Source organism: Hydra vulgaris, chromosome 15 (assembly GCF_038396675.1).
Source record: "Hydra vulgaris chromosome 15, alternate assembly HydraT2T_AEP".
In the NCBI taxonomy this organism is placed as follows: Eukaryota; Metazoa; Cnidaria; class Hydrozoa; order Anthoathecata; family Hydridae; genus Hydra; species Hydra vulgaris.
Window position 1 is genome coordinate 20,711,252 of NC_088934.1, and position 72,089 is coordinate 20,783,340.

The 72,089-nt window shown below is 27.6% G+C and overlaps 4 protein-coding genes across 5 annotated transcripts in view; all 4 read left to right on the forward strand.

The window, feature by feature from the left end:
- The first annotated feature begins 1,826 nt into the window (after positions 1-1,826).
- Positions 1,827-2,501, forward strand: LOC136092487 (vacuolar protein-sorting-associated protein 25-like). Its single transcript, XM_065820815.1, has one exon. The coding sequence runs from the start codon at positions 1,852-1,854 to the stop codon at positions 2,389-2,391; it is 540 nt and encodes a 179-aa protein (XP_065676887.1). The 5' UTR covers positions 1,827-1,851; the 3' UTR covers positions 2,392-2,501.
- A 3,270-nt stretch (positions 2,502-5,771) lies between these two features.
- Positions 5,772-17,070, forward strand: LOC136072136 (DNA-directed primase/polymerase protein-like). Its single transcript, XM_065820631.1, has 3 exons — positions 5,772-6,859; positions 7,497-7,604; positions 16,533-17,070. The coding sequence occupies exons 1-3, from the start codon at positions 5,812-5,814 to the stop codon at positions 17,027-17,029; spliced, it is 1,653 nt and encodes a 550-aa protein (XP_065676703.1). The 5' UTR covers positions 5,772-5,811; the 3' UTR covers positions 17,030-17,070.
- A 13,650-nt stretch (positions 17,071-30,720) lies between these two features.
- Positions 30,721-57,398, forward strand: LOC136072105 (enoyl-CoA delta isomerase 2-like). The gene is made up of 9 exons (XM_065820412.1): positions 30,721-30,933; positions 32,346-32,637; positions 33,695-33,793; positions 43,831-43,876; positions 53,554-53,705; positions 53,830-54,005; positions 56,678-56,888; positions 56,966-57,109; positions 57,198-57,398. The coding sequence occupies exons 2-9, from the start codon at positions 32,458-32,460 to the stop codon at positions 57,351-57,353; spliced, it is 1,164 nt and encodes a 387-aa protein (XP_065676484.1). The 5' UTR covers positions 30,721-30,933; positions 32,346-32,457; the 3' UTR covers positions 57,354-57,398.
- A 13,102-nt stretch (positions 57,399-70,500) lies between these two features.
- The window catches only part of LOC136072133 (uncharacterized), a 2,178-nt gene continuing 589 nt past the window's right edge, over positions 70,501-72,089 (forward strand). Inside the window, exons 1-2 of one of the 2 annotated variants that reach the window (XM_065820620.1) lie at positions 70,501-70,714; positions 72,061-72,089. The exon at positions 72,061-72,089 is cut by the window's right edge and continues 589 nt beyond it. In XM_065820620.1, coding sequence (XP_065676692.1) covers positions 72,068-72,089 — 22 coding nt within the window. In that variant the 5' untranslated portion in view covers positions 70,501-70,714; positions 72,061-72,067. Of the gene's footprint in view, positions 70,715-71,092; positions 71,114-72,060 lie in introns of those variants that run through there. The other variant, XM_065820621.1, reaches the window with a different exon arrangement.

Sequence of the window (72,089 nt, forward strand, 5' to 3'; positions counted from 1 at the left end):
AATAACCAAACCATTGCAATAGTATAAAATGTTTTTTTTTTTTTCTTTCAAACGATAATTGTTAATTAAAGTAAACTTACCAAACTCAAACTTTTGATTGTTTAGTGTCTTAGACTTACTTAATAGTTTGATAGTTATGATAAAAGGCACATAAAAGCATCGATAAAATATATTTATCACAAGTCCGATTCTCAGGAAAAAAAATTCTGGGGGTTAATGTGCCACTTCCAACCCCTGTTACCCTCTATTCTTTAACCCCTGTTACCCCCTATTCTTTGTCCCCCATCCCCCAACGACGCTAAATCTTAATCCGCCACTCATACAATACCAGAGATTCGCATAGAACAAAAACTTACATATTGGGACATACGGGTGGGCTAATACACCCTTCCGCGATGTTCACTAAGAAAACAAACACATACAATAACTTAGAGGTAAGCAAACACCGTGCTAGAGGTTTAGACTTAACACAAGCATATATATTAAATATACGGGTGAGCTAACAGTAACTAAACAACTCCAACTATATAAGAACTATATAACTTAAACACCTCCAACTATATAGGGACTATATAACTTAAACACCTCCAACTATATAACAGACAAAAAAGATAGTTATTACAAGTGAAAACCATAACAAATATCAATTAGTTAATAAGAATTAATCATTAATTCTTATTAATTTATTCATTAGTTAAATGATAAGCTACTATTTTCACTTTTTGATTTTTTTTCTTTTTAGATTGTAGTTGATATTATAATTAGCATAATAAATATACTATTATAAAACAACGTTTTATATTTTTACATTTTATATATGTTACATATATATATATATATATATATATATATATATATATATATATATATATATATATATATATATATATATATATATATATATATATATATATATATGTATGTATATATATATATATATATATATATATATATATATATATATATATATATATATATATATATATATATATATATATATATATATATATATATATATATATATATATGTTAATAACAGTATAGCAATGTTATATATGTATATAACATTGCTATACTGCATATTTTGATATAAATATTATTAATATTTATTATATTTTGATATAAATACTGCATATTTTGATATAAATATTATTAATATTTATTATATTTTGATATAAATATTATAATATTATTAATGATTTTATACATTTTGAAATAAATATTAATGATATGGATTTCAAAAATGAAGTAGTATACCTCTAGAATATAGGCATACTTTTAAATTTTTGGTGTAAAGTTGCAAACAAATCCATTTTGTTAGTTGTGATGCTTTACTCCAATATCGTTTTATATAAGACTTGTATAGTTGTAAATGTTCTGAGGCAAATTTTACTCTTGGTCTACCAAATCTTCTGTTTATTAAAGTTCTTGCTTTTATCTTGATCCATGCACATACAAGCTTTTAGGATACTCCAAATCAACAAGAAGCTTTCACTTTTGTGATTCTACAATTTCTAATTGCATTTACTAATAAATTACATAAATCTCAACCATGCTTTTTTTTATTTTCTGTTTTTAAATGTGATTTTATTAATTTATATAAAATTTGCCAAATTTTTTCAAGTTTAATATAAGAATTATTACTATTGTGTGTGTGTATATATATATATATATATATATATATATATATATATATATATATATATATATATATATATATATATATATATGTATATGTATATGTATATATATGTGTATATATATATATATATATATATATATATATATATATATATATATATATATGTATATATCCTATTTTTTATTTGATTATTTTTTAAGAAACCAAAAATGAGCAGTTCTTTTGAATGGCCTTGGCAATATAATTTCCCTCCGTTTTTTACAATTCAACCAAACTTAGATACTCGAGCCAAACAAATTGAAGCGTGGGGTAGTATTATACTTAGTTATTTTAAACACAATAAACTGTATCGATTAGATTTAACTGAAGCACAATCCCATGTTTTATTCAACAATGCCAGCATCAACAGAAAACTTTCTAGAGATGGTATTTTGTTAGTATTAGAAGCTCTTGAAAAAACAGGTCATGTTGAGTGGGATAATCCTAAAGATAAAAAAAAATGCTATTTAATGTGGCGTAGGCCAGAAGAGTGGTCAGAGTTAGTTTACAACTGGGTGAACATGAACGGAATGACTGATACTGTTTGTACATTATTTGAGTTGCATTCAGGAGATGATACAATTGGAGAAGAATTTCACAACATTGATATTAATGTACTGAGAAAAGCACTTCAGATATTAGAAAAACGCGGAAAGGCACAAATTTTTACAGCCGAAAATCCACAAGAAGAAGGGGTCAAGTTTTTCTAATAGTTTCTCAAGTCAAATATTAGTTTTGTTTTTGTATAATATCTTGAAATGATTCTAATTTTTAGTTTCTATTTTTTCTTATTTTTATTAAATAACTAACATAAAAGCAGATACAGATTTTTTTAATTTTTTTTTTGCTTTAATAAAAAGTAACGTATGGCTTATAATTTTTTGTTTTTTTCTTGTTGAATTTCTAGAAGCAAAAACTGTTGCTGTCCTTTATAATTATGAAGAAATATTTATAGAGTTTTGCAAGTATCAATAAATATCTTATCATTTAAATTTAATTATTTATTGAAGATATGTGACTTCATTAGATCAAAATTACTCTTATTAATGAATCCAATTTTTTCTTTGGATTTTTCAATTATTTAAAATTTTGAATTTTTTACTTTATTTAAGAAATTATTTTTGTGTTTTTTTTTTTTTAGTTTTTTCTTGAAAATAAAAAAGATTTAATAAATTTCAAATAAATAATGTTATTTATTATATTTAATAACAAATGTACAATTTAGGTGAGAATAACTTGAATAATAATATTATTAATATTGTTCTTTTTATAAGTATAATTTTAAAAAACAATGCAAATGTTAAAAACTGTTATAATTAATTAAATTAATGCACAAAATAGTGAAATATATGCAGGCCTCGGCAAGAGTAAATGAGTGCAAGAGCATTGAAAAGCTTTCTTAAACAAACAAAGTGAGCCACGCAAGCTAAACAATGTTTAGCTCATGTGATCTAAACAGCTTTTTTATGAGAACTTTCAGTTTTTGTCAGATTATTCATAAAAAAATTACTTTCATTTATCACTCCGTGAAAAAATTCTTCAGATTAGTGTTTTCTTTGGGTTTTGACACCATATTCATTTATTCATTAACTACTTTACTTAATCGATAAAAAAATTGATATTCAATTTAAATAACAATTGCCTTTTTGTAAGCAAAAAAAGTTAATTTAAAACTCGAATTTTGTCTTTTTATAAGGTTTGCACAAAAATTTAATTTATTTAATTAATATCTAAATGTAAAGAAAAAAGTTTATATTTACGACAAAATTAAACTTTTGCGAGGGCAGTCAATTGCTCCCATAAACCACTTAAGGGAGTGTGGGCGAGAGCTAAAGCTTGGCTTCGCATCAAGGCCTGATATGAGTTACCTGTTAAAAAAAACTTTAAACCCAAAACCTACCAATACTCAAACACAATTACAGTCAAACATATTAATAAAATACAGCAACATTACAACAAACACCATACGAAACCCTGTTACAATAATCATGATATACTATAGATAACATAACAAACATTTTTAAAGCTGTTTTGGTTTAGAAACAAATGACATTGTGTAATGTATTTCAAATTTTTTTAACTGTTTAAAGCCATTATTATTTCATTTTTTTCATTTTTTTTTTTTTTTGTTTTTCATTTTTTTTAGTTCAATACTTAGACAATGATTCGTTATCAAAAGCCTAGGCGTATTGAGCTAAAAAAAACTGATCTCGATGATGCAGAAGAGATTAGAAAAGAGATTGTTTTGCTGTCGAAAAAAGAGGAAGAGAGTTTTTTGCGGCCAACTACAGCAGATACTTCAGAATCTAACCAAAAAGTAAAACGTGCAGAAATACGAAGACGACTTGGTTTTACACCTGAAACACTGCCTAGTGATGGAAACTCAGAAATGCACTTCTAATTTGAAAATTTCTCTTTTTTCGAATTGACATGAATAAAATTTTTTAAGTTAAAAAAATTTATTTTAAATAAAGCAATTATTTATTATAAAAATGTGTAGGAGTACAAAATCTTTTAATTTTATATATGCAGAAATTTTTATACATTTATGTGTTTGTGCATATATGTGTACATATATGCACAAACATATATATATATATATATGTGTGTAAATATATATATATATATATATATATATATATATATATATATATATATTTCTAAGGCTTTTGATAAAGTTTGGCATGCTGGTCTTCTCCATAAGCTTTCTTCTTACGGTGTATCTGGTAACATCTTTAAGATTATTGAATCCTTTCTTTCCAATTGTAGTATAAAAGTTGTCCTCGATGGATAGCACTCTTATTTTTATTCTGTATCTTCAGGGGTTCCTCAAGGTTCAGTCCTTGGCCCTATACTCTTTTTAATTTACGTTAACGATCTTCCAGATATTCTGACATCTAAGGTGGCATTGTTCGCTGATGATACTACCATTTATTCTTGTCATGATAAGAAGCCAATACTCTCTGGTTGCTTGGAGGGGGCATTTGAGCTTGAAAAGGATCTCATTTCTGCTACAGCATGGATCTCACAGTGGCTGGTGAACTTTAATTCAGATAAAACCCAATTTTTTTCAGCCAATTGTTATCGCAATAATTTAGATCTTCCTATATTCATGAACGGTAATGTACTTGATGAGTCATCTACCCTTCATCTTCTAGGATTGACTCTTACTTCCGATCTTTCTTGGAAACCATATATCAAATCAATTGCAAATTTAGCATCTGCTAAGGTTGCATCTCTTTATCAAGCTCGATGCTTTCTCACTTCAGATTCTATTCTCTGTCTCTATTAATCTCAAATCTGGCCTTGTATGTAATACTGTTGCCATATCTGGGGCGGATCTTCTAATGATGGGCTTTCTCTTTTAGAAAAGGTGCGAAAATGCATTGTAAACATAGTTGGACCTGCTCTAGCAGCCAACCTCCAACAATTATCACATCATCGTAATGTTGCTTCTCTTTCTCTTTTCTACAAATACTATAATGGGCACTGCTCTAAAGAGCTAGCGTCTCTTGTACCATCTACTATAAGTCATTCTCATGTTACTCGTCATTCAATTAAGTTTCATCCTTTTTCTGTGACTGTTCCTAAGTGCTCCAAAAACTCTTATTTGTCTAGTTTTTTTTCCTTGAACATCAGTCCTTTGGAATTCGCTTCCTTCATCTTGCTTTCGTGATTCATATAATTTGCAATCCTCTAAGTCGTCTGTCAATCATTATCTTGCTCTACAATCTTCATCTTTTCTCTTCCAGTAACTTCGAACTGTAATTAGTGATTGCTTGCAGCCTTGTTGGAAGTGAAGATGTTTAAAAAAAAAACTTTTGTATATATATATGCTTATATATGTATGTATATTAATAAGTATTTTATATATATATGTATGTATGTTTGTGTATATGTATGTATATATATATACATATATATGTATATATATATGTATATATATACATGTGTATATATATATATACATATATATATATATACATATATATATATATATATATATATATATATATGTATATATATATATATATATATATATATATATATATTTATATATATATATATATATATATATATATATATGTATATATAAATTCTTGTACAGTCAAGTATGTCAAGTATCTAGTATGGCAAAAGTATCCTTTAAGGTCTCTTCATTTTATGGAGCTACTAGAAAAGAATATTTGTATCAGTTGAAAAAAAAGCATCATTTAATTGAATGCAAGAAACATTCTTTGCGACATTCAACAATTTATCAGAGGAATTCATACTTTGATGAGCGAATTGTTTGGAAGTGGTTTCCTCGACAACAAGATGCTTTTAATTATTGCAGTTTGACTAAAGAGAAATATCTTTGTTTGTTTACTTCTGAAAAAGTTGATAGTAAGCGTAAATTTTTAGTCACATCTCATCAACAGTTTTGGAATAGATACTCTAAAATGAAATCATCTGAAAAACATTTTTATGAAGTTATAGCAGAATCTAAACCTTGTCGCTTATATTTTGACATTGAGTTTGATAAAACTAAGAATCCAAATTTAGGTAATGGTATTGAAGTATTAGAAACTTTTATTCAACTTGTTTGTTCCTGTCTTCATTCACGTTTTAAAATTACCATAGGCCGTAAAAATGTTGTTGATTTAGACTCTAGTACTGAAAATAAATTTTCCAGACACTTAATTTTTCACCTTGAAGATAATACTCTTTTTATAAATAACATGGAGTGTGGACAATTCGTAAAATCGATATGCTTATGTTTAAGTGATTATTTAAATACTGGTGTATCAAATAGTTATTTTTCTAATGATAAGTTTGAAAGAGTTACAGCAGCTATGCCATCGATTGAAAGTTTACACAAAATAATGGTAAATAATGATGAAGGTAAAACTTTTTTATGTGATTTATCTGTTTATTCAAAGAATCGGAATTTTCGTCTATATCTTTCCAGCAAGTTTTCAAAAAAAATACCATTGACAATTGCTTCTGAAAACTTATTTTGTTTTAAAAGTAAACTTACAAAATCAGAACAACGAGTTTACAAACTCCAAAATAAAATATTTGATAAAGATTATTGTCAATTTTATGATACTTTAGTATGCCCAGACATAGATTGGAACATACGTTTGTTAACTTCTGTTGGAGATGCATTACCTGTAACTAGTTCGATCAATCCAGGTATTTTTTGCCTTTGGTTATCAACAAGTTTTTCAAAAGTTTAAAGTTTTAAATCTAATAATATTTTTAACTGGAATGTTTTTAAAGGTTTTCAAGATTGCACCTTTTAAAGTTTTTTCAGAAATGAAATAGTAAACTTAAGATTTATTCTTTGTGTACATATTTGATAGCATTTCCTAAGTACACATTTTATAGCGCTTAATAATTCCACATCTTAGATTTTTGTGTAGTTAATATTTTTATAACATTTATTATGTACTCTATTTATAGTATCATTTAATAGGCATTTTCTAGTATTCCTTAAGTAAAAAATTTTTTGCATCATTTAAATTAGTTCATATTTTAAAGCATTCCTTTTAAGTCAAAAGTTAAACCATAGCATAAAAATTTTTTTCAACCAGACTAAAAAATAAAAGTAATATTTTTTATTAAAATATTTTTGAATAAAACTCTTTTTTATAGAATTACATGATCTTACGATAAAATGATGAAAAATATTTTTTCCAAAAATTTTGAGAATTTTTTTTTTTTTTAATTTACTAAAATAGTAAATTTTATTCAATTAAAACAATAAATTATTATTTTAATTAACTAAAATAGATTTAGTTTTATAAAGAAAAAAATGTTTTTGATTTAGTCTGCTTAGTAACATGTAAAGAAAGAAGATGTGATGGTTTTAAAGTATCTCCGTATCCAGAGCTTGATCAGTTTGTTCTCCAACAAGCATCTATTAATAGTTTAAATGGTTTCTTTATTTGTTTCATTTTTTTAGGCTATTTTGATAATTTATTCATTGATTTATTTATAATTTGTATACTTTTTTGTTATGTTGTAATTGTTTTATTTATTTATATGTCCAAGTTGAATTATGTTTGCTTGCATCATAGTCATAGTTTTTAATTAGTCTGGTAATTTTAATTAGCCGTTATCTATAGATTTTGTAATTATTTAAAAAATAAATTGAACTTTATGGAATGATGGGACTGAGAGTGATCAGTTTAATGACTTTTTCTGGCGCAGACTTTGTTAATTTGATGCTGTTTTAGCTGCTATCGATTTTCTATTTGTTAGAAACAGACTTCAATTTTAGTTCAAATATTAGGTTACCTAATTTAATTTATCCTAAAATAAGTGAAGAAAGTATATTTATGTGTTTGTTTTGCAAAAACCTATTTATATCGCAAGGTGACTTGTCACCTCAAAACCAAACACAAGGACAAGATTAATGATAAACAATTTATAAAGAATAAAAGTAAGCAAAGGTTATTCTTTATCTTATTAGATTTCATCTTATTTAGTTTAGATTACAGAAAAGCTTGCTACAGATAAATAGTACCTGCTATAAGCTGAATTTAAAAATTTTAAATTAAGCAGTTATTTCAAATATTTCAAGAAGTCATTACAGCTTAGTTTCAGTAAAAAAATGTTAATTCATTTTATGGAAATGATGAAATTTTTTATCATTCTTCAAAATATTTTATGAAACAACAAGTTCTTTTTAAAACCTTAGCCAAAATTGTACTTTTCTTTTAAGTTTTAATATAGCAAATCTTGTCCTTTATTATTCTGACTGATCCCACTTTTATCAATGACATTATAACATTTAAGCATGTATCCCACTACATTACTAAACAAAATATTTTATTACGACTTAGTGTGAATGTTTTTGGTACCTCTTATCCTACAATTAGTTCTAACATGTCTAAATTGTATCTTGAGCAGTGTTTATCATATTTGCTTGCTGCCAAATCTGCATGATCGTCTTACACTGTATATACAAGTTCGTAGTTTTTATTTTTTATAAGATAAGATGAAAGCTTTCAAGGTTGAAAATAGTCAAAATTGATAAATTAAAAACATCAATTAAAAAACACCCTCAATTTTGGAACAAGGACATTAAAGAGAAAGTGAAATGACTTAAACTAAAATGACTAAAAACTAGTAAAAAAAGCAAAATGCTTTTATTACATACAAAGATAATTTATAAAAATATTTGTTAAAATAATTTAATCATGTTGTAAGAAATGCATAGATAATAGATAATTCTGTTTTAGTTTATTAAAATATTTGAATATGTATTTTTACAAGTTGCTTTAAAAAAATGCAATTTTAAGAATTTAAACTGATTTTTAAGGAGCCACAACTCTTTACTTTTAATTCCTTCATAAAATCAATTCTTTTTTTAGCTGCCCTAACTTGCTCAATTTTGAATTAATGTGGTTTTAAAAAGTTCATTTTTTAAAAAAATTTGAGAGGTAAAAGCTAATACGACGCAAATTGACAAAGCACACATTTATATATATATATATATATATATATATATATATATATATATATATATATATATATATATATATATATATATATATATATATATATATATATATTGCATGCAAAAGTTAATATCAATTTTCTTTCATTTGAGTATAAAATGAATATAAAGTTAGCTTTATTTCAACTTTATTTAGTTATTAAAGACAGAATTTTGATTGATAAAAATAAATTACTTCAAAATTTACTTTTTGATTACATTTTTTTTAGAGTACAGATAAAAAATTATTCTTGCTTAAACTTATATTCAAGATAATTATCTGTAATTATTGTTTTTTGATACACTGTGCTTTCTTTTCTTTTTTAATTAAATCCCGTTTGAATATGTACTTTAGTGATGCAATATTTAGTAGCTTTTTCACATCATCTTTTTTGCATCAAGTTTAAATAAATTACTTTATTTGCTAATATATACATTCCAATACAGCATAATAAAAACAAAAAATTGTATTTTAAATAAGTAATAATGAATTTTAGTTTAAGAAGCTTTGATATACTAGCTATTTTTAAAGTATTTATGCAAATTTATTAAAATCTTAATTTTTTTTTTTAATTATTATTTTTTACTTAGTTTACTAAGTTTTTAGTTTTAGTTTACTAAGTTTTTTACTAAAATATAATAAAAATGGAAAAATATTTTTGCGCAAAATTTATTGTTGGTATTGCACTCTAAAAAATAAGGTTGATCTTTTTCTACTATAGGGTAGGATATGTGATATATCCTTAGTAAAGTATAATTTTCTACCTTCTTAGGTAGAAAATTATACCTTCAAGGTAGAAAATTGAATGACAAATCATTTCTTTTAATATAAATCAGGTAATAATTAAGTTATAATTTTCTACCTTATAAGGTAGTAAGTTATATCTTACTAAAGTACAATTTTCTACCTTAAAAGGTAGAAAATTATACCTCACTAAGGCAATTATACCTTACTAAATTATACCTTATTAATCACATATCCTACCCTAAGGTAGAAGTTTCTAACTAAAGGGTGATCAAGGAATAATTGCTTTTAAACTATCTAAAATTATAAATGTACCTGAATTTTCTTGTTTCTGTTAAGATACCAACATAATGTAAAGAGTGATATATAGATTATGAACTAATCCAGCTAAGTAAAATTTACATAAAATTGAAACTGATTTACCAAAACTAGCATAATTTACTCCTGGCATTTCAATATTTATCCCAGAATATATAGTTGTAAATATTATATTATAGTGAAATATGTTTACATTAATGCACTCCAAAGAAGGCTGAGCACTAGTATAGAAAGGAACTTATGTGTTTTTAGAAAACAGCCTGTGTTTCCAGGCTAATTAAATACCATGACTATGTTCATACTTATCTACAATACTTTTGTTACATACTGCAAAACAAATTCTTTAGTATTAATCAGCACTATTGCAAAAATGAAACAACCAAACAACACAGGACAAAAATGTTGTTGAGTTTTATCAGTATGTATATAATATTGGTTAGATTATTGTAAAAAAATCTATTTTTTAAATTACATGGTGCATCCCTCCTATCTTGTTTTTTTTAATAAAATATGAATGTGTGCAAAATATTAGATCATTTGATGATGTTTTGGCCTAACCCAAAAACTGATTTTTATTGAAGGAATCTTTATATTTTCACGCTAAAATGATGAAAAAGTATTTGTAATGCAGTATGGTTTCATAAAAAGAGAAGATATAATATATATGTGATGTATATGGTAAGTGAAAGGTACAATTACATAATAATAGTTATAATATAGTTTGTACAACATTATAATTGCATTGTAAATTACATGAAGTCATTATATTTAAAGTTTCCTTTTAAAAGTTTGGAAATTTTTTGTGGTGAAATTCAACAACTCGCAATAAAAACTGTTTTTGTTTTTCATCATTTAAAACACTAGTTTTAAATGATGAAGAACAAAACAATTGTACATTCTGTACAAATGTTTCAACTTCTTTGTAATTGGAATCTTTTTGCTACTCAGTAAAAGGTTTTTACAGCTCATTGGCACTAAAATAAGAAGAAGAGTTGGCACTAATTTTAAAACTGTAAATTAAGAACAGGATTTAGGTCCAATAAGTGATGTTAGTTTTGTACTGTTGGTAAACGAAAATAAAGTTGGAAAACTTATTTCAAACTCTAATGACTGAGGAATGTAAAGCAATGCTTAAGCAATTATTTGCTGTTCTGAAGAAGAAATTATTTTTGAAAATAGAGAAAACACTGCACATTTTTCTGTTTAGTACCACAAGGGTCATTCCATTGCTTTTAAAACTGCATTTGCAACTTGTGAATCATGTTTGCAATAATTCTTTAAGTTATGCTGTAGTTTGAGATCATTGTAAACTGCATTGGCCTTGATGGATGAGCAGAGCTAATTTTTAATTTTTTTGTTGTTGTTGTTGTAATTCACCTCCCCAAGACCAAGAAGGCCACTACAGATGAGGAGGCTACTTGTGGTTATAACCCTCTCCCAACTCTATAACTCCGAAACACAAACCTTGACGAACAAGGCCGATGCGCAGAGAAACAAGTTGAGCACGGTACTACCAGGGACGTGGTGGAAATCGAACTCAGTGTAAGTGTTATAAAGAGCATTAAATTTGCTTATTGCTTCCAGTTTTGTGATCATGTCCTGGTCATATCTTGCTTGAAAATTAAAAGCTGACATCTTTTAAAGATAAAAAGTTGATGGTATCCATCAAGCACAATGACCTGCTCCTTTTTTCATCTTTTAGGTCTTTCACCAAGAAGTATCAACATCAATTCAGCACATTTCTAACAGTCAGCACAAGATAGCAAGTTTTTCCTATTTTCTTAGAAAGTATTTTTTTCTATGACTGTATAGATTGTTTTGCATGGGTTTGCAAACTTCTGTATTTTAATTTAAGGGTCTTAAAACCAGATTCTGCGTTAATAATTGGCCAAATTGATTTTCTGAATTGAATAAATTTAGTGTTTTAGGAGCCTGATGTTGTACCAAACAATTCTTAGTAAACCAAACTTAGTATTCTTTCATATGTGAAGTGTTAACCAATAGAAATAATTTTTTCTAAACAGTTAAATACAAGCTCCACTTTTATACCCAAAGCTGTAGTATTAAAAAATAAGCAATCTTACATTACCTGAAATGTAAGATTAAAATGTAAGATACCTCATTTGCAAGGTCAAATGTGGCTTTAGCTTGCTCTTTACCTTTATAATTATTTATGATTACTGGGATTCCAAAAACCTTGCCTTCTTCAAAGTCTGACATGCCAGATATTAGAATAGTTGGTCTTTCTTTATTATTTTTTTTGAAGTCTGGAACCAGTTTACTATCCCAATATACAGTTGAATGATTTGGTGCCTTAATTTTAACCTTAATTGATTCTGCTGATGATTTCCTTCTTGACCTGCTTTTAATGTGCTTTTATTTGAAAGAGTTGAGAATTGCTCCCATAAATTATATTTGTTGATCAGCTATCTATTGTTTAGTGTATATCCCATGGGATATAGACTGAATATATTATTTACATATATATATATATATATATATATATATATATATATATATATATATATATATATATATATATATATATATATATATTATTTTCATATATTATTCAATCTTCTTCATTTGAAATTTAATTCCAGTGCATGAAAAAGCGTATGCAGGATGGTAATTTTTTAGTTAGTCTGGGCGATTTAAAAAATTAATTTTTTTCTATTTAAATTAAAATAAGAATAGCGAAAAGAATGCTTTGAATAAATGCTAGATAAAACAATTTTTAAAAAAACTGGTAAAAAAAGCCATTTTTCAAGTTGCGCAAATGAACAAAAAAGTTTTGTTGCAATTTAAAACAAAATGTTTTTAGTTTTTTGGCAAGCGCTCTTTTATGCGCTCTCCAAAGTTATTTGGGGCGTGTGGAGAAGACTGATTATTATATTATATATTATTTTGCTTTGTAAATGGATTATTAGATAGATTTAAAGTAAGTGACTGAGTTTTGTACAGATTGCTGTACTTTTTACACCACTAGTTAAAGGAACTATCAAGTCAGGAATTTCAGTTGAATCAGGCTCAACCTTAGCAACATCCATCTGAATCACTTGAATCAAAAAATCTTCTTATCAAGTTCTTCAAAAATGGTTTTGTTTATTTAAGTTAAAGATTCTAGTTGCCTTTGCTCTAGGATTTTCCTTGTAACGTTAAAAAATTTTTTTTGTTATTTTATTAAACATAAATTTTGTTAAAAATTTTTTTTAAAAAAGCCCCCAAATATTCTTATATGTTTCAAAAGCATCAAAAATGTATACATCAAAAGTTGTTATTAAAATATTTTTAATTGCTTGAAAACATATTTACAAATTTTATTGTTTAAGAACTTCTAAAATTGTTAACTAGGCAGTGGTTATCCTGCTCAGTGGAAAAAAACATAATATTGATTAAACTCATGTATGTGCCCTCTTCTCTAACACCCCCTCCTCCTAATTGTACACATTCATATGTTTTTGGGTGAACCCTTCCCCTCCCCTCCCCTCTTCTCCCCAAGTAGCCTCCTTGACTGAAATAGCCTTCTCGGCTTTGAGAGAAGAGAAATTGACATAATAAAAAATCAAATCAAATTAATGAGTAAAGTTTAATTTATCAGAGTAAAACAAAAACCCAGAGTATGAAGATGTTTTCTTAGAGTATATTAATCAATAACATATTCTATTAAAGAATTTTTTAGAGCTTGTAAAATCTATTGATTTCTCTCTTAATTATTTGATAAAATTTTTGCAACAAAATACACTTTATCTAAAGAATTTTTAAAATGAACTTGAAATTAAAAAAAAAAATTTAATTAGGAGTATTTAAAAAAAAAAGTATATGTTTTTGAAAATAGCCTAAAACATGTGAGCTAATTGCTATATAGCGTTAACAGCCACACTGCAAACAGTATTTGCGACACTGCAAGCAGTATAATTATGTTTATTGATGATGTTTATTTTCGAATCAATAGTGAGTGTAATTTAGCAATTGATCAAAGTAATGTTTTTTTAATCAAAACATTATAAATCTGATGAATTATTAAAAAAAGAGAGAGAAAATGGAATCTTCTAGTCTTTAGAAACTTTAATAATTTTGTAAAAATTTTATTTATTAAAAATGCTACACTAAGTACCAAATAAATGAAGCAAAAGCTTATAATAAACAATTTTTATTGTTTTGAAAACAAAAATCAATATATGTATTGATTGATTATAAAACAGTTTTTGAAAATGCTCTTGTGCATACAAAATTTGAATTTAGAGAGAAGAAAAGAATAAAATATATAATAGTATTATAAAAAATAATTAGACTTTTCTCTAAAAAAAAAAAGGTCTTTTAGAAAAAAAGTGGAGGGGCCTGTGCCCCTGTGCTCTCATTCTGTTGTTGAGCACAATCAACTTATAACATTCTCCAAGGTGTTGTTCTTGGAATACTTACTTCTCCTTATTGCAATTTCTTGTAGCAAGCAATTCTAGGCATCTAAAATAAAAAAGATAAGCAGGTAAAATTAAACTTTAGCTAAACATGAGAAATAAGAACAAGAGATTATTCCTTTTTATTTTTCTAATAGTTATTTATAATTAAAGTAATTATTACAGTAATTATAAAAGTAATTATTACAAAGTAATTCCTTCAAGGTAATTCTTCAATAATGGCGGTGGTTTTTTTTTAACGGAAATAATGAAGGGAAAGAAAAAAGAAGAAAGTTTACAGAATTATTAATAACTTAAAGAAAATTTTGAAATATAGAAAGCAAAAATAGTAAAACAGAAAATCTTTTTTAAGTGAATAAAAAAAAATAATCATTGAAAGATATAACTAGACGTAAAACTTAAAAAGAAAGACACAAAAGAAAATTTGAATTTTAAATCAATTTTAAATATAATAAAATATATTTTTAATCAATTTTATTTTATTTTGTTATTGTATATATATATTTTTAATTTTATTTGTTTATCACATTTTTATTTATATTTATTTTAGATACTAATTTATCATTAGATTATTTATTTTGTTATATTATATTAAATATTTTATTATTATATTATTAGTTTATAATACTCATAACTTATAATTAGTTTTTTTATTTTTTTAATTAAGCTATAATCATTATTTTGCAGCTGCCTGTTTGTTTTAATGTTATTTCATTATCATTCATCATTGTTATTGTTAATACTTTTATAGCTGTTATATTTTGGTTATTGTTATCCCTATTATATCTAATAATCTTACTTATTGATATTATTAACTTTTTACTACTACTATTTACATAGCTATTTACTTCATTATTCATTATCTCCAGATCCTTTCAAATATTGCAAAAGTTAGTTTTTTTTCACTAGTTTAACTATGACTTTAAACTGTCATCTGTGTAAAAAAAAAAGTTCAAGTTGCCGCTCAATTCAATGTGACATGTGTTTGTTTTGAACTCATTCAAAATGCAGCAGGCTTGATACTGAGTACAATTTACTACAATTAAGTCGCTCACTGCGGCATTGTGTAAATTGTACAAAGAGTGTCTTTCCATTCACAAATGTACCAGATAACGAATTCAAATTACTATTTTCTTCTGACAAAATTCTTATAACTAATGATTTACCTCAGTCAATAATCTCTTCCTGTCTTCTCATTTAAATAAAGTTTCTACTCAAATTAATGATTATGTTTCATTTCATGTTTTAGATTCCGATGAAGAAATCTGTGCGTCAATAGACATAGTTTGCAAATATTATGATATAAGTAAATTCTGGTTACTAAAGTTCTGAGAACAATTTTATTCTAACTTATTGACATGCTTTTCACTGAATATTTAAAATATACTCTTATTTTTTTAATTATGATTACTGCAGCTATTATCATTAACTTCTTTTTTGTTTATTTTTTATTATTATCATCAAAGTATGATTATTGTATGTTGACTTTGTTTATGTTCTATGTGTGTATGCTTATTATTAATCATATTATATTTAAAAACTGGTGTCACTCCTTTGATCAGAATTCTGTTTGAGTGACACCATCCTTATCAATCATTTAGTTATTATTATTAAATATTTATAATTAATTTACTCATTATTATATTATTTTATATTATTTTTATTTATATAGATATATTTTTTTATTAATCAATTATTTTCACTTACTACAATCAATAGATTTTTTTTATTATTATTATATTCATTATTATTATATTATTGTATGATTTAAAAAGGGGAATAAATATCTTGTTGTTGTAGTTGAACTTTATATACTTTATATACTCTATATTTTTATATTGTAGTTGAACTTTATATACCTTATATACTTATATACTCTAGGTTCGATACGACGATGGATACATTACGAGGAAAGACACATGATGATCTACGATCTTGATAACAATCGATGGTGTGCTAACATAGGACGAGAACATAAAAGTAACCATGTTTACTACGTTGCTGACCTTCGTTCTAAAGTTGTTTACCAAAAATGCCACGATCCGAACTGTGCCAATTTTAAGTCCTCAGAAATACAAATACCAATTGAAGTCCTACCCTTTACCGATAATGACGTTATAGAGCAGTTTGAGATTTCTACTGACGAATACCTAAATATGATGTTTAGTGAGGACTTTTTGCCTGATACAAATGTACTAGAGAAAATTAACTCAGATCAGCAAGTTCAATATGAAAATGATACAAATGTGCTACAGAAAATTAACTTAGATAAACAAGTTCAATATGAAAATGATAACGACACATCAATAAACAGTAAGGAATTTGACGCATTATTTGAGGAGGATCTACCGATTGATGTTTTATGTTCGGAAAGTTGAATTTATTGTTTATAGTGATTAAATTATTTAATTATTGTTAATTGTTGTATTATTCTATTGATTGTTAATTATTTTGATACAAAATGACCGAAATAATATTCTTTTGTCAAAATGAGCATATGGCAAACTGACCAATACCTGGCCACTTTGCATTTATTATTTTTAAAAATAAATTCGCATCGCGTAATATAAACAAATAAATTTGGTTGTAAATAGGTTACTTAACAATGAATGGAATTATATTAAGTTTTTAACAAAATTAAAGTTAGCATGTGTTTAGGCATCAATTTTTTAGATGCTAGCTAAAAAACCTATTTCTGGCCATTTGAACTTAATTCTGATTGTATCAATAAAATTCACAAATGAAATAAATTATTGATCAATTTATAAAATTCACATAAATCCATATGCAGTTTTAACAATATTACTTTCCAATTTTACTTGCAATTCGAGCGATTCGAAAAAACCTTTTAGAATTTGAGTGTAATCATTAAAACTTTGAAAATACCAAAAATTGAGTTTACGGTGACAAAAAATTTATCAAATGTTTCAAGTATGTTTTCGAAGCTTTGGGAACTCTTCGTATATTTTAATCTAAATATCTTAAAAATTACAAGATTGCAATGTTATTTTTTTATCTGAGCAATCTCACTCTTCATTAAAAATTTTAGTGCTTTTAAAAATTGGTTGACGTTGAAGAAGTAATCAAAGGACGAAACATAAGCCTCAAAATGGAAAATGAAAATTTTGCACATCTGCACTGATTCAAAAGCTGTATTTTATTGGGTTACCAACGCACTCACTTGAAAATCCAGATTAAGAACAAAAATTAAAAAAAAAATGTTTATAAGAAGAAGATAGTGGAAGAATATTAACTAAGAGTAGATATTAAGTTTGTGGCTTCGAAGTTTAACTTGGTCAATACTCGAATGTCTAACAGTTGAAATGGCAGAAAATGGGGTTATTAGAACTTCGCTATCTTCAAAAGAAATCAATCATGTTCAAAGATCCACAGGACATTATGGCGTAAAAGAAAACACTCATAAATTTGATCTAGCATTAACCAAGAAATAAATAAAACAAACGGTTGAGAAATGTGTAGCTTGTCAATCAATTGATCCAAGTTTGCGATGTCATCAAGGTGTCAAAAAAACAGCGAAAAGAGTTTCGTGTGGCATACTCGAGGCAGTTTATTGGTATAACGTCAATCCAAAAGATAGCTATTACTCTTCTACACCTCCAAACAAATTATACCAATACGAAATGAGAGTGAGTACTGATATTTGTCTGATAGAAAGATGTTTTTACCCTTTTCCTGTCTCAAAGCATAAGCAAATTATACAAGCAGCCATCGATAAAAAGTTCAATATTTTACCGTACGTTTAATTTTTTTTTTGGCTCTTCTATACAATTGCTACTAGACAACAGTGGACCAGAGTCTACACCATAAGGAAATCGGGTGTTTATATCATCTTCGTAACTTTGCTTAGTTTGGCAAAAGTTAAGAAAAATTTATGCAAATAACTGTGTAAAATAAAGTCAGAAAAAAGCAAGTGTAACTTTTCTTGTTTAAAGTTTGCTAAGCATTTTTTCAAAAAACGTCATAGAAAAAATAATTGTTTTAAAGTTCTTTCGTAAGTAAAAACTTAACTTCGTAAGTTATTGTGCGCTAAAGGTAACACAAAGTTTGTAAATATGGCAGCGTATTTTTGAAATTAAGCTAAATTGCGCAAAGTTTCCGCAAACTTTAGACTTAAAAAGTTTTGAGAATCCGCACCTAGTAATCTTGGCACAATATTGGCATGCCAAAATTTGTTTTTTTTTTTTTGTTTTTTGTGCCAATATTGGATATCTTGGCTAATATTGGTTAAAACAGAGGGGCTTAACCCACTGCCCGCTGGAATTTTTTTGCCTTAAAAGACATTTGGCCATTTAGATATTTCTGGCAACTAATTTCTTCTACCGCATTTTTTCAAAATTAAATTTTCTAATTATTTAATTTCTGTGACTAAATCAAATTAAATTTATAATCATAACTATTTTTTGATAAAAATTAATTTTTAACTAGTATACTCCTTGGGAGTTTGGTACCAGATTACTAATATAGCAAAGCAAAAAAAACAAAAACACTTTTTAGAACAAAATAGAACTGATTGAAAAAAATAAGTGAAAAGTGTTCTTTGAAACTACAAAATATTTTTTAATTTAAAATGGCCGAAAGTGACAAATAGTCAAACTTAAAAAGAAAACGTGAAAGTGGATTATTATCAAAGCCTTGTTTCAGGGGTAAATGGGAAGAAAATTCTTGTTTATACAAACACTGTCAGTAAAGTTTTGTTTTTAAAAAATTCCACAGTTTTCACTGTCAGTTAAAGTTTTCACTGACGTTTCACTGAAACGCACACGGAGTTCAATATAAAATACCCAGCTGGAGCTCAGAAGAAGTTTTATTTTAAAACAGAAGAATCAAATCTCAAATCAGCAAAAAATATTTATTAGGAAAAGTGATGAAATGCATAACATGATGAAAGTGTCTTTCCGAATTTCATTTCTCCTTGCAAAAAAGAAAAAGTGCTATTCTGATAATGAAATCATAATAGGCCGCCTCATTTAAGCTGAAAACGCGGAAGACAATAAAATCAAGTTGTTGTCTTAAAACAATGCCCTTTATCGGAACAAAGTAGCAAGAAGAGTAGAGGCTTTGGTCTCCAAACAAATCATAGTAGTCTCAGAAACATCAAGGTATTTTTCAATTATCATTAGAGTGTGAACTGATGAAAAGTTCATCTTGGTCAAGTCATTTGGCTTTTTAAGTCAACATAACAAAATCTTAACTAATTAAAAACAGGTCTACAAAATAAAAATAGCCTATTTTCAAACAGATCAATGCTTTTAAGTACATACTAAAGTACTACTATATAACAGCTTAACTCAGAGAAGTTTTGATCTTTTTTCAACCTTACAAATATTTCAGCTTAAAAATTCAAGTTTTTTGATCGACGGGATTAATTTGAAAGAGCTTTTTGAAAATCCAGTGTCCCCTGATCTCAAAGAGTTCTAAAAACTTGTTTCCAAATCTGATTTTCCAGAACTAGTTAACATTGCACTTATATTTGTCTGCAAATTTGGTTCGACTAAAAAATATTTTTATCATTGACCTTATTAAAAACAAGTACAGATCCACATTGACTGACAATCGTCTGGAAAACCTAATTCTGTTGTCAACCTCAAAAATGAATTCTGATATTAATAAACTCATCAGTAATATTCAATTTCAAAAACCTTAATAAAATACATTTACTTGTCTGATTCTGTAAAAACTCTTTATTTATGTTTAAATAAACACAATTTTTTCTAAGTGTAAAATATATAACATTTACAGTTGTATAGTTCTATGATTTCTATAATTTTTATGTTTGAAATTATTTGGTACTTTTTTTGTCCTTACGAATTTTTTTGTCTATGTAGTTTTACTCTTGATAAAATGATTTTTCCTTAATTTATTTCTAGAAAAAATTCTACACAAAGCTAACTGCTAATATATAATATTATATTGGTACTTTTTTTGTCCTTACGAATTTTTTTGTCTATGTAGTTTTACTCTTGATAAAATGATTTTTCCTTAATTTATTTCTAGAAAAAATTCTACACAAAGCTAACTGCTAATATATAGTTTTATTATTATAATAAAAATAAAAGGCTTTATTATTATAATAATTATAGGATCATATACGGCACGATATTCATAACGATTATTCATTACGATATTCATCACTTTCAACAAATGGAAAACTTTTTTCACTTGATGAACGTATTTCATTTGATGATTCGGGTCTTCTCTAAAGGAAATAATAATTTCTTCTTTCATTTTTTATTTTTCGAAGCAACAACAACTCAGTTATTACCTCTTGGTAATTTTTAGCTGGTAGACTTGAAATTCTTGTTGCACTTAATACACTTAATTTTCAAATTGCAAATATTATGAAATGGCAATGAGTGCTGTGGCAAATAGATGTTGCCTTAACATCAAAATTTGATCTTGAGGCAGATACAACAAAATCGGTGGAAGTTGCTATTTTTTTTATTTTTATCTTTCTGGCACTGGTATAACAACAACAACAACAACAAAAAGCAATATATTCACTAGAATTATAGATGTTTTACATAAGAATGTTATACGCTATAAAAAATATTTGTACAGTCTACATTCTGGATGGTTCACTCTCATATAGCTAGGCTAAATCGAGGAGAGCGACCATGAGCGACCAAATAAAATAAATAATTCACTCACAGAAGGTTGTAATTAGTCTACATTCATATTTGTATCTTATATATTTTTTATGGTGATTTATCTATTATCACCAGTAATACTACTGCTGTTTCTATTTATCTTGATGTAGCAAGTAGTATTTTAATTTGGTTTTGAGAACATATTTTTTAATGTTGCTAAAAGGGATTGATTTTAATTTATTTTGAATTTGATTCCAGTCCATTAATGCAGAGTATTTAAAGGAATGTTTGCCGTAGGACTTTGTATTATATTTTTGCACACTCATTGCACCTCTGCAAGAATTTCTTGTAAGTTGACAGCTAATTGTACTGCGTAGAGTAAATCATTTATTAAATATAGGAGATAGCTTTTTGTTTAGGCAGCTGTGAATAAATAAACAATTTTCGATTTTGATTATATCATGCAGTTTTAAAATTTGTAGTGTGTTAAAAGATGGGAATGTATGTGCATTGTTTGGTAGAAATTCAAAAACCCTGACTGCTTTTTTCTGCATGATAAATAGGCGATTTACAATACTTATGTTTTGACTCCATGATAGAAGGCAATATTAGTGTAGTCAACTTGGGGTCAACCTGGACAAAATTTGTAAAAAGCAGTGTTTGGTACCGTTAGAACCGCAATTTTATGTACATTTTGCAGGAAAAAGTCCACCAAATAACCTCTTGGGCAAAATTATTTACACTATTTTTTGTTGCAATAACTTTTTGTGTAATAACGTCATTTTTTCACATTTTTATTAAAAAAACACTAAATGTCTAAATGGTTTTTCTATTTATTAATATGTCATCAAAAAATGATAAATATATAATATACAATAAGCAATTTTAAAAAAATACAATACATCCCCATCAACACCGGGGAGGCCAGGGGGTGGGCTCCCCCCTCCTCCAAAAAAACTTTTTTTTTTTTTTTTTGAAAAAAAGAAATAAAAATGCAAAATGTTTTTATTCGAACAAATTGAACCACTTGTCAAATATGTTTCTATCTTCTACTTCATCGACGTTGTCTCCCTGATTGTTGTTATCAAACAAAGACATTGAATTGTGACAATCTAATCTATGACACTGTATGCAAGCACTCATGCACCTAATACCATGCCGTTTACAAGGACAAGCGTTGTTGCAAGATTTCTTTGTTGTAATACTACAGTTACATCGAATAATGCTAAGAATGTGCTCTGATTCTGCAGCCTGAAGTGAAATAAAATTTTTAAACTTATTTTACATATCGAATAACATATAACATAACATAAGTTACTCAATCAATTTTTGTTTCTTTTTAACTTATCTGTCATTATGACCAAGATATTGCTTTGATTTCTGATCCCCACTCAATTGGTTCAAGTTCAATATTCAACCATTGCAAAATCTGCAAGTGCACTCTTAAAGAATGATATCTTATAGCATCTTCTGTTGGTGGAAGTCTTTCTGGTTGAATATCTTTAAAGGATGATGTTGTCATTTGCATATATTTATATTTTCTCATCAATGTAAGGCTTTCTTTTTCGTTGTTTCCACCTAAGGTTTGATTTCAAAAAAATATAAAAATAGTTTTATTTTTAAGTGAATCTTTTTTTATCATAATTAATCTTTTAAATGCTCTTCATTACCATAAGCTTTTATAGTAAATTTCATTCCAGCAGATGAAACTTGTTCTTGTGTTGCAAAAGGGTCGTTGAATACCAGACAAACCTTTTTAATTAAAATGCTGTTTTGTTCTACTAGCCTCATGGCAGCAGGTTTGCCTTGCCCAAAACATAAAAATGTAGTATCACATCCGCCCCAAGCATGAATAAATAGTAGATTGCTTCTTACATGAGTTGGCAATAGTGAGTTTCTTGCACACTGATCAATTCCATGTCTTTTTTGATGTCTTTACGAGCTTCATGGCGTATGAAAATATCGCTCATTGATGGCTGCCACATGTTTAAAAGTAAAACAAGTATGTCTGTATCATCAGCAACAACGGTAGCATGATTTCCTTGGCTTGTATTTTCAAGACTTTTCAAAACTATAGTTTTATCAGCGTCATCTTCACATCTAGTGCAATCATGACCATGTAATATCAAAGCACTTGATAAGGAGCTAATTAAATTATTTTTTTTGTTTTTGTTTGATAAAAAATCGGCTTGCAGTTAATTTCCGTTTGATGATGTAGAGCAAGATCTGGAAATTTTACTTTTACTCGTCTTTGGTGCTCATGATCTTTTGTCGAAAGTTTGTAGCCATCAAAAACCACAGTTGTATTTTTTCCATATTTTCGGTCAATATAATTGCAATACTGTTGAACTATATCACCAAATGTTGAAGGAATTTTCAAAAGGACTTTGTGTAGTAATACTCCCCCGTCTAAAACATAGTTGGTTTTGTTTGGCTCATTTGATTGTTTAGTTGAAGAATTACTTAGAAGAACTTTACTAAGTAATGCTTTATTGGATTTCCTCATAAAACCATCTTTAAAAAGCGATGTTGGTTCAGGTGTTAACTCATACTCAAAGCAACTTGTAATGTCTTCTGATCGTTCAGCTAACATGATAAGTCTTTGAAAGAGAACAGTTGGGTTCGCATGAATTGTTTCATTATTAACTTTAATTCCAGGGTGTAACGTTATAAGGCTTTTAGCTTTTTCAGAACGTTTTACAACAGCTTTGTTAACAACAACATTGTCAAGAGTCATTTGAATCTTTAATCATATTTTTTCAGCATCATCACAGTTTATACCATCACTTTCAGCGGCAGTTAATCCCGTAAAAATGCATTGCAGTCTTGGGTCTTGGCAATTAAATGGGTTATGCCGACGAAGTTGTTCTATTATGACTTTGAGATCCTTTTCATCCCTAGTTTGCTGTGCATCACCACACTCTGTATGTTGCAGACTGGTTGTATAATCTTGGTTGGTGACCATTATCATAGCTGCATGAACTGATGCACATTCATGCATAGTATTGACCCAAAGATATCTAGTACTTGTGGCCATACCTCTGCCATGTGTTAACCCTCCTCTGCTTTTAATCGCTTTCATCATACTTTGTTCTATGACTAAATCAGGCCATAAACCTACCCAATAACGATTACTTCTTCTAATACAATGATATCCGGTCTTACTGTACTGTATATATAGTAAAGGATGATCAAGTTTTAAGGATTGGATTTTTTGAAAGTATAAACGTGCGCTCTTAGCATAACTAATGTGTCCTGAAGCTGCAAAAAGATTAAGCATTAGTCTCATAGCTTCTAAATGTTCATCCCAGTTACCAGTTCTTTCTGCTCGTATAAACATTTTGATGATGCTAACATAGTAAAAATACTGAATCCAGAGTTTGGCTGTTTTTGACTGTTCTTCTAAATATATTTTTTGTTTATCCAGTTGTTTTTGTACTACTTCAATAATTGAAGATTTGTTGACATCATCTACTTTTATAATTTGGTTAACTAAGTCTTGATAGATTCCTTCTAGAGCAAATTAATTATATGTTGCTTCTAAACTTTCTAGAAGTGTAGTCATGGCCGACTCAACTAAAAAGTGTGCACGAAGTGCTCGTGCTACTGCTTTCCCAGAAATTATATGGCATATTGAATTCTTTGAATATATTGGTTCTAACAGTCTTTCAATCCTGAACCTTCCATGATTGTCCCAATTGATCCAAGAAAACTCATTAAAGTATGAAAACCCCCTAAACGAACAACTATACCAAGATCTTGGGAATTTGCAATTTCAAATGCCTTTATCAATAAAGGTTAGTCAAATGTTACACTTGGTGGAACACCTAAAGCCTTAGCCTGATTTTTTACAAACATCAAAGTAGAATAAATACAGTTTTCGTCTGATGGATTAATATTGATTATAGGGAGCATAAAGATGTCACTTTTTGGTGGATGATTTTCATTTTTTTGATGCTTTTGCATAAAACCATTCCATTGAGGTCTATTTTTAACAGAACGAAATGTATTTAATAAATGCCACAGAAGATCAATTCCAGTAGATAAAAGTATGATTGAAGGTGACTGAAGTTGAGAAATAGGCTTGAAAATGATTTTAGACAAACAAGACACTTCTGAAGTATCGTACGAAAGAATTGGGATCTTATTCTGGGAGTGCATTTCTGTTATTCGAGACATTACTCTTTTAATTCGAATTGGCATATTTAATGGTTGATTTAGATCTTTAATACCAACTGCAATAATCCCCATGCCATGCAATGTATCTTTACCATCAATAGTGCAGATGTTATGGTCAACATTGTCAGCTACCCATTGGGTAAAAGATTCTTAAGTGACGCTTCAATAGCTTTCTCTTCACTTCTAACAACTGAATGCTTGTATCGAGTTACCTCGGACGGACTAATGGAAAATCCTAGTTTGAATAGCTGATTTATTAACCATTTAGAGTCAAACATATGATCTGCTTCTAGACCTAATCCAAACAACAATGGTGGTATGTATTATCTTGGTCTTACAGCTTTTATAACTGCTTGAACTATCGAGGATTGCTTTAGTTTGTCTTTCATCAAAACTCTCATAAAAATAGACGAAGAAGAGGAGTTAAGCTATCGTGATGATTTTCAATGTTTAAGTTGGAAGGGTACTCTTTGGAAATAAAGTTTTGAGCATTTATTTCTACTTTTATAAACTTTGCAGCTGTTTTAATAATTCTTTCACATTCACTTATGTTGTCTTGTGCCATTTCTTTTATGGACTTCTGAATTATGAAATTCGCAGTATCTTTAAAACTAATGTGGTTTGGTTTTCCGTCGCTTTTTACGAATACAATATCATCACAATATCGAAGCTCTAACTATCTTTTCATTTGTTTCATCGAATAAACTTTGTCATCCGATTCTGCTAGTTCAATCATTTTTGTATGCATATCACACGTTGTCATAGGGGCCATTGCATCTTCAAAATACATGCAAAGTTTATCAAAGTTTTGTGACATTTTACTATCCTCACTACGACCAGGTTTTGAAACAGATGAATTTGATCTAAGAAAATTTAATCAGAGAAACAAACAATAAATAAGTTATATTATAATTTATTATATTATACCAAGTTCAAAATTAAAAGTTTTCATTTTATCAAACTAACATACAGTCTATTCATTGAAAATAGTTGATAGCATTTAGAATGATACACAGCCACACTGGCAACCAAATCAATGCATCCATTCAAACGGTGGCCAACATTAGATGACCAATCATCATTTCTCTTTTCACACATTTTAAGAAGATTTTCTTTGCAACATATTGTTTCTACATGGATTATATTGGCACGATCTAGATGTTTAGCATCCACAATAGCTAGTTTTCCACAAATGAAACAGTTTTTTTTCCAAAAAAAATTTTCCTTAAAAAATATTATTTTTATCAACACTACCGAGAATTCATTCAAAAAGTCTTTTTTACTCTTTTACCATTTGCCATGCACATTTATATTATATATAATTTATATATATTTTTATACTTTTTAGTGTATTAAGCGAATTGACATTTCAATTAAAACATACTTCTGAGCGTAGCTTACGTTTCTTCTTTAGAGGATTTTCTGTGGTTGACAACCTTCGCTTGTTTGTATAATCTTTTCTGCAAACAGAATGAACCTTAATGCTGGCTTTTCCGTTCAAAAATTTGGTTAGTTGGGAGTCAGTTGTTCCTTTTTCTCCCACAGTAACAAGTGTAGCGTTGGTTGTTTCTTTACAGATAATGCAAATATCGTCATCCATTTTTTCGTAATTTTAAATAATATAAAATGCTTATTTCTAAAGAAATATTTTGCGCATTAGTACTAATGTGTCAGTAAATGAATAATACTCAATGTTTTTGTACAAAAAATTTATCAGATCCCTTGTATTAAATAAATAAATAAAATTCATTTTATATATTGCTAAGAATTAAAAAACAAGTTATGCAAACTTATATTTTATTTATATAAATAAACAATAATAATCAAACTCAGCATAATTAGGAATTCCATTAAATTATAATATTGTCAAAAATGTAAAATAGTGACCTTAAGTAAAATAGCCATATCTTTTTTTCCCCTAATAGTTATTCGGTGGACTTTTTCCTGCTTAAAGTACATAAAATTACGCTTCTAATGATACCAAACACTGCTTTTTATAAATTTTGCCCAGGTTGACCCCATTTTCAGTCTATTTTGACTACACTATATGTGAGATGAGAGTGAAACAAAGCGTAGTAAATAGATTTTAAAGTTTTTTGTTGTATAAAATGTCTTAGCTTTGACAGGATGGCAAGGGATCTGTTCAACTTATTAGATAAATTGTTATAATGGTAAGTCCAGGCTAAGTTTTCGTCTAGCTTTATACCCAAGTAGTTTACAAATTTTTTGCACCAAAGTTTTTTCCCATTTAACTTAATTTTGAGTTGCTGATCTATTTTTTTGTGACGACTTTTAAATAATATTAAATCAGTTTTTTTGGAGTTGAGGGAAATTTTGTTGGCATTTAGCCAGAGGCATAGTTTTTTAAGATCATAGTTAACATATTTGTTGATTTTTTTTATAGACTTATTAAAATAGAGAAGGTTTGTGTCATCTGCAAAGTGTTGGAATCTACAAAATTTTAAAGCCTAAGACAAGTCATTTATATAAATAAAAAACAATAAAGGGCCAAGGACAGATCCCTGAGGAACATCTACTTTGATGTTGTTTAGGTCTGAACTCATCCCACTAATGGATACTAATTGAGTTCTATTAGTAAAGAAAGATTTGAACCAAGTGTTTGAGACTCCTCTAATACCATAGTAAGATAGCATATAAAGTAAAATGTTAATATATACAGTGTCAAATGCCTTTTGAAGGTCGATAAAAATACCACATCCAAACATTCCTTCATCCAGAGAATCTTTAACTTTATCTGTTAGACTTAATAAAGCAAGTGATGTAGAATAGTTTGTTCGAAAACCAAATTGTAATTCACAAAACAATTTATTTTCATTGAAGAATTTGTATAAGCGGTTAAACTTAGCCTTTCAAGAATTTTATCAATGTTGGAGAGGAGGGAAATTGGCCTATAGTTTGATATTATTAGTTTTGAATCAGTTTTAAAAATAGGTACAACTTCGGCAGTTTTTAAGTTTTCTGGGAAAATACCACTTGAGAACGAGATATTAAAAATGTTAGAGAGAATTCTTGAGAGTTCCGTTTTTAATAGTTTTAGAATTTTAACAGGCAGACCATTAGGTCCAGAAGCTTTATTTGCGTCTAAAAAGTTGATAACTTTTAAAATTTCATGTTCGTCAGTAGGTTTTATTAAGAAAGATTTTTGAAAAGGATTTGATAAGTAATATGTGAAATGATTCATGGATGAAGGAATTGTTGCCTGGACATCCTTACCAATGTTAGTAAAGTAGTTGTTGAAAGCATTACAAATATCAAAGGGGTTTGTTATTGTTTTATTGTTATGTATGATTACATTAGGAGTTGTTTGAGAGTTACTTTTAATATTAATAATGTTTTTAATGCCTTTCCAGGTTGCTTTTATATTTTTTATGTTTTCAGTAAAATAATTATCATAGTATTTTTTTTTGCTTTCGTTGAGTTTAATTTGGAGGTTATTACGAAATGTTTTATACTCATTATGAAATATGGTTTTATTTGTTTGATTTTTAGACCTAATATATTTTTTTAAAGAGATAATTTTTGTGCTGTATAGAGTGCTTGAGTTCATCTGATATCCATGGTTTAGTCTTGAATTTAATGTTTTGTTTGTTAAGCTTTTTCAAAGACGCATGGATATCGAGCAGTAGATTAATGTTGCAAATAGTATTCTCAAGAGACTGAATAAAATTATCAGGGTATATTTTTGGTTCTCTGTCTAAACTAAGATTGTGAAAATCGTTTCTAAATGCAACTTCATTGAACCTTTTCCAGTTTCTTTCTTGGATTAAGAGCTTTTTATTAGGTAGTGGTTTAAGAATATTATGACCTATCAGAAATTGGGGAAGATGATCTGAGATTGTGGTGGTAAGATTCCCTGCTTTATATTTATTTGATTTAAGATTTGAAAAGATGTTGTCTATTAGTGTTTTTGATGTTTTACAGATACGAGTAGGGTGGACAACGTGAGGTAGAAAGTAATTTGAGGTGAGTGAACCTAAAAAGTCTCTAGTATATGAATCTGTGTCACACTTTAATAGATCAATGTTGAAATCCCCTAAAATGAATACAGTTTTATTTTCTTTTGTTAGGTTTTTGAGTAACGGATTAAGATAGAATGATAGGAAGTTGTCTAAAGACATTTTTGGATGCCTGTAAACACAACCAACGATAATATTTGATTTTTTGGATTTATAATTTCAATAAAGATAGATTCTAGTTCTTTTGGTTTATAGATGTGGAGATCGTTTCTGGGTTTATAGGCGAGCCTGTTATTTATATATAATAATGCACCACCTGCATGTGATTCAGATGGTGTGTGTTCATAGGAATACCCATTAAGTGTTAAGTTGCTAGTTTGTGGGCTTTTTTTATTCAATCTGGTTTCCGATATACCAATTATGTCAAGTTTTGTTGATTGGAATAGATTTTCAAGGTCATCAAAATGTTTCGAGAGTGATGATATATTGATATGAAAGACATTGAATGAGGATTTGTCAGCTGCTATACATTTTAAATCATCAACATTGGTGTAGTAACTGTTTATTGAGGTTTTTCGAGTTTTGTTGTTGTTATCAATATGTGTATTAAATGTGTTGAAGACTGTGTGAAGACTCTCTATGGGAAAACCTGATACTTGATAAGTTTTGTTTATGTTAGTGTCGCCATTAGCACGATTTTCATTGTCAGTTATAGTTTCGTTATTGAAGGGAAATATACTAGCTAAGCAATTTATACAAAACCATGAACAATTTTTTGAGGAGTTTTTTAGTAATTGGTAGTCAATATCATTGAGGTTGTTACATTTTAGGTGGACCCAATTGAGGCAGTTATCACAAAAAATAGCTTTCTGATTTTTATAGACATTAACTTTGCAAACAGCACATTCGCTATGTGTAGTTTTTATTACGGTGATATGGCGATAAAATATATAAGTAAGATTATTTATATGAATGTAAGTAACTGCAATCTATTAGAAATCAAAAAATAATAGTATTAAAAAATTAAAAAAAAAGAAAGAAAAAGTACCGAACAATACAAAAAAAACGCAAAAATAATAGAAACAAACAAACAAACAAAAAATACAAAAATTATACAACTTTCGATTTTCTATCTATTTATGAACGCGTCAAGCTTTCTTTGTTATTTTTTTATTTGTTTTTTTTTCCAAATAAAAAAGTAGCAAAAAAAAAAAAAAAATTACAAGGATTAAGACTTATGTTTATTCAACGAAACCAACCAAGCGCACATTTTTTAACAAAAGAATTTTATGCTATTTATCCTTTGCAACGTCTTCAACTCAAATCACCAGAAACAGAATAAAAATAAAAAGTAAAAATATAATAAACATCACAAAAAGTGCTATTATTACTATATCGCTAAATTTTTATATAATATAAAAAGCTTGAAAAAGTTCAGATATAGTGCCGCAAATCAAAATAAAACAAAACAAACAAACCAACAAAAGAAAAAAAAAGAAAAGCACGTGCAAATCAAAGGTATCATTGCTCGAACTCCAAAGTTATAAGCTATTTATGTCGACTCAAAAAGATTTTAGTAAAACATACCTGGAATCCTCTTTCTTTTTCTTAACTTTAAGTAGGGCTGGATATTCGAGGTACCCGCTTACTATTGACTTGTTTTCTATAAGGCGACGACGTTCTTTCATGGCCTCATTGCGGCGTCGAGTTAGTGATGGTGAATACATTTGTTCAACCCGTATATTGTTTTTGGATATAAAAAAGATATTTTTTGTATGTTCACTATCAGCCCATTTATGAAATTTAACAAAAATGTGGTTTGACTTAGTGTTGTTTTCGTTAACTTTTCCTCGACGACAGCGTTCGATCATGCCATGGGCATTTTTCGGGTCTATGTTAGCCGCTTCTGCGATGGTGTCTGCAATAATTAGTTTGGTATCAGACCAGGATTCCTTGGATTTGTTTGTGTTAATAGGAATGTTTTTAAAAATCAGTGTCTTTCTTAAATTTCTGTTTACTTTCTGTTTTGGTCATCTAATGCCGCACTAAACTTAATAATGTCTTCCGAAAATGTTTTATTATCTGAGGTCAGATTGAGCAGCTGCTGTCGTATTTCATTAATATCATCAGTATTTTTTTGTACTGTAAATTTAATATCAGTATATGCAATTTTTAGTTCAGCTATATCGCTTGTTATTTTAGAAAGACTTGTGTTTATTGCTTGTAGGATTTCTTTTTTTTGTGGATTTAATAGTGCTTTAATGTTTTTCATCGATATTTCTTGATTAATTGACATTGTGAATTTTAATTTTTATATAGATAGATTGATTAATTGACTTCGATTCACTTTTTTTTATTTTTATTTTATAGCGGTAATATATTGGAAAGATTTATTTGGATATTATTTGACACGTGGCTTTAGCTGGTTTTAAAAATTAACGTCATCTATTGTATATTTCGTAGATTGTACATCTAGGTATTGAACATTGCTCCTCCCTTGGTATTGAACATTGATCCTCCCTACGCCATCTATTGGTATTGAACATTGCTCCTCCCTTTCGGGGAAGGGGGCACAAACTGCGTATACTTTTCACTACAATAAGTTATTAACATGTTAAAATAAAAGCTTTATTTTTTTAATTGTTTAATATTCAATTAAATTTAATATCTATAAATATTTGAAAATATTTATAAATTACTCGCACTGATGGTTTGTTTTGAGGCTGTGTCACTTTGACACGAATTAAAAATATTAAAAAATTAAAATAAAATATAACTCGAATAAATAAAACACAAATTAAAAGTATAAAATAAAATTGAAACTGTATTTTTTTATTGTTTGATATCGAAGTAAATAGTTTATAAATTTTTAGAAAATCTTTTAAAAATATTACTATTTTATTATTATCTTATTTGGATTTTGGTTTCAGCTTGTTTGGTACCTACACCCGCATTAAAGATTTGTTTTGTAGCTGTGTTAGTTTGACACGAATTAAAAGTATTATATTCTGCCTTGTCCCTGGCACAGATTAAAGTTTTATTATGTACCGTTTTTTAAAAATAAATCATCAAGTATTAGCACGACAAGTTATTCTCATAAGAAGTCCTTTATTTTTTTCAAACTATTACAGTACCATGGAAGAGGCTAAAAAAAGAGTCGCCCTATTAAAGGAAGATCCAGGAAATGATGCAAAATTAAAACTATATGGACTTTTTAAACAGGTTTGTTTCCTAATAATGCTATAGTATATTTTTCGTAAATTGAAATCACGTTTTTTCCTGCTCTCTGAAGTAGTTGTTATTTAAAATTTCAATGTTTTGAATTTAAGAAATCAAGAAATTTAAATTTGTAGAACCTTGACCAACAGTTTCCACATATATTTATACATTCTTTAAGAATAATTTTTGCGAAATAATAAAAATAGTTTAATGCTGCTCTTATTTTTTTAAAGCTGGCAGGTTATGAGTAACATCAAACTTTGTAAAATATTTTATAGTAATTACTACATTTAGGACAATGTAGAATGTCATTGTCTGTTGTTAAAAAAATGTACTTGTTAAAAATTTTTTATGAGTTGTAAAATACAGCTAAAAACTTGTGTCATGCAAGACCAGTACTTAAACTATCCAAGATGTATATAGGAAGCAATTCATTTTTGTTAAGAAGCTTGCACTGATAAGTGCAATATTTTAATTAATAATTTCTATTATAATGACAATAAAGTCTGATAAAAAAATGTTACTATACAGTTCAAGATAAAATATCTAAGAGTTTAAAACTATGCTCAGCTGTAAACAAATTTTTATATCTCACATAGAAAAGTACTTGTTGATTTAAATTTTTGTTGATGTTTTGGTTACACTGCATCTAACAGTTGTCAGTGGATTAAAAAATTATGATGAAAAAAACATTGATTAAAAAAGACATGCATTAAATAAATAAATGAATCTCTATGCTGTATTCTAGCTCAAAATGCACGATTCATTTGAGAAAGAAATAGAAACATTTCTACTAATTTTATCATTGATGAAATTCTAAAATATTAACCTATTAAAATTAAAATTTTAAGTTATGTAAACTTCACTTCAATCAATTTAAGTTATGATTAGAAATACCTCTGTTTCATCATTACTGGTTATAAATTATAGGTTTAGTATGAATGACATGACCATAAATAGTAAAAGAAGTTTTTTTATATTTATAATTTGAGTTTTTCTAATATTTTGCGTAAAAATTTGTAGGATGTTTTCATAGAAATTATTTGCATTTAAATTAAAGGCTACAGAAGGAAAATGCACTACAAAAAAACCTGGTATGTTTGATTTTGTTGCACAAGCAAAGTGGAATGCATGGAATGAACTAGGTAATCTTACAAAAGTAAGTAACATACTCTATGATTACTAAACTTCTTATTAAATATTTAAGTCTAACGCTAAGACTATTAAGTCATTATATAATAATGTATGACTATTAAACTCTGATAATCTGGTATGTTAAAGCTCAATGTGGAGCTATAAAAACTTGATATCACAATATAATCTATATTATAGCTCAATGTGAAGCTTTAACATTATATCAGGGTATCAAGTTTTTTAAATAAATAAGAAAATAATGTTTGAAAATTTAATTGTTAGAATAAAACTTATGTAGTTTTATTTATTTTTCTGTCCTACATAAAAAGCTTGAAATCTTTGCCTAAAATAATACATAAGCAGGGGCTATTCTAGACCCTTTTTGACAGTGTTAAACGTATTTTGGCGACATTTAGGTGCTGTCCAAATTCAGACATAGAGGACTCTTTTTTTTCTTATTACGACAGATTTTTTTTTTTTCTTGCAAATAGGAAAAGTAATAAAAATGATAAAAAAATATATTTTTAAATTTCTAAACAAAATAAAATAAAAATTAATACAAAATGTGCAATCTTTTAAAAATATAAAAAATTTAATAAACTTTACTCAGATGCATTATTATTATTCAAAAAAACAAAAACTTTTCAAATAAATAAAACAATTACTGTTGAAAACTACAGAAATATTTATAAAGGTAAATCAAACTTTTATTTCTTAATTGAACTAAACTTAATATTTATAATATTCTTGACAGTTTTATTTGCTGATTTTTTTAAGGATATTCATAATTAGTGTTTTTTCCAATGTGTATAAAGTAAAGAAAAAGAAAAATACCTGCAGAATAAAACTAAGTACATAATATCTGAGCCTTATCTTAAAAGATATAGTTACATTAAGAATTATTTGAATCATGATTACATAATAACTCAAAAATGGAAATGAAGACTTTAATACTTTTTTAAAAAGCAATAAAGAAAAAAAGTTGACTCACTAATTCAACTGACTTACTGATGATTAAATGATCATATATAAGTTAAACAGTCTGTTTCAATACAATTTTAATACATCATCTACAAATATAACAGGTTACATTACCTAATATTTTGAAAAAATAAATCTTAATAGTTCTAAAAACACATAAATCATAAACATACTGTTTAAATAAACAGTTTATATAGTTATGTTATTTATAATAGAAAAATTTCAAGAAATTATAGAGATTTATAAAGATTTTAAAATCATAATTTAAATGAAAATATAATACTTTAGCCTACATATATAGTAGATAATATATGACAAGCTTTAATTTAAATTGCATCATTTAGTACCATTTTAATGTGTTTTTGAAAAGTTAAAAAAATACATATGTGTATAATTTTTTTTTTAAAAGCATAATAATATATTCCTTGTCCTGTTAGAGTTAACTTACAGAAAAGATAAACTTAAAGCCTTGAACAGACACAACTTAGTAACTTACTTAAAATGTTATTGATTAAAAATTAAATCCACTATAGTATCAAAAAAAAAATTATGTAATGTTTAACAAAAAATAAAATGTATAAAATATTAGTCTGCTTTTTTATTGTGATATAAAGTATAGAACAAACGACAGGTGTGTATTTCAGACACCCCTCTTTAGTAAGTTTGTAAAAATCAAGCCATACGCAAAACAAGAGTTATTGATATCCATACCCTGAGTCTAACCCTATCATTAAATCTTTAGGGTCAGGGCTAAGGTATGGTTTTCAATAAAATAGCTCTTATGGTTACAGATTATGGCTTTCAATAATACTTGTTTTGATATACATGTTGGCCAAACAACAACAGTTCAAAGTATAAAACAACTCAAAAAAGTTTTAAAATAGTGAAGTAAAAAGTATTTAAGTTTAACAATAAATTGATACAAATAGGTAAGTAAATATTTCAAAAGATTACAAAATTTCTTATTAAAAATCAACACAAAAAAAAGCTTTATATTTATGTTCTCTTAAGCAATATTTTCTTGCATTGGTGTTTAAAAAAATCCAAAACATGCACGAATGAGCATTAGCAGCAGCGGTGTATAATTAGATAAACTATAATTAGATAATTTTTTACTATACATATTTAGCATTGTTTTGCAAATTATTTTATTTTTGATAGTAAAATTACGTTCTATTAATATAACTCTATAAATTATATTATAAACCTACTCATAAATTATATTATAAATCTACTTATAAATTGTATTATAAATCTACTTATAAATTATATTATTAAAACTCTAATTTAAATTTTACTTCTGAAAAATAATATTAGCCAAAATAAACTCCCTATTTTATAAATATATAAAAAAAAGTTATAAGCAAAAAAAAAACATTTTGATAAAATACTAAAACCTCATATGTAGGGTATCCAATACCGGTCAAAAAATCAATACTGGTATTTTGATATTATAAAAGTATAATACTGGAATATCGTTATTAAAACTGGTATAAAAAAATTTGAATTTTTTTAAAGCAAAGTAAATAAATTTACAAAACATGATTAACTAGAAAAGCATGCAAATTTATTGATCTATATTTGCATAATTTTTCTTACTTTTTGTATAAAGGGATCAATTTGACTATGTGTTATGCCTGTATCTCATCATTGTATTTTGTAATCTATCACTAATCCTTCCTTTTATGTATTTACTATATTTTCAAAGGCACTATAGTTTTCGTGTCCTTCGATATTGTAATAAGAATCGATGTCTATTAATTCATTCAGACGGTTCTTTCTTCAGTTGCTTCTTTTATATATAGAACATCTACAACTGCGAGTTCAATTGCATTGGCCAAACACATCTGGTGAGCAGCCGGTTCTAATTTGCCTACTTTCTGTATAACTGCTGCGCCCTCATTTGTTAAACAAACAATATTCCTTTCCATGACAGGCCATGCTGATTCAATTTTTCACTTAAAACTGTGACATATTTTTCTGCAGGTAAACTTCCATTTATTTTAAGAAGCTCTAAATTCCAAAACTTTGACTCTAAGTGAAGATTTACATTTATGTATTGCCAGTTCCTTAAGTAATATTCCATATATAAAAATAAATATTCATAACAGAAATTTTTAAAATTCATTTTTGTACATAGTATAGGTTTTTTATTAAGTATAACTTAAATTAAATTAAAAACAAGTCCACTCATCAAAAGTAATACTAAAACCTTTTCCATTTAATTTATATTCTGATATTTCTTTAATTACTAACTGTTGAATAGTTTTGCTATAACTAGTGACCATATTTTGTATAGTCATGGCGGATTTTGGAGGTTCTTCAGTTAAATTTAATGCTTTTAATGATTTTCGAAGATCATTGAATGTTATAAAAATATTAAATATACAGAAAAAAATATTAAATATATTAAATTATATTAAATATACAGAAATTTGTTGAGAAAGACCAACTGCAAAGCATAGGAAACAAATAGAAAAGAATGTCACAATGCACTAAATGGCCTGTTCAGAAACATGCAATCATGGGGAGGCCTAGAACTGGTTTAAATTGAAATCTACACATTTTACAGACTAAGAAGATTTTCTTTGAAATGCATTTAGATGATATAAGTTTTATCAACTACAATAAAACTTTATTAGGCAAAGAAAACTATTGCATTGTTTATTCTTTTTGTTTATGAAATGATTTTTAAAAAAATGTATTATTTTTAAACGAATGTTCACATTTTAACAAAAAAAGTAATTTATCCAATTATCTAACCAAAAATCATAAAGAAAACATTATTAAGCAAAGGAAATACACAAGAGCAATATTTGATGCTGTTTTAAACTTTTTAAAAATAAATGTTTTTTAAATTGAATAAATATAAACAACTTGTTTGAAAATCCTGTGTTTCCTTAATACAATAAGTTACGCTTATTCAATAAAGTACCAATATTTTTCTTATTAATTCTCTTTTAATGACTTTCTATTTACATTTTTTCATTAAACAATGGATATTTATTTAAATTTCTTTTTTTAAATTATAGAAAGATAAAATATAATTTTTTTTTTTTAATTTAATACAGTTTAGTTTTTGTTTTATTAATCTAAGATAATGTTGTTTACTAAAAATCAGAATATTTAAATGCATTTGAAAAGGTATCTTTTTAGTTTTCAATTTTACTGCATTTTTCTTTAGTTTTCTAGTTTATTTTTTTATGAACAGTGTGATGAGTAACATTTGAAGTTAATATGAAAGTACTTGCATAATGCTGTGCCTGGTATCTCTTAAAGAATTCTTTTTGAGTAGATGATAATAAGAGATAAATACATAAAAACTCTATAAAAAAACTTATAGAAGGCGTCAAAATTCAAAGAAAATTATATTTTATCCAGTATAATGTACAGGATATCAAACTGCCATTAAATATTATTTTGTGAAACAACTTTGCAAATTAAAATTAATTTTTTAAACTCACTTTAGAAATAGAGTCATTACTTTTAGGTGGGAAGTCAAAAATGCAGTATTCTACTATAGTTATAAACTAGGAAATGCAGCTGTTGTAGGCCACAACCTTTATATGCACTTGCTAACTAGGTTCAACAGTGGCAGCATTTGCGATGCATTTTTCTAATAGATGCTGCCTTACTAAAATGATGTCTAAAGCACTATTAGTGATAGTGTGATAAAAAAAATTGTTTAGCAGTTATTTTGTGCTGGTAAAATTGTAATATGTTGTCAATGAGCGTGATTATATGTACTCAAGACTATGTTCATAAAAAGTTTTCTATTTGTTATACAATGTTCTTTCATTGACAAGTTTTTTAAAGTAATATTTACAATAGCGCACTCATGATACAACATCAACAAAGTAGCTCTTTATACTTCCCAACTTCTGGTATATTGTTTGCGCCTGATTGCAATTTTTTTCTAACTATTTACAATAAAACAAAAACGCGACCAAACAAAAATGCGAGTCCTTATAAGTTTTTATTGATTTAGTATTGAAGAATTAATAAATGACTTAATTTTTTGCTTTCATTTTTAAAATTTAAAAGTATGTACTTCGATTTTCTAATTTATCACAATTAACCAGTTAATCAATAGAAAAGTTAAAATTCTAACTAAAGATCCTAGTTGACCAACATAAAAAGATGTATGGTAAAGGGAGTGGAGATTCCCTCTATGCACACACATGCATGGGTGCCCGGAGGATTTTTTGATGTTCCAGATATATGATACTTTCGCACATTGTGCAAACTCCAAACTTAAGTATATTTATACCTATGCCAAATGAGGAGGCCTTGCAAATAATTGGATAGCAGAAACCTGCGAATAAAAAAGCCCTAAAACCCTTGCCCCTCTGCCCAAATGTGAGGGCACTAATGTAGTAAAATTTTCAACTTTACTATCTAAAACTAGATTTTAATTTATTGACAGATTTTAAATTTCGTAAAAAAAATTTAAAAAAATACAAAAAATACAATATGCCTTGACCGGGTATCGAACTCCGATCTCCGCTGTCGAAGTCTAAAACATTAACCTTTCAGCCAAGCGACCACATTGATATTTTGTAATTTAACTTTATTAAAATTAATATTTGTATATATATTTGAAGACATTTTTTAAAATTAGGATCCTGTGCCATAAACAGAGGGTTTGTATAAAGTATCTAAGGTACCTCCTCCATCTGTTTTTTTTTTTCAATAAACTTTTTTATTGAAAAAAAAAGTTGAGGAGGGATGGTGGGTGTGAAAAACGTACAAAAATTTTTAAGGATTCCCCCAGGTTGCCATGCGTACTTTTTAATGAACATAAAAGTAAGCATGGCAACCTGGGGGAGGGGGGTTTAAATTTCAAAATTTTTGGCGGACATACTTTATGGATGACCTCTTAGTGCAAAACAGAAGCACATGTTCTACATTAAAGCAAGTAGCGTAATGCTAATTTTTTATACCAGTGCTTTGTTAATTGATGAAAGACAGGTCAGGTTTGATTCAGGATCATCACAATCACTCTGCTCCTGATATTGTGTAACTCAGTACTACCTGCCCCATGCCCTGCTGCCTTGTAGAGTGTGCTTTTATAGGCAAAGGCTAGGAGAAACAAATGCCAACTTAAAAATCCTCTGCCTTGAAGCTCTTGGATGAGTAAAGGCTAGAGATGGTGTCTTAATAAAAATACTCATCTTGGGCAGATGTTAACTGCATACAGCTATTATCTTCTAGGAGGCCTCCTAGGCAAAGACTTTAGGGTAAGCAGAATAGTTCTGTTGATCAGCCTCAAACCCCTTCTTCATCTATTAGGCTGGCATAGATGTAAACCTGTATTACATTATTTCCTGCCTAGGATGATGACTGCTTGTGTCTCCTTGATAGTGGCTATGCAACTCTTCCTGTTATCTCCTTATGAGGGTACAGCTCTAAAACTCAGTTTAATGGTTCTGAGGCTGGCTAGTAGTAAGGTTTCCCAAACTCTGTGGTAGCTCTCAAAGAAACTGATTCCATCAACAGCTGCAAAATATCAAAGTATTAACAGTACCATGTTGCACATGGATGGTGTCCATGTTAATGCTTTTGGTACAAATTGTTTAGGCCACATAAGGAGCCCTATGTTACACCTTAGGGTTAATTAACTGGACTGAGAAAATTGCATAGCTCATTGCTTAGGAGGTTGTGCTCTATTTATGAATGACTCAAGTTCTCTTTAAACTTAAATCATGCCAAAAGTAACCCAAAAATATTAAACATAAAAAATCATCCGCACCACCTAACCGTTTTAATATATCTAATATTCGTGGTCTGCGAAGCAACCTTGAACCAACCCATCAGTTGAGTTTTACTTCTTGCAAAATTCACCAGACTTACTGAGGCTAATTTAAAATCTTCTGACCTCAGTGTTAAAGGATACTATCCTTTAATTTGTAAAAACTCCAATAGTCACATGCTTGGCTTAGGGGTATACATACGCATCAATTCACCTATTTGTAATGAAATTAGCTTTGAATCCTTTGACCATTTTTTTATGTGCTTCTGCTTAGCACCTCTTCACTCTATCACTTTTCTCTTTGTTCTTTATTGTTTTCCTTCTTCCCAAGACTGCAATCTTTTAGATGAAATTTCTGATCAAATTGACCATGCCCTCTCTCTTTACCCTTCTGCCAATATTGTTATTATTGGTGACTTTAATGCTCATCACACTGAATGGCTTGGCTCTAATGCTACTGACCCTGCTGGCACTAAAGCCTATAACTTCTGCATTTCTCAATCTCTTACTCAGATAATTAACTTTATGACTCGTTTTTCTGACCACCCTAATCATTTACCTTCACTACTTGATTTATGTCTGGTCTCTGATCCTAGCTTGTGTTCAATTTCTCCATTTTCTCCTTTAGCTGGTTCTGACCATGCAATAATCTCTTTAAATCTTCCATCTTGTATTTCCTTTTTGGATTCAGGCAGGAATTAAAGCTTTTATTCCTTCTCGTCAGTTCTAAGTCAAGCCTCATTCTACTCCTTGGTTTTCACCCTCTTATGCAGCTGCTATATCTAATCATAATCATTTTTTTCATCTTTTTTAAAAGAACAACTCTTTTGAAAACAAACAGCCATTTATTATTGCAAGAAATCGATGTAAAAAGGGCTGTCAGATGCTAAGCTCCATTATTCTCAGTTCACTAAATCTTGTATCTTTTCTCAGAAGTTAGGCTCTGGGGGTTTTTGGGAAATCTCCAACAGTGTCTTTAAATAAGGTAGGTCTAACATTCCATCTCTCATTCATGGAACTGATCTTATTACCTCTTCCAAGGATAAGGCAGAATTATTTGCAAAGAACTTTTCTTTTAATTTGACTCTCAAGTCTTATGGCCATTCCAATTAAACAGGTTAACCCATTGTTAGACATTCAAATCACTCCAGCTTCTGTTGCTAAAGTCATATCTCGATTAAACTCTTCTATGGCTTGTGGTTCAGATAGCATTTCTGTCGTAGTCTTACAAAATTGTTCTCCAGTACATTCTTCAATTCTCTCTCAACTTTTTAATAAGTGCTTAACTGAGTCTTATTTTCCTGCCTGCTTGTAAATGGCATCTGTTGTTCCAATTTTCAAAAACTCCGTTGAACATTCTGACCCCTCCAATTATCTTCTGATTAGTCTTCTTTCTGTTATTAGCAAGCTCTTTGAGTCTTTGATAAACAAATTTCTGACATCCCATCTTGGGTTAAATAACTTACTGTCAGACAATCAATATGGTCTTCGATCCTCTTGCTCTACGGCTGTCTTGCTATCTGCTGTGACTGAAAGTATTTTTTATTGCACATTAGATGGAGGAGGAGAGACTAGGGGTCTTGACATATCTAAAGCTTTCGACAATGTTTGGGATACTGGTCTTCTCCATAACATTATTTCATATGGTGTATCTGGGAAAGTTTTTAAGATTATCAAATTGTTTCTTTCTAACTGCTTTATTCAAGTCACCCTCCAAATTTAACACTCTTTTTTGTTTCCAGTAACTTCTGGGGTACCTCAAGGTTCTCTCCTTGGTCCTATTTTATTTCTCATTTACATTAATGATCTTCCCGACAACCTTACATCTAAAGTAGCTCTTTTTGCTGATGACTTAACGTTATACTCCTGTCTTGACAAAAAGTCTTCCCATTTTGATCACATAGAATAGGCAGCCGATCTGATCTCATTTTTGTAACAGATAGGGGTTTGCAATAGATAGTGAATTTTAACTCCAATAAAACTCAGTTATTTACTGCAAACAACTATCACAGTACTGTCAACATTCCTTTATGAATGAATGGCAACCCTTTTACTAAGTCTTCTTCTTTACATCTTCTTGGTTTATCGTTTACTACTGACCTTTCATGGAAACCATATATACAATCGATTGCTAAATAAGCATCTGCTAAGGTTGCTTCTCTTTATCATGCTTGCCATTATCTCTCTCCTGATTCAATACTCTACATCTACAAATCATTTATTCGTCTCTGTATGGAATACTGTTGTCATATTTGGGCTGGTTCTTCTAATGATGCTTTTTCTCTTATAGAAAAGGTTCAAAAATGCATTGTAAACATAGTTGGACCTGCTCTATCTGCTAAGCTTGAGCCTCTTTCCTATCGTTGTAAAATTGCATCTTATTCTCTTTTCTACAATTACTATCATTGTCGCTGCTCAAAGGAGCTATTGTTTCTAGTTCCATCAACTAAAACTCATTCTAGCTTGACTCGTCATTCAGCAAAGTCTCATTCTTTCACTGTGTCTGCCCCTGCATGCTCTAAAAACTTTTATTTGTCTATTTTTTTTCCCTGCACCTCAACCCTTTGGAACTCTCTCATATCTTCATGTTTTCCTGACTCATAACCTACAACTTTTTAAGTCTTCTGTCAACTGTTTCCTTGCTCTATAACTCTATTATTTTTTTCTAGTAACTCCCAACTTAATAGTGGTTGCTTAAAAAATGTAATTCTTCTGTCAACCATTTTTTTGCTCTCTACCTCCGTTCTTTTTTCTCTAGAAACTCCCAACTTAGTAGTGGTTTCTTGCAGCCTTGTTGGCAGTGAATTAGAATAATAAATTAAACAAGTTTTATCTTTAGCTATAGATTTTTATCAAAAATGTTTTATAAAAAATCAGTTAAACAATTTATCATTTTTCCCCTACCAAACTCTTGAGCAAGCATGATTTATACTCATTGTAAGCTGAACTTGCCGTACCTGGAAGTTTTACATATTCTGTTTAAGGGTGTGTTTCATGTTTAGGGAGCAATTGCGCCCCCTTTATCACAAGCCTTGCTTTACATATATCATCAAATGAGTAGTGGTAAGTTTTAAGAATTTTTTATCTTGGAAATTCAAAAGTTTGAATTATATTAAATAGTAGTTGCTATCTTTATTGGTAGGTATGTTGGTAATTAATTATAATTAGTTTACATTGTTATTATTACATAACTTTTAACAATTATTATTTTTTAAATACAATTATAATTTAACAAATCAATGTAAAAATTAATAATTGTTGTAAAAAATGAAGTCTCAAAAATCTTAATGACATTTGTATTTAATGCCATAATCTTGTTGTGAATTTAGGAAGAAGCAGAGAAACAATACATATCATTTGTTGATTCTTTAGTTGGTAAGTTTCTTTGATTTTTATATAAACATAATGAATTAAAATATGATTAGAAGATTTTTGACAGATCAGAATTTTTATAAGTATTAAATTCATTTTTTTTTTTTTTAATATTAATTCACCTCCCCAATACCAGGAAGACCACTGCAATCGACTCTCTCAAATCTATAACTCCGAAACACCAACCTTGACAAGCAAGACTACTGCGCGTAGAAACAAGTTGAGCCCGGTACTACCAGGGACATGGTGGGGATCGAACTCAGAACCTCTTGCTTATGAGGCAAGTGCTCTACTTTTGGTTCTCTTTTATTTAATTTAACATTTTTATAATAAATCCACAGAATCTACAAATATATAACAAAAGATTCCAAAAGAAACCAGTAAAAACCTAATTTTTAAAGGATTTTGTTGTACTTTTTTGATTTTTACCAATATAAAGTTGATCGTTTTTTAATTAGAGAAAGAATTTGTTTTTTCAAACATTCAATTAAGTATAGATCTGATGCCAAAGTTTGATTTTTTATGAAAAGAAAGTTTTTTAAGTCACAACTGCAAATAACTTGCCATGCAAGCAAATTTTTTGATTTGAATGTACTTGAATCTGTCAGATGCTTTATAACGTTTTGGTTGATAATTTTTATATTTTTTACATTAAGTTTCATTGTCTTCTAAAATGCACAAGTTTTTTTTGTCACTTATTGAAGCAAATTTTCAGCTCGTCTAACTTTCTTCATTTCTCCATCAAGCGACCTTTTTGATATTATTGTGAAAAGCCTTCAGATTTTTCAATACTCTTTAGATGAAGGATCTACTTTATTTAGATTTTGCAGCTAAATCTTGTTGTGACTGAGTTGGATTTCAATGAATCAAGTAAACTATTGATTTTGCCTTCTTTTTTTCATTAAATCTTGATTTTCCACGACTTCCCTGTTTTCCTTTGTTCTCTTTATGTTTTATGACAATTCCAACAGTTGATTTTGAAGTTTTATATTCTTTTATAAAAATTATTGAACATGAGTATAATGGATTTTTTATATAAAATTTCCAAATATTTTTTTGATTTTTAAACTTTTTCTCAACATTGCAAAAAATAATCAGGTGTAAACAAAATTACACCCATTCATAAAAAACTACTTAAGTATGCATTGCTAGAGTTGAATTAAGTGAACACGAGCAGTGAATTGCAATGATCTTGACATTTTTTTAGTTTGTTAATTGCTGACTTTTACTATTTTTAAAAGTAGTCAAAAAATATTGCTCATAAAGTTAAAAAATTACTTCAACCAAAGAAGAATATAATGTCGTTCATAAAACTAAAATTTAAGACTATTTAATTTTAGACTGTGGTTAAATGTCTTTTCCTGCACTCTTTTCTTAAGTTTTTAATGGAAGCTGTTATTTTCCTTGTTTGTAATGTCATCTCACAGACGAAGTGTAAATAAATAATTATTTTTTTAGATAAAAAACAATTTTATTATAAATACTATTAAATAAGTATATATATATATATATATATATATATATATATATATATATATATATATATATATATATATATATATATATATATATATATATATATATATATATATATATATATATATATATATAATTCAACTTTCACGCTACTAAATGTTTTGTATGAACATATCTCTAAGTATAATTTTTTTTTTAAAAAGCCAACTCTTTTTTTTACACAATATAATGCTAGTTAGTTTATGCTAAGTTGTGACAATAAAAATAATAAGAAGAATAATAATAAAAATTTTCTATTATAAATATTTAAACAAACAAACAAACAAAAAAAGGGGGAGGGGGGAGGAAAACAAATAGGGGGAGATCTTTTTTAAAAAAAATTTGCAGTTGACCAAATTTGACCTAATTCAACCCATACATTGTTTATTGTTTAAAATTTATTCAGTTATCAAAGAATCATACATAATATTTATATACAATTTATGATTTAAGAACGTTCAAGTCGTTTGTTGTGTCCATGAAAATTGTATAATGTATTGCTTGCTAAGAAATTCTGCGGTTTAAAAAAGGTATTTTATCAAGTTTTTTCTTAATTTTGAACTGTTCAATCAGATCGCTTCTTTTTCTTCTCTTCTAAAGTTTTTAAGTTCATTAGTTGAAGCCTTTTCTCATAAGTTAAATGCTTAATATTTGAGATTTTTGTAGCTCTGTGTTGAATATTTTCAAGAGTGCTAATATCAGATTTCTCATGTGGTGACTAAATTTGACTTACAAATTTAAGATGTGGGCAGACATGAAGGACACATAATGTGCGCCATTTACATTTAGTTCTTATTTGCAACTACAAAGCCTTCTTCAGCCTGCTTAATACAGAGTTAAAATTGCTTTCTAAATTGAAACCTTGTTTAATCAGAGCTGATTTTTATTCCCTCAGTGATAAGATTTTATGATGTTATGATTTTTCCCTAATTAACACAACAGTTTGATCAATTGATTGAAATACAATTATCTTCTTTAAGGTTGAATAAAAGACAGGCAATCAGCACCATAAGTAATATGAAAATATGCACTAGGTCTGAGGGCTGCATTATGTATCACAGCTAGATCTTATAGATCATTTCCGGAATTTATAAGAACATATTATGTATGTATATAAATGCTCAATGTATGTATATAAATGTGCAAAAAAAGTTTTATAGTATTTACTGATTATTTTCTTTTATCTTTGGAATCTTTATATTAAAAATGGCAGAAAGTGGTAAAGGTAATGTTTCTCCTCCGATGTTAGATTTAGTGGTAGATTGATATGCTTCATTTCGCTCTTGGATTGAGAAATGGCATGATTATGTTTTGTTGTCAGATTTGGAAAAGAAACCACTAGTGTATCTAGCTGTTATGTTAAGAAATACATTTTCTTCAGAAGCTGGAAACATTTAAGAATTATTGAGTGTAACCAAAAATGCAAAAAGATTCTCTTCATTTATATTGGAGAAAGTGGAAGTGTTTGCCAAGAGTATTATTAATGAGACTTTGGAAGGACATACAGTTTCAGCAGCAGGAGTGAAACCTCTGATCAAAAAGTTGAAGCAATACAAACTTTTCTGAAAACAACAAATATACAGTTTTGCATAGTTTTTTAGTTATGGCTCGGCAATTATCAAAATTTAATCCCTTACTTGCTAAACTAACTCTACCTTTGTGAGATCTTATAAGTTTAAAATCAGCATGGATATGAACAGAAAATCATACCAAAGCACTCAATGAGGTAAAAAATAGTTTGACAAATCCACCAATTTTGGCACACTAGGATGTGACAAAACCAGTAAAAGTGAGAACAGAGATGGAAGTTTATTGAATTGACTTACAAACCACTTGATTGTGCATCTAGATTTTTGATAACAACAGAAAAATTATCATTATCCAATTGATATGGAAATGCTAGCTGTAATATGAGAGTACATGCCTATGTCAAAGTATTTTTATTGGTTACCAAGTTTTATATTGGAAACAGATCACAAACCTTTAATTCCTATATTAAATTATCGTTCACTTATTGATATGCCATTTAGAATTTAGCAATTAAGAATGAAATTATTAAGGCTTTCATTTACTTCAAAGCATGTTGCTGGCAAGTCAATTACGGATGCTGATTCAATTTCTCTTGTACATGTATCTTAATCTACAAATGACAATAAAATTGCAGAAAATGATCTTAACATATACGTTAATTCAATAATTAAAAGTATGCCGGCTACAGAGAGTCAGTTAAAAAAAATTATGCAAAAAACTGAACTTTTAAAACAATTGTAAGAAAGATTAACTTTTAAAACAATTGTAAGAAAGTAAAGTTTCTGGATGGCTGATTTCAAAAAAATATTGTCCAGCAAATTTTTAGCCTTATTGGGAATTTAAAGATGAAATAGTTAAAATCGAAAGATACTTGATGTATCAAAACAGTATAATATTCCCAGTTAGTATACAAAATAAAAAGTGTCAAAATTGCACAAAGGTTACTTAGGAGAAGTGCGAAATGTTGTGCACGCAAGTCTCTTTTCTGGTCAGGTTTAAAAACCAGCTTTAATAGTTAATCCAAAAAGTGAAGCATGTATGAAGTATCTCTCATCAAAGCCAAAAGAACCTCATAAAATTCCAACACAACCCTGGTATATGGTTGGAACTGATTTGTTGCAGGGAACTAATAAAAACTATTTAATTATTGTTAATTATTGTTTGTAGCCTGAGGTTTTTCTGTTTTCAAATACCAATTCAGTAAATGTAATACAAGCAAGGAAAGAATCATTTTCATATCATTTTCAACAGTATACTGGAATCATTTTCAACAGTATACTGGAGGAACTAGTTTTAGATAATGGTACACAATATACTTCAAATAGTCATTAATTTTTTTTCTTCATTAATTTTCTTGACAGTGGCAACTTAAGCACATAAAAGGTGGTAGTCCACAATGAATGACTTAGCAGAAGCCACTGTGAAATCAGTAAAAATTATGATTAAAGTGTCATATGTCAAACAAAGGAATTTTCAAAGGTGTCCTAGTATTACATAAAACTCTAATAAAATGTGATAAGAACTATTACATGGAAGTCAACTGAGATTTTTATTTCAAAATCAAAATTAAGGAACCATGTAAAAGATCTAGAAAGATAGTTAAAGAGAGAGTTTAAAAAATACCATGATTAACAGGCTTGGCCGGGAAGTGGGTGCAATTGCACTTTATATCTCACCACGCATTTAATACTCAGTTTAGCCATAATTTAATAATAAATTTAATAAAACATAAATACATAAGTGAAAAATTACAATATAATTTTTTATTTATGTATTTATGTTTTATTTCAACAAGATTCTAATAAAACTAATTCAATTTATATAATAAATAAAAAAGTAAATTTTTATAACCATTTTTATAACCATTTCATGCGCAAAGCGTATTTGCAAATTTAAAATATTTGAAACAATTCTTCTTAAGTAAGATGAACAAAAGAAATAGTTAAATCATTAAGTTACAATAGAAGTATTATATTATTTTCTTTTTTTTTAGCAGTGTCTTTAAAATGTCTTTAAAAATTCGGCAAAGCACCAAACCCCTGGTATTTAGTCTCTAATGATTAGTATTCAAACTGCAGACTAAGTATACATTTAATAACTTTATATTTTTCTTTTATTCCATTGGTTTATTATACTATAATATATATTATAAATTAATATATAAAAGGCATAATACATTCAAAGTGACAATTTTATTTTGTATTTTGCTAACTAAAAACAAGTTTTTATTGCATCAAATTATTTGAAAACAAATTTCGGAAGATTTCGTACAATTCCGTAAAAATAAAGTTCTTTAGGAAGGGTATTGAGAATTAGGAATTTTTTTGTGCCGAATTTTACAAAACAAAAAAAACTGTCGTTTATTTCGCAAATGCTTCTTACGAAATGTAGTCTTTCGCAAGTTAAATTACAAAATAAAACTACATACGAAAGGGCTTACGGAAGTTGCACTTGCAAAACAAGCTTTTTCGCTAAATGATGTTTTCAAGTCAATATATTTTTAAGTTTGTTGGTTAAATGGATATAATTGTAAAAAATAAAAAATTTATATACCAAAATGTTTATAATGAAGTTTTATTTTCAGTATTAGAACATATTAACATTTGAAGGTTTTATTTTTTGAAATAATGTTAAAAAACCATGTATCTTTCAAAATGAAACTATTTTGCACCGCAACTTGCAAAACAGTTTTTAACAGAAAAAAACTTACTAAATGCGGCATAATAAATATATTTAATTACGTTTTATGAATCAAATATGCATGATTAACTATGTAACTTAAAGACTAATTATTATATGATATTAATAAGTTTCAATTGTAAACATTTATGAATAAACCAAGACTTTCATAAGGTTTTTAAAATGTCATTTAATGAATAAGAATTAAATAATGAAGATAACTTGAACAACGTTAACATACAAATGCAATTGCGTAATTGGAAAACAATGCTATTGTTGAAATCAAAAAAAGACCTAATTTAAGAAATGAATGCTAAAACTTAATTTTATATCAAAATGCCTAAAAATAGCTCTCATTTGTTTTCAAATAGAATGTTTTTATGTTTAGTCAGTTTCACTTTTTTTTATTTTTGAGGGGCTTTTATTACTTTCGCTTTTATTACCTTAATAACAACAAGTAAATTCAAAAAAGTTCATGAAAAGGCATTTTTTTTAAAGATTTTATCTAAAATGTTTTCTTTTATTAAAAAAAAAAAAGTTAGGGTGGCACTTGCTCCCTCTTGTACCGTTGGCCCTGGAAAATGTTTTAATATGCAACATCCCAACGTTATTGGGAATATACAACTGCTGAAAGTTTTAAAGCACTAGCTATTTTAGAAGAGAATGAAAAATTAATTGTAAGATTTGGTAAGAACTAACAACGGCCAAACAACACGTCAAGTTAAGTTAAACTTCATGATGAAACAAAATATTTTACTGGATTTTTATATATGAGATTATAAATAGTAAATCTCCATTTTTGCAAAGCCAAGACAACAAGCAACCAAAAGTCGATACTTGAAATTTATAAATATATATAAACACTGGCGTAGCGACAGGGGGCAAAGAGAGCAAAATGTAAATGTGTGTGTGTGTGTATATATATATATATATATATATATATATATATATATATATATATATATATATATATATATACATATATATATATATATATATATATATATATATATATATATATATATATATATATATATATATATATAAAAGCTATTGAAGAATCGTTTAACAACATTTTTTTATTTAAATAACATTTTTTGTATGACAGTTTAATGAATGCTTTCGAGTCTTTTTTATAAGCGCATATTCTGAAGCGCTCCTTCTGTATGGAACCGATTTGCAAGTATTCTTTTGAAATGATTTGTTTTGCAAGTTTCTTTTTCGTTAAGAGTTATGACGGAATTATTATTATTTTTTCCATACAATGCGTTACGGAAGGTGAATTTGCACAAGTACAACTTCCGCAATAGCAATTAGAAATACGGAAGATAAAAATGCAAAATTTTCCTAAGTTATTGTTTACAGCTAACAACCCTAGCTTATGATGAAGAAGCGGAGCTGATTCACAACACCCCTGATGATGTTTAGTGAGTAAGCTTTTTAATATATTTGTATCTTAGTGTGTTATATGGACGTGCTGGTTCACCCCTAAGTCACTTTCTATAAATGTATGTGTGTATTTTTTCGAACCTCTGGCGCGGTGTTAATCAACTCGTAATTTACTATGTATATATGTAGATGTTATGTTATGTTCAGTCGCCTGTAAGTTCTTGTATGTTTGTTTGATTGTTTGTTTTATTAACTATAATGGTTTTTTCTTTTTTAAATTTTGTTAAAGTTGCAATTGTTGTTGAAAGTCTTTTTTTTATAAAATCAATTATACAATTTGTTTTTAAAAGATTTACATTTAAATGATAAAAAATTAATTTAATTTGTTTATAATTTACTCAACTTTATATAGATTTTTAATAAAACTTACTCAACTTTATATAATTATTTTTATGTAAAGTTATTTTTTTTTTATTAACAATCAATGAAACTAAATCATCACTTTGTTTAAAAGCGTTTTGCTAATATAAAAACATTGAATACAGAAGAATAACGTTACAAAGTTAATTTTTTTAATGTGTTGAAACGTTTCGAACATACATAGAAGCATACATAAATTTGAATGTTTTCAAAACATTTTAAAAACTGTAGTCAATTGTCGCAACTAAATATTATATGCTTGGTCAGGAATAGAGCGCGATTGCACCTGGTTTCTCACAAAGCCTGTGATAAAATATTTGTACTTTTGTACCATGCTTCTTCAAGCAGGGTCAAAATGTGGTAATTCAATTCAAAATAACTCGCAAATGGAGTCTTAGAGGTAAAATAACGATGTGGGTTGCCCCTAAATTGTATGAAGTCAAATCACTATGGACATATTTTTTGTCGAATCAAATTCATTTTTGTATGCTATCTATGCTGCATGCATGTCTCATGTTTGGAGAGATCCATGTGGAGATGATGCTCAGGAGAAATTTATTTGATCTTCTTATCAAAAAATTCAAGGTAATAGCAGTAGCAGAAAATATACCAGATGTGATAAACAAAAAACAGATAATACAAGTATCAAAAGTTATTCTACTATGAGGATTTATAAATTAGCTTGACTTCTTATTGACAATTATATTTGCTTTGTTTATTTAGGGCATGCGTTGTATTTATATACATGTGTATCACGGCTTCATCTTATAGATTGGTGCCTGACTTTTAGAGAATATACATTATGAACACAACACTTATTAATACAAATCTTAAGCAACTGGCATTTTATGGAGGTAACCAAATTCTTAGTTACCATCCTGAAATCGGTATGAATACTATGATGATGGCCTACATGCTTGACTTATTACAAGAGTAAAATACATGGTAGGGGACGTTTATTAATTTTCTGAAAATTTTCCCATCCACCCCAAGCTTATTATTATTTGCCCCCCCCCCCATCCTTCTTTTTTTATTTTTACTTGTTATCAACAAAAAACTTTATCTCAAAATTTAAAAAAAAAAAATTCAGTGTAAACCGGTCTTAAAAACTAGATAATATATACCAGTCAATGATAAAAATATAAAACTTTCAGTGTAATTAGTCTTTAAAAATCATTAACCTTTAAAAAATCTTGGTTTATTATAATTTGTCATGTTTTTTCGATTTCTCATTATAGTATATAACTTATATAAGCATATTAAATCCTATTGAAATTATGGTAAAACATTAAAAAATGTAGATTTGATTGCGAGCCACACTAGAATTCAATTGTTTATGCGTGTTCTGCAAAAAATATTAATTTGAATTTAGTAGGCTTTGATTATAGGCAATAAATTGACATTAGATTTAAGGAAAAATTCTTACCCACCCTTTTGTTAAGACTCCCCGTTTAATAGATCTGGACTAAATTCTCATCCAACCACCTCTTTTATTCCTACTTTCCCTTCTAGTAAGTACGCAACATACACAAAATTATTTTCAGTTTCTGAAAAGTTTTTTACTTTCCAGCACTTTCTGTAACATTTAAATTAATATTCTCTAGAGATAGTAAAGTCGTCACTAGCCTTGAAAAGTCTCTAGAAATGGTAAAGTTATCACTAGCCTTAAAAAATCTCTAGAGATGGTAAAGTTGTCACTGCCTTGAAAAGTAATCTTAACACCGAAAATGTTATTAAATAATGAAAAGTTAAAAATAAACTAAATTTTTTTAAATTCTTCATTGCTATGTTATTTCTTAAATATATGCTATGTTTTATTTTTATTTGAATGTTTTTTTTAGTATTGTTATTTTTTTTGTTTTGTTGTTGTTGAGTGTTATGTTATTTTTCTTTTACTTTAGAATTGTATAAACTTTTTTACCAAAGTAACTTAAACTTTGTTAAATTTAATAACATTAATAAACTGTTAAACTTTGGTAATTAAGTTCCTATAAAAAGTCTTAACAAAGTAATAATTTAAATGTCTTTGTATTTTTTTGAAATCTAACTTTGATGATACCTAGTCTAAAAGTTATTATTTATACAATTGTAAGTTGTACTGTAAAAATTTGTTTGAAATTTTTCTCTAATAATGTAACACATTTTAGGTCCTGTTGATGCTAATCTTGCAAACGAACATTCTGAACACTCTATTACAAAGAAAGAGCCTACTTCAGATAGTATAATTATTACAAAAGAAAAGGGCATCTGCACTATTAAGTTTAATCGACCTAAAAAATATAATGCTTTAACTATTGAGGTAACGTGGCTTTAAAGTGATATTGAATGATTTTTTTTGAAAATACATTTCATTTTATTGATCAGCTACAAAATGTAATTACTTTAAATGTGTGTTGTTCGTATTTTTCTATATACTCAAACAGATGTACAATATTGTAACTGATACACTAAATGAAGCAGCCAAGGATCCTTCAATTAACTTGGTGGTGATCACAGGAGAGGGAGATTATTATTGTAGTGGTAATGATCTTTCTAATTTTGCAAACATTCCAGATGGTGGTGCCAAAAAACTTGCATCTGACAGTCGCAAGTTACTAAAGTGAGCTTTTTGATTAATGTGGTAATAATGAATAATAATAAATGTGGGAATGTATGACTTTGTTCTATGTTATTTTTAAACTCTGGGTCTAAATCATTTCTGTTGTCTATAAATTAATTTGGGTTTGAACATGAGAGTCATTATTGAAAAATAACTCTCTTTCACTAATTATTTGTCAAGATTTAGTAATTTTTTCATAAGTAATTTAAATAACCTTTTTTTAATATTTATAAGAGATATACTGCTGAAATATGTTAAAAAAAATTAAAAAGTAAGAAACATGGCAAATTCAAATAAATTTATTCTCACAGAAAAGAAAAGTTTACAAAAATGCAAGCACTGAAATGTCCTTCGTATATATGTTTTGAATAAACCAAACAACTTTATATCTAAGAATAAAGTTTAATGTAGTATAAATAACACTAAAATAAATAAAATAAAGTAGTAAAAATATACAAAACGTTTCAACTAAGGAGTATTAAAGAAATAATTAAAAGGACCAAGATGTATCAAGAAAAACTTCAATCAATGGTCATCAATCTTTTTAGAATCTTTGTTTACCAATGTTTTTTCATTATAAATTAACCAATATATTATCTCAACAGTTTTTTATCTGTATCATTGGAAATGACCTCATTAAATACTATTCCCATATGATATGGCTAGTAATTTACTGTCTACATCATAAAGATAACTTTAAAAAATGTTAGTCTCTGACAAGAAAAAACTAGCTATAACATTTGTAAATAAATGTTACATTAAAAAAAATGATAAAGCATAACTAAAAATTTCTTTTGATGATGGTAATATTTTAGATATTATAATTTTTGATATAAAAATGTTATATATTAAGTGTATAGTTTTATTGTAAATATAAATTTACAATATATTAGAGTAAATGATAATGTTGTTGATGTTTAACAAATCAAAAGTATATGTTATAACTGACAACAAATCAACTTATGATATTGGTTTAACTTTAGAAAATCTTTGCAGATTACAGATTATTAAAAATGGTGTTTATAGGTATAATTGACTTTTTTTTTCAAGTTAGCTTTGCCGACTACAATAGTAGTAGGGTAGTCTCTTTTTCTCTCTCTCTCTCCTCTCAACTACAACCTTGTCAACTACAATGGAGTAACGTAGTCTCTTTTTCTCTCTCTTCTCAACGACAACTTTGTCAACTACAATAGAATAGGGTAGTCTCTTTTTCTCTCTTCTCTCAATCCTATAACTCCTAATGTGAGAGAAATACAATCAAAAGTCATGTGGTCATGTGGGTTGATTTTGTATTTTTAAGTCCTGACCTATCTGATTTCATATATTTTGTGCGGTTTGGCTACTACGCAGCAGACAGTGCTGTATATGGTCTTTAATGTCATTAATTTTTTGCGAAATACAGAAGTTACAATGCAGAAATTTTAATTGATCTCATAAGCTGTTTTACACTTTATATATACTCAATAATTTAAAACTTTTCAAAACTTCCAGAACTTTTTAGGAATTTAAAAAAAAATCATATACATGTACATGCAGGGGTTGTATGCATATGTAGCAGGGGTTTCAGTGCATAATTGACTTAGAGTTTTGGTTAGGGCAGGTACTATCTAAATATGAAGGGATTTAATTAAGGTAAAAAAAGTTTTTTCTTTTTTACATTATTGTTTTTTTTTATTCTGCGTTTTCTTAAATAACTGTCTGGATTTACGTCAGCATTTTAAAACTTAATTTGTGCAAAATATATTTAGTCAGTGCCAAAATAAATATTATATAGTGGTCATAAATAAACACTATTTATGAAATGAAGATGGATGTTTTAACATACACTTTTACCAATTTTATATGCCAGGAATGTTCATTATTGGTAGTTTATTCCACCAGACCTCACTGTGGCAAAAGCACTCCCCAGACCTTTGCTTGGCAATGGAAGGTCTTGGGGAGTTCTCCCTTTCCTTTAAATCCCCACCCTTGCCTGTTTTAACCTTCCTTCCCCAACTACCTTGACCTTCCTAGGACAGTATTCCAGGTTTAACAAATTGTATATTAACATTGAAAATGTTAGGCACTGATAAGTTGTATTCTTTTTGGTTATCCTTTATACTCTAGGTATCATGTCTTGATTTAAGTTTTTTATTCACTCTTGCTGAAAATTTAACTTCAAGATTGCTAAAGAAAGATTTTAAAGATCTGATTTTTTTTCCTTATTATATATTTAATTTTTTTTTTTTTTTTTATTATCCTAAAAAATGGCCAAAACTTCTTTTTCCGTCAAACAGTTTTTCGGAATCTCTTTTAAAATATTAAACAAAGAATAAGCAAAAGAAACTAATTTAACAAACAAGTACACAAAAAAAGACAACTTAAAATTTAAAAAAAAGTTAAATGAATTGGACAGTTTACTTGCTGTTTATACTTGCTATGTTGATACTGTCAGTATGTTTATGTCAGAATGTGTATGATATGTCATATGACATGTGAATGTGATATGTGATATCATATGACATGTGAATGTGTGAATGTGTATGATATGTCATATGACATGTGAATGTGTATGATATGTCATATGACATATACAAATGTATATGATATGTCAGAATGTTACAACATGCAAATCATGAAGTTGTATTCTTTTTTGTAATTGTACATTTATCTTCAAATTAAAATTTCTTTAGAGGGTTTGTTGAAAGTTTTATAAATTTTCCGAAGCTTCTTGTATGTTCTGTTAATGGACCAGCTGTCGGTATTTCTGTTACATTATTGGGACTTGCTGATCTGGTTTATGCAGTCGAGAATGCTACATTTCAAACTCCGTTTACTACTCTGGGTCAGTCACCTGAAGGTTGTTCCTCGTATACATTTCCAAAAATTATGGGTTATGCTAAGGTACGAACTTTAATATGCTCAGTAATACTCGTAATTTTTTTTTTATCTTCAATTTAAAAACACTTTTTCTATTAAAGGCAAATGAGATGCTACTTGCTGGAAAAAAATTAACTGCACGCGAAGCTTTCGATAGAGGTCTTATATCTGAAGTCATCCCACATGCAGAGTTCCATAAAACTGTTCAAGAAAAAATAAAGCATCTAGCCTCGTTACCAAACAAGGTTTGTTTTGAAAATATCTTTTATGAAATTTCAAATATCTTTTAAGCGTTTGTCTTATTATTTAATGTTTTAATGTTTCTCGCTTCAGTCGATTCTCTATTCAAAAGCTCTTAATCGAAATCGAGAAAAAGAAACACTTTTAAAAGTTAATGACGAAGAATGCGTTCGTTTGGAGGAAAGATGGCTTTCAGATGAGTGTATGAATGCGGTTATGCAATTTCTGTCGAAAAAATCGAAAATGTAAAAATCTTTTAATGTTGTTTTTTATAAGAATTATTCAATTTATTTATCTACATTTGTTTAATATCCATCTAAATATAACAATTAAATATAGCATTTATGAATATAGCAATTATAAATATAAAAATATATAAATATCAAAAACAAATAAAGTTTAAGATCTAAATTTTTTATACTCATATAACCATATATAATATAAACTCTATTAAAAATTTATTTGCTTTTAAATGTTAAAGCTCGCACTCTTTAAAATGATTTAAGAAATATTTAGCATAAATGTGTATGATATGACTCTCTGGAAATTCTGTCTTTTTAAAATAAATTCTTATAAATTAACTGCTGAAAGAAATAAATATAGTACTAATCAGTAAAGTGTATTAGGGGGCATCCATAAAGTATGTACGCAGTAAAACCACTGATTTAGGACCCTCCTCCTCCCTTGTACGCCTCTTTATGCTTTAACCCTTTCATCCTCTGTGCATGTACACTAGGGTTATGACTTTTTTTCAACCCCGTGCTCCTGTACTGTAGTTTGATGAACATTTACCTAAAAAGCACGAAAAAAACTATTATTTGCATAGCTTTTGAAAAAAGTCCACTCCGCCATTGAAAAATCGATTTCGACATAAGTATCGATTAGGGTTATGACTTTTTTTCAACCCCATGCTCCTGTACTGTAGTTTGATGAACTTTTACCTAAAAAGCACGAAATGAGCTATTATTTGCATATCTTATGAAAAAAATTAACTGTGATGCAAAAAAATGTGACCTTGTTATAAATCCTAAACGGAATCGCTCGGTTATGTCCTGATGTAGCCCAGATTGGTTTTGTAATAATTAAAAGAGCAACAAAATGATTGAAAAAACGTTCTTTTTTTTCAAAAAGAAGTCTTTTTACATGTTACATCAAATTTTTTAACAAAAGTAATGTATAAAAGTATCATACTTTTCAAACTATTCAAAAATAACCAGCTCAGGTATATCTTGCATTTTTGAGGTTATTTAGGAAGATGAAGTACCTTTTTAATGTTTTTGAAAGTATTTTCATCCAGCCCATTTGATTGTGGATGATACACAGCTGTTCTTCTTTGTTCAATAATTTATACATTTCGTAGTTTAACTATAAAAGTAACAGTAATAATTGCATAAGTTGAATAAAAGAGTTTTCACATAACTATTTTTTCGTCTCAACCTGGTTACAAAGTTCAGTTCCATTGTCTTTTATTATAGCTGAGGGAAAACCAAGTTATGACCAGTTATTATAGCTTTTGCCACTGTTATAGCATCTTTATTTGGCATAACATATTCTACTGGCCACTTTGAAAATAGATGGGTACAACTAAGAAAATATTTATTGCCTATTTTTGTTTCAGTAAAGGGCCCAGCAAAATTGATTCCAACAAACTCCCATACTCGTGAAGTCTAAAATAAGTTTTGTAAACTAAATAAATATAACTTTAAAAAAGTATTTCTTTTTTTTACATTCCTGGCCCTATAACATTTTGCTTTATACCATATTACTAAAATCCAGGTTGAGATTTTCCAAAATAATAGCCTAAATTACTAGTTTTAGTAAATCTTTTACTTCAACTTGTTTAACTTAATCCTATTTACTTCTATGTACTATTGTACATAGAAGTAAATAGGATTAAATTAAACAAGTTAAAGTATAATAGGATTAAATTAAACAGGTTGAAGATTCGTTCAGAACGTTCGGCAATGAAACTCTTTTAATGCTGTTTTTAATGGTATATTTCTATTATTTTAAAAATACTTCTTGATAAAAATGCAAAATCTTTCTCAAAAAAAGAATTTATGTTTTTCCAAATGATTGTGGTATACATTTACGCTTTTGATATATAATTCAAATCGATGTATAATTAAATCAGTATATAAGTTATAATTGTTACATAACTTACAAAAGATGAAACTAAGCAAATAAAAGTTTAATCAGAAAAAAGGGTTTTGTTGATTATTTTTAAAAAAAAGACGCTTACTGAAACTTTTAAATCCTGTAATGGTTATTGAGTTTCTTAAATGACCTGTTAGGTTTTCTTACAATATAAAAATTAACTCATAATCCTAATGGATAAACGTCGTCCGAGGAACGTCTTTCGAATGTCTAACGGACGTCTGGACGTCCGTGAGACGTTACGTTGACGTCCCCCGGACGACGGCCACTGGGATCTAACTCAGCAAATTTTTGTTAATAATATAACCTTTTATAATAATTTTAGTAAAGAATGAGCCAGGAGTTGCGAGAACCACAAGATGTGCAGACAATAATAAACAGTTTTTTTTGTGCGTGTTTGTTACAAATCTCAAAAAAGACTTTGTATTGAACAAGATATGGATTCCTTAGCTGTTGCGCTATGAAGTGGTAAAAATAAATTTAAAAAACCGAAATGGTTAAAAGGCACCTTTTACTCAAAAGTTTCATTAAAAATTTTTATTTTGCAAGTTTATTGCAAATGTAATAAAATAAAATTTTTTTCCATTTGTTATTAATAAAAGAGTACATAGACTAAAGATATTAATGGAAGATATAATAATCTACTGGGGTAATAACAGTTGCAGTTCCATGTATTAATTGAAGCGGATGGAATAATCTACTGCTATTGTAGATTTTTTCATCCGTTTGATTTATTCCATTCTACTGCGTATTAATCACATTTATTTGAATCATATGAATTAAAAATTTGTAAACGACTTTTAAATGACTATTATCTTTACAAAGTAAACATGAAAATAAAAATAATAAGTTGTAAAATTAGTTTTAATTTGATGTTTTACACACTGGGATGGAATAATCTACAACTATAGTAGATTATTCTATCCCACAGTGATTCAGAAACACTAAAAATTTGGCCAAAGTATAGTTTTTTGAGTAGCGTAATTTCAATAATGTTATTAGCTAACTATTTTCTACTGTTTCTTATGATTCTAATGGTATAAAAAAATAAATACTGAAATAATATATTTAAACGTTAATATACGTTTGAAATTGATCAAAAACAGCTTTTTTTTATCATTAAAATTTTATCATTATTAAAACTTAATTTTTTCCCTATATACAAAATTTTTTATTTTAACTTTTATAACATGCAAAGGTAATAGATAATTCTATTTTAATTTATAAAAAAAATTTAAATATGTATTTATACAAGTAAAAAATGCATTTAAAAAATGCTTTTTTAACGATTTTAAACTGTTTTTTTATGGTGCTAGGACTTTTTACCTTAGACTTCCTTCACGAAGCCAATTCTTTTTTTAAAGAGAGTTTGTATCATTCCATAAGAAATCAAAAAAGTTAGCTGCCCCAACTTGCCCCATTCGGAAATAATGTAGTTTTAAAAAGTTCATTTTATAGAAAAAATTAGCAACTTTCATGTTTTGCGAGTTTTTCCTGACACGTCTAAACAAAATTTTTTATTTTATTTTATTCTAGTACATAGCTTATGAAGTTATCTCTGTTGTAGAATATATAATATATATATATATATATATATATATATATATATATATATATATATATATATATATATATATATATATATATATATATATATGCATACAAAAGTTAAAATAATTTATCTCTCTTTTTAGTTTAAAATGAATATAAAGTTTATTAAACATCAGCTTTATTTAGTTATTAAAGACAGAGTTTTAGTCGATAAAAATGAATCGCTTCAAAATTTACTTTTTGATTACATTTTGGAAGTTAATCAGACAGACTTGCGTTCTTCTAAACAAAATAGAAGTATACTAAAAATAATGGAAAATTTTATTCAAAACTTAAAAAAAAAAATTTATAATCATAATCGACAACGTGATCGCTTTGAAATTAAAGAAGCAAGTTGGCTTCAATCAGATTTAGTTTTTCTAGAAAAATTAGAAGAACATTCCATTGCGTCAACTTTTAATAACATAACGTATCAAAATGAAAAGAAAACACTCGGAAGAAAATGCTTTTGAAATGCCTTGAATGGGAACAATCAAGCAGCAGAACAAAAAGAAGAAAGAGTGAAAAAATGGGAACAAACCATACTTATGACGAGTTGATCTTATCTGCTATAGTAAGTTCAAGGAGAAGTCAATGCTATAGTCTGTGTTTTACTTTAAACCAATTGGTTTCTTCTCCCAGTCAACCCGATAAAGTAGCTAATATGATTAAAAATGAAAAGCCTATTATAAAATTATCTCCAAAGGAAGGTTTGGCTTTGATGGTCTCAGCTGGTTTGTCCCAAAGAGCTTATCAGAAAATAAGGATTACAGCTAAGGAAAGAAATGCAAATATATATCCTTTATATAGTGATATTTTATTAGCAAGAAAAGAATGCTATCCTGATGGCATTATATTTAGGGAGCAAAGTGCTGAAATTAAACTTCAAAGTCTTCTTGATCACACAATAATTCGTTTTTTTCAAATTGATTTAATCATAACTCAAATTATGCAACTAGAGAATAACGATTAAACAAAAGGAATATTAAGTTGTAAATGGGGGTTTGATGGTGCATCTGGTCAAAGTGAATATAAGCAAAAATTTGACAATGATAGTTCGAAAGACTCTGATTTATTTAGTACCACTTTTGTTCTTTTGGATCCTTCATTTGGAAACATTTCTGTTTGGACAAACCCTAAACCATCGTCAATTAGATTTTGTCGACCAATACGAGTTCAATATCTAAAGGAAACAGAAGCTATTTTGAATTTTGAAAAAGAATATATTCAAAATCAAATAAATTTACGAGAGGATTCAGAATTTGAGTTGATAAATAGTTTAGAAGTAATTGTAACTAAAGTTAAATTTAATTTAAAATTAACAATGATTGACGGGAAGGCTGTCAATTCAATATGCTCAATTTCTTCACAACAAGTTTGTAATATATGTTCAGCTTCTCCTAAAAAAATGAATTCTATTGCATGTGGTTCAATACCAACTCCAACTTCTAATATAGATAACATTGAATTAGGTCTTTCTCCATTGCATGCTCGGATAAGGTGTTTTGAATGTTTGTTACACATTTCTTACAGACTTGAAATAAAAAAATGGCAAATTCGTGGTAATGACGACAAAGAAGTTTGTGGGAAAAAAAAACGAATCATACAAAATAAATTCTTAGAAGAATTAGGGTTAAGAGTAGATTTTATTAGGCAAGGTGGTTCTGGAACTTCAAATGACGGTAATACTGCCAGACAAGCATTTAAACATTTTGATTTATTTTCTTCTATTACAGGCATAGATAAAGAATTAATAGAACGTTTTGCAAACATTTTGAACATAATAAATTCAAGTTATGAGATAGATACAATAAAATTCAGTGAATATTGCACTAAAACAGCAAAGCTTTATTGTGAAAAATATAATTGGTTTTATATGCCTGTATCTATGCATAAGTTATTGCTTCACAGTTCTGAAATAATTTCAAAGTTCTTGTTGCCAATTGGATTATATTCAAAAGAAGCTCAAGAATCTAGAAATAAAGATAATAAACAATTCAGACTTCACCATTCAAGAAAAGACTCCATACAATTGAGGATTAACTTCACTATCTTCTTATTACAAGTGATCCAATAATATCAACTATAATAATTTCTCAAGATAGAAGTAAAGTTAAAACAGTTCAATTATCAAAGAGCGCTCTAGAACTTGTTAAAAAATCAAATAAAAATACCATTGATGAAATTCAAAGTGATAATGAAACTGATAGTGAGTACAATGAGTATGACAATGAAGACAAAGATGAAGAAAATTATGAATTAGTTACTGAGGAAATAGATTACAAAGATGTATATGAACATAATGAATAAGACAATGCTGATTTATTTTAAAGCTTATTTTTCAATTTAGATGAAATATAAAATGTATAGATCATGTTAGCTAATTATTTTCATAATTTTTGATTTGGTTTTCAAAATAATAATTAGTTTAAAACTTAATTAGTAAAAATTGCTCAAGGGCAAGGTGGTGGGGAGGGGGCCAAGTAAAATTTGCTACCCCTGACCATACTTAACCCTTTTTAAAATATTTTAAGTCTTTATTCCTTGTCTACTTTTTTTACATCTTAGAGTAAATTTTCAGCAATTTTGAATAAATGTTTTTGACAAAATTAATTTTGACCTAATTTTAAGTTATTCCTGATCACTGTGCATCCGCATGATTTATTCCATCCATAAAAAACGGAACTATTTTCTAACTATGTTCGGTCATTTCTAACGGCTATAACTTAAAAACGCATTCTCGTTTTGAGTTTTACGCAGTGGTATGGAATAAATCAGGCGGATGGAATAAATTAACACAGCTCCCCAGCACTTCGAAACTCCTGTAAGTAAGTCCTGATTTTTAAACTTTATAAAACATATTTTACCTTTTGTTCTGGAATAAGGAAAATAATTTCTTATAAATAAAATTAAAAAAAAAACTCTTTTTAATGGAATTTTACAAAAAACTCTATGAAAAAGTTTTTTAATGGAATTTTTTGAAAAAAGAAACAAAAACATTTCTCTTCATTTATAGCCACAAATAATGGGGAAGCGCGCACAAAACTAAACTTAAATCTCTTTATCAGCATCAGAAACACGCAGCTGCTTAATTAGATTTGTAAATCGTTTTCAAATTTAAAGCCACTTCTGAGAGAAATGAAAGCCTTAAATGTATACGAACTTAAATGAAAGCCTTAAATGTATACGAAATGTTTATAATATTTTATTTTTCATGTTTAAATGTAAAAATCATTTATCTCCTGATGTATTTGTAAACTTTTATAATGTAAAACCCAAAAACAAATACAATCTTCGCAATGGAAAAAAATCTTTAAGAACCTTTCTACCAAACTAAATTTGAACAACTGTTTAATTGTTATTGAGCTCCTTATTTAGGAAATAAAATAGTTTTGCCAAATTTTAATTTGTCTTTGAAATGGACTTTAACTTCAAACAAAAATTAAAAGAAGTTATCTTTTCAGCAGAAAATATTCTTGTTTTTAGTTCTTTTGTTTAATATATTTTATCCAGTATATTATTAAATGCACAGTCATATATAGTTTACGTTGATTTATTTTTATTGGTTAATTTGATTTTATTGTTGTTGTGTTTGATATTATTATCATATTTGATATTGTAAAGGGCTTCATGATAAGATCGTATGATCTTCTGGAAGTCCTGCCGATTATATTTGTAATAAAGTTATTCTGTAATTGTAATTTTTTTTATTGAAATTTTGTATAACACTGTTATATAAAACAGTGTTATACAAAACAGTGTTCTTTGATATAGCAGTGTTCAAACATATAACAGTCATTTATGATTAGAAATAGTTTTTTTCTTCCTAATATCATAATTCTTCCTATAATCAGAGCTTCGTATAGAAAATTTGTCAAAATTCCAGATTCTTCATCCCATACAAATACAAGATATATGTATATAAATATCATATAAATACAAAATATATGTATATAAATATCATGTAAATACAAGATGTATGTTTATAAATATCATTTAAATACAAGAGATATGTTTTTAAATATCATATGAAAACAAGATACAACCCATATGATTTTCTTGATTTTTTAAAACAAATTGAATATATATCAAATTTAAAAAAATTAAATTTTAATCCTATAAAATATAATTCGATAAACTAATAAGAATATTAGTTATAGTAGATAATTATATTTGAAAATATACACACAGTATTTAAAAGAATTATTAAACGTTTTAGTCAATCATAATGGTTTTGAAAAAGCATTTTTTTGTAAAAAAAGAGAGAAATTTTGTTTAATATCTGCAGATTATTGGGGCATATTTGAAAGGTCTTCGAAATAATTATAATGTTATTTTGGTTTAATTAATAAACAATCTTCATATCTCAGAGGAGATGTTCTTCGAAATATCAAAACTAAAGTTATTTTCAATAACTTGTTTTAGCTTATTTATAATTAAATATGCTTTCTCTCCATTTATATTAAAATTTGCCTCAATATCATAGCTTTATTTTGTATATAGAGTGGTTCCCATAAAATTCACATTCATATTTGTTAATTTAAGAAACTCATAATTTGACAAAATAAACAGTAAGTTAGCTCTTATTGTGAAAATACCTAATAGATATTTAAAAATTTTGATTTCAGCTGCCTCCTCTTTGAATGAATGAAGAGGAGGACTGTATGATTGCAATTTTTTAAATATATTCGTACTAAAAACATCATTTATCCGTTTTTGATTATATTACAATTTTTTATATGTGAGTCCAAAATAAACAGACGATACCATGAGATTTTGTGAAATTAAAGCTGTTTTTAACACAAGTATGCAAAAATCACATGTAAATTAAAGCAGTTTTATGGTGACTAGACCATCTGGTTTTTTGCAGTTTTCCGACAATCTTTTGATAATAATGATACTTTACGTTTAATTACGTTTAATCAATAAAGTTTATAAGTTTTATTATACTTTATATACATTGCAAATGAAATAGTGTTACATACAAATTAGTAACGCTAAAAATGCAATTTAATCCAACTAAATTTCAAGCCCTAAGAATTTAAGCCCCAGGATTTCAAGCCTTAATCCAATTAAATTTCTAGCCCTAGCATACATCGATTAAGGTTTTAAGAGTGATGTCGTACTAAAATAATTATATGCAGGAGCTTTCGTACTTACTTAAGCAATTAAAAAAAAAAGCAATTTAAACACGTTGTTAATGTTCATGGTGTTTTTAAAAAATGCTATTACACAACGCCAAAAATAAAGGTTAAACATAACAGAATATAAACTTAACTTAATACGTTTAAATTACGCAAAGGTAATATCGAATCCAAAGCGACCCCATCAAATTATTATATCAGTTGTTTTGAGTGGTTAAACTTCTTTGATTAAAAAACTGACGTAGTTATTAAGTTAGCGAACACTTAACTTATTAAATACGTCAGTTTTTTAAACCTAAGATTACGTTTTTCATTAAATCAGTTGGAGGAGTCAATAGTTATCTCGGAAATTGCCAAAGATATAGATTTGTGCAGTGAGCTACACAATGTACCAGAATATGCTAAAATTGTCAAATATATATATATATATATATATATATATATATATATGTATATATATATATATATATATATATATATATATATATATATATATATATATATATATAAAATGTGATTCCAAAAAATCTGGACAAACTTCCCGCCATTTTTGATTGGCTCGCACGCCATTTTGTGGAGAATTAAATTCTCTACAAAATTCATTAATTTTATACGGAGCAACAAATTTGAAATGATGAAAAAAGTTACTTCGAAACAAGATGACGTAAGAAAGCGAGTGTACGAGTTTATTGAAATTAACCCAGAACTTTCCAAAAACGCAATTGTAAAACATTTTATGATGGAAAGTACTCCAAGATCTACGCTCTACAATATTCTAAAACGAAAAGACAACAACATATTACCCGAACGACAAGTTGGAAGCGGTAGGAAAGCAGTTAAGATGACTAAAAAGAAGATCAAACAATTGGAAAAAAAAATCGATCATCAACATGGAATCAGTCCACGTTCTCTTGCTAAAAAATTCAATGTCAATCAATCATACATATGAAAAACGATAAAGCAGAAGACAATCATTCGTTATCTTAAAAAAATTAAGGCTCCAAAAAGAACTCCTGAAAAACAATCTCTTGTTCGCCCAAAGTGCTCTAAATTGGTTGAAATTTTTCGAAAAAAACAGGTGATTATTGACGATGAATCATATTTTGGATTAAGTAATTGTAATATTTCAGGAAACAGTGGATTTTATTCATCAGATGTTACTACGAAACCAAATGATGTTAAATTAAAAAGAAAATCAAAATTTGAACAAAAATTATTGGTTTGGGTTGCAATTTCTCCAAAGGGATTGTCAAAACATTATGTTGCACCTTCCGGTCAAGCTGTTAATGAAAATGTGTACATAGACAAGTGTTTGAGATCATGTTTGCTCCCATTTATAGAGACTGTTCATAAAGATGATTAAAAATAGTTTTTTGGCCTGACCTTGCATCATCTCACTACTCAAAAAAAGTTCAAGAATTTTTGAGGTCCAAAAATGTCGAATATGTGCCCAGAAGTCAAAATATTGCAAACGTATCAGAATTGCTACCTATTGAAGATTTTTGGAATGAAATCAAGAGAGCAGTATATGCTAATTGTTGGGAAGCGAAAAATTTGATCCAAAAATCGTATCAACTACTGATTCAAACATGTCGACATTGAGCGCGTACATCGACTTGGTAAGGAGAGTTTTACAAGAGTTGATACAGTTTGCACACAAGGAATGGAAAATTTGTAATTTTTTGTAATATTACTCTATGAACATTGCTCTTTTTAAAACATCGTTCAAAACTTAAAAAATAAGTCATCTTTCTAAAAATATTTTAGAATTTAATTTGTCCAGATTTTTTGGAATCACATGTTATATATATATATATATATATATATATATATATATATATATATATATATATATATATATATATATATATATATAATATATATATATATATATATATATATATATATATATATATATATATATATATATACATTGCTCTCAACAAACGCCCTGTTAAAAACACACCGACAAAGTATATAACAAATATAGTAGAACATCAAAAGTATTAAAAAATGATTACATAAATTCAAAATGACAAAAATTTAACGAGTAAAGTTTCATTACACTTTTTAAATTTTTTTAAATTTTAAACAAGTCATTAAACACTTTTGCTTTTTTGTGGTAAAACTACTTTAAACATATTTCAAGCTGATCTTTTTAACTTGACACGAGTATAGTTATTGCAGTTTGCCTCAGAATATTCAGTTGGGTAAAAAGTAGTTTTGAAACTTGATGCATGCTTTGTCAGTTTAGCACTTATGAACTTGAGTGCACGCCTTTTTTTTCATTATTAAAAATAGGTTTAAAAAAATACTTTTTCAATCAAGTTTGGATTGCTTAATGATGCTATCGGCTCTACTAATTAAGAATTCAACCTTTTAAATTTGATTTTTATTAAATTTAGAGTTAGATATAGTAGAACATGTTAGTAATGGTACTACTACAAATAAGTAGACTGTGAAAGATGCTTTTAAATTTAGATGTGGTATTTAACAGCTCATTAAAAGTATATTAGAAGAACAAATTTTGTATGCGTTACTAAAAAATTTTATTTAAATTTAAAGCTGAGTGTAAGACAATATTTATCTAAGATATTTATTATGCTTTGTAGTCAGAGCCGTGACTAGGCTACCCCACACACCTTAATTAAGAGGGAGGGGCAGCGAATTTAAGGGTCTTGATTAAGCTACCTGCCGTTTGTTAGCACATTCGGTCGATTGTGGTTTTATCTTCTAGTCGTTTTTCAAGATTAAGCAATTTGGTCATTATCTAACTGCGGCATTGAGAACTCTCGTCCTCTATTGTTCTTTCTATTCAAAATGTTTTTAATAGCCAAAAAAAAGCCATAAATAGCCAAAAAAGCCAGCAATAGAACTTCATATAAAAATAAATAGCAAAAAAAATTTTTTTTTTTTCTTTGTTAAATTCTTGGGTACATACTTCTTGAAGCTTTAATTTAGTTTGCTTAAATATTCATAAATTTTTAAGTTCAAAGGATGATAAATTTAAAAAATACACTACCTAGAAAGACAAATGAGATTTTTATTTTTCCTTGGTTCAGTCTTACAGTCAACGATATAACAGAGTCTTATTTAAATTCAATAAAGGAGCTACTCTTTCAGCTGTAACATTATCTTTTGTGACATTCAAGATTCTGTTTCAGTTTTTGTTTGGTGCAACTATACGAAAGACTTCTACCAATGATAAAAAAGCATGTTAAACATCGTTTCATCACTGTTGATTGTTCTTCTGGGAGGATCATTTGGGCATTGTTGACTGGTTATTGTCTTTTCAATACAAAAAAGAAAGCAGTCTTAAAGTTGTACGAATCTTTTCTACTTGATAGTCTGGCAAAGGCTGTAATGAAGCTCCTTAACCTAAATCCCTTCTACCAAGCAAAATAATTAAAACAAAACATTTTATGCTCAGAACTACTAAATAAAAAAAGTGAATCGCAATGGAATCTTTAAAAACAAGTTTTAAACTCCAAATTATAAGAACAATTAAATAAATAAAATAAAAAAATTGATTTTCCTCGGGCGTAATAGGGTGGTTTTGGAATATTAGTTGTATTAATACTAGTGTAGCCGTCGATTTGTGCCTACCATACCTCAAAAGATTTTTCTTGGGATGAAAGGTTCAGAATAATTTGGGTTTTGTGGCACTGTGAGCTAGTATACAGAAGTATAAGTGGCCTTTGGGCTCATTTGTTATTTTTCAATAAATAAATTCTTAAACAATTAAAAGTTCTTAAAAAAACAGGATTTTTTTTTTATTAAAAAATACATTGAGATAATTTTTAATTTGGTGTTTGCTAAGATTAGTACATGCACAATATGTAAACATCCTAGACTTGTAACATATATTTATTAAATTCATACATATACATTGGTTAAAAATGTTTTTGGTTTAGGCATAAGTAATTTTGAACTAAAAAAAAGTTTTGCATTTATATATAATTTAAATGTATATTATTTTTGCATTTATATATAATATATATTATAGTATATAATATATATATACTATAATATATATTATATATAAATGCAAAAATAATATGCATTTAAATTATATATAAATGTATATTATTTGACTTTTTTTTATATTATAGTATATAATATATATACTATAAAATTCTTTTTAAATATAGTATATAATATATATACTATATTTAAAAAGAAAAAAAAAGCGTAAGTCTTCATTATTCCTATTATATTCAAAAAAATGAAAAATTAGGTGTAACCACTGATCTCAAAGTAATAACATTATTTCTGATCAAAATAATAACATTATTACTGATCCTGAGTAGGTGTAACTTATCAAAACGCGCAAAAAAAAGTCAAACATTGATGTTGCAAACATTACCATTTTTGGAAATATTAAAAACCAATTGGGTTCAAAGAACAACTAAGTTAGAATGCTCGACAATAAAACGAAAATTCTTTGATTAAAAAATCGTTATTTTAGCTCACTTGTGTGGTTATGGCCAATACGGTTTACAATTGAAATCTAATGTATTCTTCCGCCCCAATGCATTGATCAGAGACGCTTTGGGTCGACATCAGGATTTAAGACCACTTTTCTTTTCTTTCAAGAACAGATTTCCGATATATTAAAAAAATATATATGCTCTTGTATTATCTACAAAAAGTACCATTTAAATAGTAGTTTATCTAATAATTGCAGGTATTATTTACACACGAACATCTGCAGTTGCCGTAAGTAGTTAATTCAATTCTGACGTTTCCGTATATAATTTAGTTTATTTTTAACCCTATTGAATTTTGAAATGACACTAATTGATATTTACAGTTATAATCTTGTTAATTTGCTATATTAAGGTATTAAAATGTGGTTAGTGATTATATTTACAAATGCCAAACATTCTTCATAAATTCAACGACGATATGTTTATTTAGTCTTGAGCTAAATGAAAACAAAACTTTTTAAAGTGTTAAAACAGCTATTTGCTTTCATTTTTAATTTCAATAAGTTTTTAAATTACAGAATTCCTTATGTAGAGTTATTAAATTTGAACAAAAAAAACGACCATTAAAATGGATTTGTTTTGAGATCTTTAAAAAAACTGATACTGTGCAAGAATGAGTTTTTTTGTGGTGAGATTGTTTTTAAATTTAATAACTTTGTAAACTTACTTATAAATAAAAGTTTGTTGTATTTTATAAATCACCAATGGTGAAACTGAAATTTTAAAAATAATTTTTGTTCTTATATAATGATTTTCTTATGTTTGTAACTCTGCTTTATGTTTGTGAAAGCTTTATTTTTTTAAACACTTATTATTAAAATGTTACTGTAATACTTAGGTGCAATGTTCTATAGGTTTCAGCTTTCTCAAATTTGTGAGTTCATAGCACTACATGTGTTATGGTTTGATTATTGACTTAAATTTTATAAACAAACATTTTTGAAATGTTTATGAATTCATTTAACAGAAAATTTGTCAATTAATTTTATTTTTGCTATCACTAAATTATGAATAAGAAATCAATCAAAATACTAAATTGGACCATAATATCCTAAAGTATTATTTTAACTTCTTATTGATATCATTATAAAGCAGTATACTTTGTTATCTATACAAGCAACTTACTTAATTATCTGTTTTGTCAGTGGCTTAAAACTCATAGCTTTATATTAAAAACAGTGTATTTATTGTTTATAAACCCAAGATAAAATAGATACATTTGCTTGTGGCTTAGTCAGAAAAGAAACAGTCGTAACAGAAAATATCAAAATAATGAGTGAAAATAAAATAAGCAAAAAGAAGTATTTAAATTGTAATTTTGAAATAGGAGAATACATTATCTCCAGTATCTAACACTGTTTTTTGCAAATTGTTTTGTAACATATGATGTACAGTAAAACAGATCTTTAAAGTAAAATTTTATATAATTTTTATATTTGGTTTAAGCAAATTTAGTTTTCAAAAGTTAAATTTAGTAGATTGTATACTTTAATTTGATAAATTTACATACTTAATAGTTTTTATCTTGTAAAATGAGTAAAAGTTAATTAAATGCTTTTTTTATGTTACTTATAGCATCGATATGACTTCCTCTGGATTTACAA

Bases quoted from the DNA above. Each gene is read 5' to 3' on its own strand.
- LOC136072105 (XM_065820412.1), top strand. From the start codon at position 32,458: ATGTACCGTTTTTTAAAAATAAATCATCAAGTATTAGCACGACAAGTT. The intron at 54,006-56,677 runs GTGAGCTTTTTG...AAATTTCTTTAG, and splicing joins GACAGTCGCAAGTTACTAAA to AGGGTTTGTTGAAAGTTTTA. The intron at 57,110-57,197 runs GTTTGTTTTGAA...TTCTCGCTTCAG, and splicing joins TAGCCTCGTTACCAAACAAG to TCGATTCTCTATTCAAAAGC.
- LOC136072136 (XM_065820631.1), top strand. From the start codon at position 5,812: ATGGCAAAAGTATCCTTTAAGGTCTCTTCATTTTATGGAGCTACTAGA. The intron at 6,860-7,496 runs GTATTTTTTGCC...TTTTTGATTTAG, and splicing joins AACTAGTTCGATCAATCCAG to TCTGCTTAGTAACATGTAAA. The intron at 7,605-16,532 runs GTTTCTTTATTT...TATATACTCTAG, and splicing joins ATCTATTAATAGTTTAAATG to GTTCGATACGACGATGGATA.
- LOC136092487 (XM_065820815.1), top strand. From the start codon at position 1,852: ATGAGCAGTTCTTTTGAATGGCCTTGGCAATATAATTTCCCTCCGTTT.